The sequence below is a fragment of the Myotis lucifugus genome, unplaced genomic scaffold (assembly GCF_000147115.1).
Source record: "Myotis lucifugus unplaced genomic scaffold, Myoluc2.0 scaffold_67, whole genome shotgun sequence".
In the NCBI taxonomy this organism is placed as follows: domain Eukaryota; kingdom Metazoa; phylum Chordata; class Mammalia; order Chiroptera; family Vespertilionidae; genus Myotis; species Myotis lucifugus.
The window spans coordinates 5,429,193-5,501,281 of NW_005871115.1; the positions used below are offsets into that span (position 1 = coordinate 5,429,193).

The 72,089-nt window shown below is 38.8% G+C and overlaps 1 protein-coding gene across 1 annotated transcript; it reads left to right on the top strand.

The window, feature by feature from the left end:
* Positions 1-4,507: 4,507 nt before the first annotated feature.
* Positions 4,508-32,613, top strand: LOC102441618 (T-cell receptor-associated transmembrane adapter 1). The gene is made up of 6 exons (XM_023754961.1): positions 4,508-4,607; positions 9,916-10,026; positions 22,094-22,130; positions 26,082-26,143; positions 28,212-28,300; positions 32,356-32,613. Exons 1-6 carry the CDS (start codon positions 4,508-4,510, stop codon positions 32,611-32,613), a joined length of 657 nt encoding a protein of 218 aa, XP_023610729.1.
* The last annotated feature ends 39,476 nt before the right edge of the window (positions 32,614-72,089 follow it).

The following is a 72,089-nucleotide window of genomic DNA, read 5'->3' on the forward strand; positions in this document are numbered from 1 at the left end:
AACAAACAACAACAACAAAAACCACACACACACACAACCGGCAGCTTAGCACACCTGGGGGCTTCTCACTGTTTCCTCCTCAGTTTAGTACATTTTATTTTATTTTCATGTAAACTCATTAGTGAAGCGATCCCTGTATTCTTTCTAGAAAGACTGGAGATCCCTCTTAGTCTAATTTAAAACTTGATTTCATTGTTTAGTTTTAAATGAGGTTTCAGTATTGATAAAAATTTAAATACCATAGTACGGAGCATCGTGGGATTTTTCTCACGTTACACAAAAACTTAAGAGCTTACCAGTTTCAGATCAAAAGCCTGAAAGCCTCAGTCACCACATTTCCTGTTTGTAACTGAACAGACTACACACCAAAGATGTTAAGAAACAAGTGAGAGAAAAAACTGAGGTAGAGAAAAAGACAAATTTTATTGCCACACTTCTTTGACATAACAAAGCAACGTTACTTGGAAACAAAAGTTTGTGGGAGCATTTTTAATCCATGCATTTACCTTATGGCTGCATAAGGATTTCTCTGAAAAAAGAAGCATGCCAGGTAAGTGGCATTTTTAATTATTTTGCCTAAAATTTCACTTAATAATTTCTGAGTCTCCAGCAAGTACACTTAGGATTTGGAAAATAAATTAGTTTACACATTCTTTCTTTTCTTTTTTAAAAAAATATATTTTTATTGATTTCAGAGAGTAAGGGAGAGAAAGAGAGAGATAGAAATATCAATGCTGAGAGAGAATCATTGATCAGCTGCCTCCTGCATGCCTTCTAATAGGGATAGAGCTGGCAACTCAGGCATGTGCCCTTGACTGGAATCGAGCCCGGGACCCTTCAGTCCAAAGGCTGATGCTCTATCCACTGAGCCAAACCGGCTAGGGCAAGTTTACACATTATTTCTTAAATGCGAAATAACCTTTAGTATAATTAGAACATATTTTTAAATCTACTAATGAATATAAGTCACTATCACTCTTAAAAAAATTTGGAAGTGTTTTATAATATAAAGCTAGTTGTAGCTGGGTTTTTAAAAATAATTATGACACTTAAAGGACTCATTATTTTAAAAGAAACTTTCATTGACCACTACACTTTCTTCTTCAGTTTAGTTCAGTTATAAAGTAGGTTAGAAGTAACCACATTCTAATTCTTTGTAGCTTAGAAACTATATTAACTCCCCAGAAATCAGTCCAATTGTTAACATTAAGAGAGATGATAATTTTGTAAAGGCCAGTGTAAATTCCATCACTTGTGGAATGAAGTTGAATTCACATTGATTAGCTGTGTCTCTTCCATGTGGATGGTTCATCCCTCTTTTATTATTTTATTTGCTTTCTATTTCTTTAGTAAAAATTCTTCATGATAGGAGAAAATATGCATATTTATTAAGGGTGAGAACTGTGAAATACATATATATATATATGAAGGAAAGAAATTTACATCGTTCCCATTTCCTTAAAAAAGAACCTGAAGATAGTGCATTGTATTTCCTTCCAATTTTTATTTCTTTACATTCTACATGGCTTGCTTTTCATAACTGAAATAATAATGTAGATAAAATCATAATCCAGCTCTTTTCACAAACATTATGACATAATTATTTCCCTTTTTATAATAATTTCTGCTTGATTATTTTACATGGATGCACAAAATAACATCTATTGGGTTAATTATAGTTTACTTAGTTACTTGCTTATTATTGGACATTTATGTTGTATCCATTTTTTATATTTTTTAAATGACAGAAAGATGAGCATCTTTATAGCTTTTTCTATATTTAGGATTATCTTTTTGGGCAACGTTTCTAGAACTGGGATTACTGAGTAAGAGGTTATGAACATTTTATGTCCCATTTTTACCAGATTGCTTTTCCAAGAGCGATGCCAAGTCACTCTCCTCCTAGCAGTGCTTCCCCTTAATAAGCTGATCTAATTAAAAACTCTTTACTAATAAAAAGCACATGTAACCCATTGTTTAATATACATTACTTTGATTATAATGAGGTTGAACATTTTGCATGGGTTTTTAAATTGTTTATAACTCCACCATTTGTAAATTGTCTGATCACATCTTTTGCTTAATTTTTGTGCATATAGTACTTTTAATGTTAATTTGTATGAGCTATTTATAACAATATCATATCTGATAATTTTTGTGAATTTGTTTCCAGTGTTTTGTTTGCTGGATTTTAAAATCAATTGATTGGATTAGGTACACAAGGGTGTGTAAGCTGACATACAGTTTTCATGCCTTTCATCTTTTCCAGGGTTCATAGATGATCAAAGAACAAATACAATTGTCCTGGTTTTGCTAGTGTCCTGCAAGAAATGAATGCAGCAATTCTATAAACAGTTGCCATTAGCTAATGGTGATAGGGATTTGGGGGAGGCCAAAGTCAGTGAATATGACATTCAGCTATTTCCAGTATTAACTAATGGTAATTTTATAAGGGATAGGGCACAATTTCCTCCATAGCACTTTGAAATTTAGATTTTTCTTTTGGTATAAGGCAGGAGCTCCTCCATTAAGACCTACAATTCCACAGAAGAGACAAAAAAAAAATAAACTATTCATCATAAAAGCTCATAGATCTTAAAACAAAAGAAAAAAACCTTAATGTGAAATAAGATGACAATCAGATGATAATATTTTTTACATTGAGATAGGTAAAGTAAAAAAAGAAAATGTTTGAACACAACAAAAAAATGAAATTTCTAGTTAATTAAAACATGTATGAAAATAAAAACCCAAATCTTCCCTTTATCTCCTACCTACATGCCTTGTAGTCACTGCATCAATATATGTGCTGGTATAATAATTTTTACTGTGTTTCTGCATTCACACAAACTCAATATTAGCTGAGTCAACCCCTTTGGGCTATCATTAATATAGTTCAAACAATGATTCACAATGTAGTTACATTGCTGTTTTCTATAAAAGAATTTTCATGGTATTTGTTCAATTTTCTTTTCCCGTGAGCCTCAGTTACCTTTTAGAAACCAATGAAAGCCTTTCTTTTAGAAACTAGGTAGGTAGGAATGACTTATGACTCATCTTTTATATTCAGATCTTCTTTAAAATAAAAGTAAGTTAAACAACATGTTTCATTATTTAATTTAGATAGTTTGGCAATGATGTTAAGGAAAATCAATCCAGGAAAAATTGTCACTTAGAGGTCACAGCTGAGAAATAAAATGTCCACAAATTGCTAGTTAATAATAAATATTATCTATCAGTTTCCAGGCATTTTTAATTTCATTTAATTTTCTCAGCATCCTGAATTAAAAAGAAGAAAGAAAAAAATTAACAAACCTTCTTAAGACAATAAAGAAATATAGTAGTTATAGAATTTTGCTGAATGAAAGTTTCCACACACCCATGCCAACCTCAGGGTCTTACCAAGGTGCTTCTCCAATAGGAAACGATAAGTACATAAGATGGAGAGTTAAATACATGAAGAGAGATTCATCTACAGCAGGGACTTGGGCATTACTGCAGTCCCAATAGGATTTCTAAAGTTTATCAATCCCAATTAAATTTCATTATAAAAGTGACTATTGTCTTAAAATCTGCCCTCCACCTCACTCTCATATGTATGCTTTCCTCGATTCTATTTAGTAAGAATTGCTTAAGAGCACCCAGAAAACCGTGGTACATCTACACGATGGAATACTATGCTGCTGTAAAAAAGAAGGAACTCTTACCATTTGCAACAGCATGGATGGAACTGGAGAGCATTATGCTAAGTGAAATAAGCTAGTCAATGAAGGAGAAATGCCACATGATCTCACTCATTCATGGATAATAGAGACCATTATAAACTCTTGAACAATAATAGATACAGAGGCAGAGTTGCCTCAAACAGACTGTTAAACTACAGCAGGAAGGCCGGGGAGGGTGGGGGGGCTGGAGGGGGGGTAAGAGATCAACCAAAGGACTTGTATGCATGCATATAAGCATAACCAATGGACATAAGACACTGGGGGGTAGGGGAGGCCAGGGGATTGTCAAGAGCGGGGAAAAAAAGGAGACATATGTAATACTCTTTGTAATAATTTAAGCAATAAAAATTATTAAAAAAATAAATAAATAAAATAAATAAATAAATAAAAAAAAGAGCACCCATGATGTACTAAAAGGAGGGAACCTGGATGATACAGAGATGGGGATCTGAACTCCTGTTTTTATCAGTGACTTAGGGAGTGAGGGTCAGTGATTTGCAGAAAGTCACACAACTAGTGATTGCGCTCGTTCACTTTCTCCAGGCTGTTTGAACAGACATTCCAGATGTGCTATATGAATATTGTCCTCTCTTTTGTGGCCTCTCTCAGACATACGCCATTCACTTCTCAAATAGTCCTTTGTTTATAATAGACATTTAAGGTAGACAGCTTTTAAAATTTGCATTGAAGACATTATCTCATTCACTTGAAAGCCTGGGGCTGGATTTGAGAATCCCTCCCATTGCTAGTCTATGGCTCTCATGCCTCTTAGTGACGGGGTAATGGGGATGGACAATGGTGGGGCGCCTCTGTGGAGAGTGACAACGTGCTACATTCAAAGAGTCATGAAGGTGCCTAGTGCAGCACCAAACCATCTGCACAGTAAGAAAAACTCATGGGTAGAATCTATGGGAATTGTTAAATCAGAACTTCTTCTTTGAACTTTCTGGGGTGCTTAAATAAATATAGACATTCATGGAATGCAAGGAAGAGATAGTCACTGCTCTGACAGAGTTTATAAACCAAGGAGAGAAACCATCAAGAGAAGCCATAACCTAAATACTAGAAGCTCATACACTTATCTCAGTTATAGAACCCCTGAAGGCGAAACAATTAAGGCATTATATTTATTGCTTTTCTGTTGGTACTTGTTTAAGTAAAGGCTTCTGTATGAATCAAACCTGCAAAGCAGAAGGCATTACATTTGCTTAGCTGAGCTTCCTTCCAGAGCACATGTAATTGTGAATTTTAAATACAGTGCCTGCCAAGTACTATTGGCTTAAGGGAATCAGAGGTCTTATAATTAAACCTCTCTCTCTTAGCCTCTGGCTGTTGAAAGCTAGATAGAAACTTAAATCATGGTTTTCCTAGTTGTCATTGCCTCTGGCTTTTTAACAGTGTAAATAGCTCAACTCAAATTACGTGGGAGTTCTTTTTAGATTGATAAAAGCTATACAAATGAAAGTAATTATAGTTAATGAATATGATACTAAAGATTGCATTTGTTGGGCAAGAATTTTTGAGCACTTTGTGCATTCAATATTATAAGATGGACTGTCTCTACTGAATAGATACCCACATGTATTGAAAATATTCATACTCTATATGGAAAATAACTGGGTAAGGGAGGGATGAAGTGGTGTGTGTGTGTGTGTGTGTGTGTGTGTGTGTGTGTGTTTGTGTGAACATTTATACAAATCTTTCCATTTAAGTTGAAAATCTTCACCATTTAGCTACTCAAAATCTTCTCATCGGCATGTTTTTGTTTTGTCTTTCAAAATAGGGGTATTTATTGTTGGCAATCAAAGAAATGCAAAGCTTCTAAATGAAAATCTTCCTATGTAAAACTCAAATTACATTACAAAAGGGAAAAAATCTTGGAAAATAAGAGGTCATTAGGAATATAGACTCCTAACATCAAAGGAAAACTGGAGACCACGCTAAACCATATTCTCAATGTATAAGAAACATATTTTTTTCTGTTTTCATAGTTGGAGGGTGTTCATTTAACAAGTCAAAATAAACATAGTATGTCCTTAAGGTAAAAGTTGAAAAGAAGAGAATGAAAGCACACTTCATTTCATGCTTCTTAAAACTATTAGGTAGTCTGTGAGATTATTTCTGCACCCTACCTCTTATGTTATTAACATCCCAATTTTATGCAAGCATATATAGGGTGGGGCAAAAGTAGATTTACAGTTGTTCGTATGGAAAATAATACAGTGATTAGTAAACAATAATGCAAGAATAAACTCTGTGTTTCAGTTACTTACAACTGTAAACCTACTTTTGCCCCATCCTGTATTTCCTAGGGTTGCAGTTAAGCTTATACAATTTACCTCAATTAGTGGTTTTTTCTAAATGTCTTTCCCAGAGATTATACTGACTCTACTGGTAATCAAACTCCCCAATTACTTTTAGAGCAGAAAATAAAATATTTTATTTATAGTGGTGACTGCCCCCATCAATCTAATAGGATAGCTAGCTGTTAGCACCAACTTTCTTGTATCATGCTTCCTGGGAAAAACAAATTATTTCTTTGTAGGTTGTTTTGGTAAATACAAATTCAAGGCAGAGAGAATTAGGATTTGTTGATAACTTTCAGCAAAGCCACAGTGGCTTAATGAGTTACTCTTCTCTCACAAGTTCTATTTCCCAGCTTCTGGAAGGCCGGTCCTTTCTCAATAGCATGGGAGACAAATGTAAAAGAATGTTCAACTTGTTTTTCTTGGGGTGTAGATATTTCTAGACCTTAATACTTGATCAGAACCTTTCTGTTGGTCCTGGTCATTACATTACCCTTCTTTTACTCCACCTTTCATTTATTTGGTCAGTTGACACAGGTTTAGTGAGCACCTACTTTGTGCTGAGTAGGTTGCAGAAATGATTGCAGGAGTCTTGCTAGGCATAAGATAATAATAAAAAGAAGAACAACAGCTAATATTTGTTGAACATTAAATATTAGTGAAACACACTACTCTCCTAATCTCATTATATATCTTAATTCACTTAATCTCCATAATAATAGGTACAAGGGAGAAATGAGGCATGAAAATGAAGATAAATATGATAGTCTTTCTGTCCTTTGGGAAGTTAAGAGACTACTGGGGAGCTTTATTAGCATAATTGACTATGCTAATATGTAGTCAATTGAATTGCAGAGGGATACAATAGGGTGTCATTTGGTGAGGAACAAGAAGCTTCAAAGGAGTGAATGCTGCAAAGGGAAGGTAGTCTTGAGGAATAGGGCTAGGAATTCAGATTGGTAGGGGAAAGGTATTTCAGGCAAAGGGACAAGTAAACAGAGACATAAAGACACAAAATGGTAAGTATGATATCTATTAACAATTGCAAATGCTTTGAAATGATTGGAGCATGGTGTATCATTGGGTGGTATAGAAGATAAGTCCTAAAAGATACAAGAAACCTAAAATAACATTCTGAAGAAATAATTTATGATAAGAAAGAAAAGAGTAATATCCTCTATTTTTAGGGCAGAAATAGGAACAGGCACCTTCTTTTGAAGGATCTATGCCATTGACTCCGGAAAGAAGACAAAGAGCCAACTTTCTTCAGAAATCACAGAGGAGGGGAATATATGAAGACAGTGTGTGGAAGGATAGAGCTAGGTCCTGAGTGGTAGTTGATGTAGTGTGGGTTAACCAAAGAGCCATAAACACAACTTCAGGGCCAACTGAACTAATAGGAAAGAGGGCAGACTGACCTGAGAATGGTCTGTTTAGTATTGTGCTTTAAAACCTTGGATATCAAGATATCAAAATTCTTTAAGCTGTGTACATCCTTTGATCCAGCAATTCATCTTCAAGAATTTTTACCAAAAAACAAACAAACAAAAAAACAAACTAAGGTGAGCCCTAGCCAGTGTTGCTCAGCAGATAGAGTGTCAGCCTGGGGATTTAGGGGTCCCGGGTTCGATTCCAGTCAAGGGCACCACGTACCTCGGTTGCAGGTTCCTCCTCAACCTTAGTCTGGGCCCTGGTCAAGGCTCCTGTGGGAGGCAATCAATCAATGTGTTTCTCTCACATCTACATTTCTCTCTGTCTTCCTTTCTCTTCCACTCTCTCTAAAAAAAAAACCCCCAAACCACAAACAAACAAAAAACAAACAAAAAACAGTTACCTTTTCCTATGAATTAATTAATTCTTTAAAAAAGTTTTATAAATCATATACTGTATGTTTGGCACTGCAGAGTAGAAGGCAGAAATTTTCCTATTCTTTGTGGAACTTGCAGTACTTTGAACATCTAACTAACATGGTGCAAAACTAAAGAGGCGATAAAAACCACCAGGATTTGCTGGTGTTATAAGAGCCACAGACTAGTTCAAACAAAAGCAATGCATATTGTAATAAATGATATGCAAATTATATGCATATATGTATATGTACATCTATATCATAAATTCATATATATTTTATATATTTAATCATCTATATGTTTATGTTCATTTAAAAATAAATGATGCCAATAAATAAAGTCAACTAAAATACACAGGACCACTGAGGGCAGTTTAAGAACCATGGTAATGTCCAAAAGTATTCAAAGAAAACAATCAGCAATTCAAATGTCAAATTTGAGATAATGATAATAGAGCAGCACAAAAAACATTTGGGTTTAGGCATTGTCAGTTGGATGATTTAAAGACAGACTAGGGAAGCAAAATGAATTTCCCTCCTACTGAGGGTTTGCTTGTTCTGTTTATTGTGTCTAACATCAGTGTTTGGATTTCTTTGAAAGGGCCTAAGATGGTTGCTTATTCTGGGTAGTCACAGAGAGTTGGGACTGGAAGGAACATAGTCCCTGTTGTTGCTATTTACACATTGCATTTCCAATTATGTGTTTATACATCCATGCCCTCAGCTCCCTGCCCCCAACTAAATAGAGATTTCCTTGAGGGCAAGATGCTGTTTTCTTTATTTTTTATTCCCTAATATAGGGCATAGTTCCTGGCACAGAAGAGATGTCTCATTAATATTGGATGAATATATAAATATATGATAGTATAGAATCACAAGCTAATATTTTAGGGTCAGCATTCACATGGGTATATCACTACTTAGATAATTAGTATAATTATATATGTATATTATAATATAAAGGCTGATTTATAATAGGCTCATATATATTAGGTTAATATATAATTATATATATGTAGTTAATATATATAATTATACACACATGATATATAATATATCTAACATATATAATATATAAATGTATTTAAATATTATATACAGAAATAAATAATTTTTATATAGGTTGTATAATATATATTTTATGTAAAATCAAACTAATTATCTTAGTAGTCATTCATATATATGTAAAGGTTGCCATAAATAATCAAGGGCAATTGATAGGCAATAATATCCCACAGAATCCCCATTATGGCTCAGGAATGAAAAAAGAAGCCTTGTAGATGAGAAAGGGAAGCATAATCAACTCTCCATTACTCATTCATGAGGATCTAAATAATATGAGAAAAGCTCTTAGGCCAGTCTTGACACTGGGTTACTGTGATTTCAGAATTATTGTTTTATCCCAGTATACAGAATCCTATATTACTGGGAATAATAGAAGGGAATAAGTAGTTTTCAGTAAATAATTAAAGCAATATACTTGCTTTTACAGTCTGGGAAAGAAAGAAAGAAAGAAAGAAAGAAAGAAAGAAAGAAAGAAAGAAAGAAAGAAAGAAAGAAAGAAAGAAAAGAAGGAAAGAAAGAAATGGCAAAAATATAGCAAACTATGATTTTGGGTAATTTGGATATTCTTGATTTTGAACCAAAGTTCTTATAATCAGTCACCAGTTGTTAAATTTTAGTAGCTAGACTAAAAATGTCTTCTATGTCATTAACACTAAGAATGCTCCCTTTTGCCCATGCTGAATTCAGGGACCTTCACCAATACCCATTTTGAAATCTGTAGGAAGCCTTTGGCTTTCAATGTTAATTAATTTCTTGCAGAGGATTTGTACTTCATTGTGAATAAATACAATAGTTTTAATTGTGGAAATACCCAGTTCAAAGAAAAAAATAGGTAAGCAGTTAATCTATATGATACATATGATATATAGATATAGATAGAACAGCATATTTTATTTATTTTTTAATTACAGTTGACATTCAATAATAAGTCCAGTACCTCTATTAAGGGTATGTGTGCTTTGCTTTGCAGGAAACTCTGAATGCCAGTATTATGTCTGGGCAATTATAGCCTCCTTGGTTTTAGCTCTGGTTATATCACTGATCTTCAATGTTTCCCACTATGTGGAAAAGCAGCGACAAGGTAAGACATTTTGAGAAACAGCCATATGGGACCTGCTTGAATCGAAACTGATTCCCTGGAAAACCTACGGAAGAAGACAATTTTATAAAATGTTATGAAATAAGATATTTTTATCTATAGAAAATCTACTTGACACATTTTCACCCTAAGGGTTATCTTAATTTAAGAATTCAATCATAGCCTTTCCTGTTTGGCTCAGTGGTTACAGCGACGGCCCAGATGGCCCAGGAACTGAAGGGCTGCAGGTTCAATTCTGATCAAGGGCACATACCTCCATTGCAGGCTCGATCCCCATCCCCAGTCGGGGTGCGTATGGGAGGCAACCAATTGATGTGTCTCTCTCACATCAATGTTTCTCTCTCTGTTTCTCCCCCTCCCTTCCACCCTAAAAATCAATGGAAAAATATTCTTGGGTGAGGAGTAACAGCAACAACAAAAAAGAACGCAGTCATATTAGAAATATTGAAGACTCCCAATCTTCATTTTGTCTTTGCCTTAAGGTATAGAGTAGGAAGAGATTGTCCTAATAAAACCTGTTTTTCCTTCTCCAATTAAACAACCTATTAAAGTAGTCTATCCTGGAACAGCCATAAAGCTTCTCCCTGACACATGATGAGAAAACTGAAGACTGGCTCTTTCAGGTTCCACTGGAGCCTACTCAAACTTCTCAGCTGGTGTCAGGGCCTCCACAGTGCAGAAGACTCTTTGGGGATCAGAAGGAAACTGAACCATGGGCTTGTGTTTAAACACTCGTAGGGCCTAGGAGGGCAGGTCAAAGGGACCTGCCACTGTCAGCTTTTCTTTTCAACAAGCTGAGCAACAGTTTTAAACATATGAATTTCACTCTAACGTGCATTATTGAAATAGGGTAGTGCCCAACAACTAGCGAAATCTTTGCACAATGTAGGCATTCAACATATGTACAATGAATGCATGAATTGATTGAATGGGTAGATGGATGGATGATGGGTGGATGGATGGATAGAAAAATTCAACTATTTTGGGGTGGGGATCTTAATATTCTAGAACCAACAAACTATTAGGGACAAAACATGTAAATGATAATAAACAAATAGAAAAGACAAACACATCTTCTTTTAACAGATGAAAATAATAAAATGAAATTAACCAAACCAAGTTAGACACATGTGACCAAGAAACACATCATAAAGCTAAATGGGAACGTTGGTCAGATTCTAAGGAGAGTCCTTGTTTGTCTTAGGAGTGTCTTCTCCATTGCTGCTAACAAATGCACAATATGAAGAGGAAGGCATCATTGTCACATGGGTCTGAAAATGAAGTGGTATAGCTGAGGTCACACATCTATTTAATAGGAAAATCAAGGATAAGTGCTCAGTTTTTCTAATTCTCTGTCCAAAATGGCGTCCACCAGCTCGTGCTGACCAAATGTCCTCAGCCAGAAACCCTACACTCTTTTAGGGTCTCTATTACATCCTTTCTATGCTTAAGATGAAATTCCAGACAAGCAACGCTTTTTCATTAGCAGTGATATTAGTAATTACTTTTAAAATCAAATACTTTTCAAAGTTTATATCAGATGCACAAATGACCCATCATCAGACATCTTCTTTAAAAAGTTTCCTTCCTTTATAGAAAGAAAATGAGCTAAGATTAGTACTTTTCTTTATTAGTACAGTAGCTTAAAATGAATATATTTTAAATTTTATTAAAGTGTCTTATGAATGCAGATAATATTTTCACCCGAGTTAGAAAAACTGAATTGAGAACGATAGAAGTGAAATAATTGAAGGGGGAAACCAGGACAGCAATATGCATATGAACTACTGCTCTTCTCTTCCATTGCTTCCAGTGGCAATCATTTGGAGATTTGTGTGGGGCCAGAGAAACATGTGGGTTTTCCAATTCTCATTTTTGATAATTTATACGTTGAAATTTATTTATCCATATCCATACCATTTTGCCACCATACAAACTCCTTTGGGGAATTGTTTGCTTATCATAGTTAATTGATCACTGCTAAAAGAGTAGCAGGTTTTAAGTTTTTTAAGACAGATTTATTTTTATTTCTTTTCAGTACAAATCCTTACTGCCTCTAGCATACTGTTAGAAGCACCTCTCACCAACACCAGAGAGGTGTGACTGGACAGCCCCGAGTTAGTGGAGAGGGCTTTTCCCAACCTCATATAAATGAATTTATACGAGAAACCTTGCCTGCATAGTGAAAAAACCACTTTATTAAAGCATACACCTTTATTGAAAGAGCAAAGCAAGCAAAACCTTTACAGCTGGCTTATGAGCACAGATGGGCTCTAAGCTAATTTGAAGAGCAGGTTGGGTGGGGGTCCGAGGCGTTATATACCTCCTGTCTATAGGTTTCAAAATTCCTCTGCTGAATATTTTGGTACAGATTAATTCTCAAGGTCCCTATTTACTTTGTTGTGGACTTCCCAGAATTCATGAAAAGCACCTGGCAACTTCATCTTTTTTTATATATATATTTTAAATTCTTTATTAGTTAAGGTATTACAAATGTGTCCCCCCCATTAAACCCCTATCCTCCCCCCCCCCACTCATGCTCTCATCCCCCTGTTGTCCATGTCCATTGGTTTGGCTTATATGCATGCATACAAGTCCTTTGGTTGATCTCTTCCCCTTGCCCCCTCCCTCCCCTACTTTCCCTCTGGGGATTAATAGTCTGATCGCTGTTTCTCTGACTTTGGATCTGTCCCTGTTCATCAGTCTATGTTGTTCTCTATATTCCACAAATGAGTGAAATCATGAGGTATTTATCTTTCTCTGACTGGCTTATTTCACTTAGCATAATGCTCTCCAGTTCCAACCATGCTGTGGCAACTTCATCTTGCCAGGTCTTGAAACTGCTGGCTTCTCTGCTTCAGGAGTAAAACTGCCCTTTTTTTCTTTTCCCCTTTCTCCTCTCTTTCTGCATTCTCTCATTAGGGAGGTTTTATTAACCATTTGCTCTCCTGTCCTCGGCTGGGGAAGATAATGGCTTGTTAGTTAAAAGCTGGCTGGAATTGCCCACACTGTCTAGCCTTGTTTTAACTTTCTTCTCAGTTTTCCTATTCCTCCTGCCCTGGAATCCTATAACAATACCATAAGTAAATCTATTGCCCTAAAGCAGTATAGAGGGAAATCACATTTTTTTAAAAAACAGGAAATAATAAATTACATTCATTGATGTATTTTAAAAAGTCAGTTTCAGTCACCTCGCTTTTAAGTCAACCTGATATTAAATTAGAACTCTGTTTTCCTGGGAGATCTTATACAAGTAGTATAAGCTCTCAGAGTTTCAGTTTCCTTATCTACAAAGTGTTGTAAATATCATCTTCTAGACTATAGGGTTCTTGTGAGAATTACACCGATACAGCAGTCCCCCTTATCCAGGCGGGATACGTTCCAGGACCACCAGTGGATACCTGAAACTGTGGATAGTACCAAATCATTCATATATATATATATATATATATATATATATATATATATATATATGTATTATATTTTTTCTCACATGTATGTACCTATGGCAAAGTATAATATTTATATTAAGTATAGTAAGGGATGAATAATAATATAACGATATAGAAAAATTACAATAAAATAAGGGTTATTTGCACACGAACCCTGTGATACCATGGCAATCGAGTTGATAACTAAGAGGGCTGCTAAGTGACTAATGAAATGGGCAGGGAGTGTGTACAGTTTGGATAGGCTGGCCTCAGGGTGATTCACGTTCCAGGTGAGACATAGTGGGACAGCTCAAGATTTAATCATGCTGCTTGGAATAGCATGTAATTTAAAATGCATGTATTGTTTATTTCTATGTAATATTTGTGAACCTCAGTTGACTGTGGGAAACTGAAACCACCAATAAGGGGCGGGGGGCTACTGTACCTCATCACAGGGATAGGGACTTAGTAGGTGGGTCCTGCACACATCACCATTCTTGATGGCCTCCGTGCCTCCTTCCCTCACTCCACAAACATTTGTAAGGAGTTACTATGGGCACATTTTATCCCACTTAATTTTAATGCCTGTTATTTCAGTGAACATGAGTTCTTCTGGCTTCTCTGCTCCCACCATTCCTATACTCTCTAGGCCCCATCCAGCTGCCATCTCACGTCCTGTCCCCACCTCTGGTAATCACAATCACCTGAGTTTTAGCAATAACTGTTGTGTTCATTTAAGTCACAGGTTCATCTTAGCGAATTTTCTGTAGGTTTTCAAAGAATTGGCTCTAAACATTAGCCTATTGCAAATTATTTTATTTGAGATGCGATGTGTCCTCCTGAGGTGGTGCACACAACCCTGGGTACTTTATTAGTGTGCAACCTAAGATTAGCTTTGGAGCAATGTTTATGCTGAAAGAATGCCCTTCATTCTCATCCCCTCTCCTTTTTCTTTTTTTTTTAAAAATATATTTTATTGATTTTTTACAGAGAGGAAGGGAGAGACATAGAGAGTTAGAAACATCGATGAGAGAGAAACATCGATCAGCTGCCTCCTGCACACTCCTTACTGGGGATGTGCCCGCAACCCAGGTACATGCCCTTAACCGGAATCGAACCTGGGACCTTTCAGTCTGCAGGCCGACGCTCTATCCACTGAGCCAAACCGGTTTTGGCCCCTCTCCTTTTTCTGTCTGCTGTCCCTTTCTATCCTCTCCAGCTTCTCCCAAATATTAGTAATATCTGCCTACGTTCTATTACATTTGAACAAATAGCATTAGTTTCTTCCCACCCAGAGATTCCAGGTGGATTTGGGATTAGCTCCTTGCTTTGTTTCTGCCAGACAGACAGACAGACAAACATACAGACAGACTAGAAGAGATTCCATCCCATTAGCCAGCTTTTCTGTCACTTGGTCTGGGAATACAATACCCCTGTATCTGACCTCATGTAACTTTCTTTTTAATTTAATATTTTTATTGTTGACACTATTGCAGATGTCCCCCATTTTCCACCCTTTTCCCACCTCCACCCAGTCCCTGCTACCGCCCTTGGCCCTCCCCACACCATTGTCTGTGTCCATGGGCTATGCATAAGCATTCTCTAGCTAATCCCATCACCTTATTTTTGCATCTTTGTGCTATATTTTTGTGGTTAAGAAACTTGCAAAATATAACCCCACCTTGGCAAACAGTCAGTGAGTAAGTTTTGCTAGTGTATTAAATAGTTTACAAAAGACAATCTCTATCCCAGCAGCAGTATAGTATCTACACATTCGATCAGATAGACACGATAAGCCTCTCCTTGATGTTTTCTGTAGCTGTGCTAGGTAGAAGCTTTGAAATGGAGTTCTTCCTTCCATGCAAAATAAATCTTTCATTTTTATGTAATTCTTTGTCCAAACTTATTCTTAAGATTGAATATGTTGTGTGTTTTTTTCTGATAGAATTGCATTCATTGTTTTCCTCCTTTAAAGCAAAAAAATAATCTTTATCCAGCCTTTCTTCTCTGTCTGAGGGGGATAAACAAGTGTATGGTTTGCTAGTACATCAAAGTCCTATCAGTATATCTCCTGTTCACTAGAAAATTATGTCACATTTTTCACATTAAAATGTATCAAAGATTTTTTTATTATGGAGTTTCAGCCATGTGCGATTGTTTCTGGTTGTTAAGTATTGTGCATGGAAGGGTGAACATTATGCAGGGGAAAACAAAAGCAAATGTTTGCTCACACCCTCTCAGCTCTGAACCCAAAACAACCAAGTGATTGTATCTGAATCACAGGGCAGGATTATGAGAACTCACCCAGCTCTTCTCAAACAGAGTCTTGCCAATGTAACTGCTTTACAGCAAAATAAAAGCTGTTTTTTGTCTTACTGATTATCATTGAGATGACAAGGTAGCTTTTAAATCCTTCCAGTTATTTGTAAAGAAACTTCTAAGCCCTCAGGACAGAGGAAACCCTTTCAGGAGCCGGAGCTTCTTTCTCCTTAGCTGGAACCTCCAGACTTCATTACGACTCCCCTCTTTGAGGAGCTCATATCCTACCCAGTAAAACTGAAAACTCCTTACTGTAAACCTGAATCCACACAAGTCCTGAGTGTCCTGCTCCAGATTACACATTGAAATCCCAAGAGTAGCATGGAATGTGTAGTATCCTTGAACTTTTTATTTTTTATTTTTTGAGTTCTTCCATTCAGAGTGCTTCCTCCATACAGCTGGTCTTGCCACACATTTTTTTATTTTAGCTGTGACTTTTTTTCTTTTTAGAGTAGCATTATACTAGATACTTTCATGTTTTATTTTAGTTCTTTCATGTTTTATTTTAGTTCTCTTTCCTTTTACCTAAGCAACACATTATTATATTGTATCCTTTACATAATTGACTCTACTTCCTTTTTCCCATAAAGCTTTTTGTTCTAAAACTCTTCTTTGCATTTTCTTTCTATAGAGCTGTTCTTTTACACATTATATGAACAGACTTTCCAGGCACCAACATCATACTCCAGCCACCTCCACAAGAAAACCCACATTATCTTTTAGTTTGTTTGGGGAAATATTTGTACTCCATATCTATTTTTCTTATTCTATTTAAGTAATGTCACTCTTTATTTTTGTTTTCACATTACTTTTTATCCTTTCTTTCAATTTAATGCTCAGATGGTGACAGCCCCTCTGCCGAAGGTGAGATTTGGTGATTCTGGATCAAGTTTTACTTATATTTTACTTATTACTTTTACCAGTAAAATGGCATCTTAACTATATCAGTTGTTTTCTGCTAATCCATTTAATGAAGAAACTTCCCAATTCAAATCAGCACAATTAAATTGTGGATTTAGAATGTATAATATTGAAAATTAACTTTGACATTTTATATGATGTTATTACAAAATTTATTTTATTTATCTTCTACATCTGCTTGCCTGGCATAGGCATTATTATCCTTACTTATGGGTAAAATGAGAATCTGTCTTGAAGTGATTTGCATGTGTTACATGGCAAATGCATCAAAGAACTGTTACCTAAATCCAATGTCTTCTGATTTCTCACCTTAAATTTATTCCATGATACATCAGGCTATTCTTGTGTATGTACTTTAACTCCAGACAAATATGAATGGTTACTGATGACCTGAATATAAACATTCTGTCATATAAAAAAAATCAGCACATACTTTATACTTTCCAGTTTATAATTTTCTGACTTATGTTAACTATTTTTTATTCTTATGCTCATTGATACTGTTAGTTTCTCAAGTTTCTGATTTTGTTGGGCTTCCATTAACTGTGGTTTGTGCAACAGCAGGTGCTTCTCCTATAGCTATGTGCTCTCATGTTGAGAAAACTAATCTAAAGGTAGTTGACAACAACACCATTTTTTATATGTAGCTCATGGTGGGGCATTTCTTATGGGCTAGAAGAGTATTTTGGATATATCCTCAATGGATTACCTTCATCATTTTTCTTCCAATAGCTGCTTAGTTTTGCAAAAACTTTCTGCATTTGATCCTTCACAGAATTATTCCAAACACGCTGACATGTGACATGTCCATTTCATCCTCCAATGTAATGATTTTAATATGTTCTTCCAGTAATGTTTCTCTAACAGTTAATGACCTCTCTGGAGAACAACTTAACTTTGCTGCACATAAATCTACCCAAAAAATAATCTTTGTAGTTGTTTGGTGATTCACTCAATTATTTGGAAATGTTTGTACTAGTTCCTTACCAATGCACATATGTTAAAGCTGAAAGATCACTATTTGGTTACTACTGTGTCTGAATCATTGTCAGAGACTTAGATAATACTGCGCTTCATTTTTATAGAGATAACTTCTGCAAGATTTTGGCTTTTATTTAATACCAAGTTAAATAATATATAATAAAAATATAATAAATATCATATTATATACATTCACCCAGCTCAACATCAAAGAAAATTTATTGATGAACAGATAATACAAACTTCATAATATTGATTTTTTAAAAATCCTTACCCAAAGATATGCTTATTGGCTTGAGGAGAGAGAGAGAGAGAGAGAGGTGAGAAAGAACATCAATTGGTTGCCCTCCATATGTGCTGCCAGGCGATCCAAGCTGCAACCTACGTATGTGCCTTGACTGGGAATCGAACCTGTAACCTTTCGGTATACAGGACAACACTCTAACCAACTGAGCCACCTGGCCAGGGCCAAAATACCACTGTATTGTTCTTAATTATTGAAACTGTACTCTGAATTTGCCTTAATGTTCTTCAATAATTAATTCTAAATGCCTTTCACCAAAAAGAGAAATTCTTGAGACTATTTTAAAAGTTTTAAATACATATATTTAATTGTAAATAAAAAACTTCCTTTTATTTATTTGCCTTTGAACCAGTACCTTCAAGGTTCTACAGTGGGTTACTTTCTGAGAATTGACACATCATTTTTTCATGGTTTTACAATCCTACATCAGATCTCTGATCAGTCTTGTTACTGTAGACCAGCGTACTGTTTCTTCTAAAAGCCATTTTACTGCATGTGTTTTTTATTAAATTTAGGGTGACATTGGTTAATGAGATCATATAGGTTTTAAGTGTACATTTCTATGATACATGATTTATATATTGCATTCTGTACCCACCACCCAAAATCAAATAATCTTACATCATCACATATTTGGCACCCTTTACCCTTTATTAACCACCCCCCCAATACTTTCTCATCTTGTAACCACTCATTGTCTATGTTTATGAGTTTTATATTCCACATATGCATGAAATCATATGCTTCTTAGCTTTTTTCTGACTGGCTTATTTCGCTTAGTATAATAGTTTCAAGGGCCATCCATGTTGTTGCAAATAGCAATATGTCATCTTTTCTTATGGCTGAGTAGTATTCCATAGTATATATGTACCACAACTCTTTATTCAGTCCTCTATATAAAGACACTTTGTTTGTCTCCATGTCTTGGCCACCATGAATAATGATGCAATGAATATCGGGGTGCATGTATCTTTTCAAATAAATGTTTTTGAGTTATTTTAGATAGATACCCAGAAGAGGGACTGCTGGGGCACATGGTAACTAAAAATATTCTTAATATTTTTGAGGAACCGCCATACTGTTTTCTATCCTGGCTGTTCCAGTTTACATTCCCACCACCAGTGAAGGAGGGTTCCTTTTTCTCCACAACCTCTCCAACACTTATTTTATCTATCTTGTTGATAGTAACCATTCTAACAGGTGTAAGGTGGTATTTCACTGTAGTTTTGATTTGCATTTCCCTAAATAGTGAAGTTGAACATCTTTTTATATTTCAATCAGCCATTTGTATGTCTTCTTGGGAGAGTGTCTATTCAGGTCCTTTGCCCATTTTTTAATGGATTGTTTGTTTGTTGTTGAGTTGTATGAATTCTTTATATATTTTGGATAATGAACCCTTGTCAGAGCTGTTATTTGCAAATATCATCTCCCATTCGCTTGGCTGCCTCTTTGTTTTGTTGTCAGTTTCTTTGGCTGTACCAAAGCTTTTTAGTTCGATATAGTACCATTAATTTATTTTTGCCTTTACTTCCCTTCCCTTTGGGGTCAAATTCATAAAATATTCTCTACGACCATGGTCCATAAGTTTAGTATGTATATTTTCTTCTATGTAATTTATTGTTTCGGATCTTATATTTAAGTCTTTGATCCATTTTTTTTTAAATATTTTATTGATTTTTCACAGAGAGGAAGGGAGAGGGGTAGAGAGTTAGAAACATCGATGAGAGAGAAACATCGATCAGCTGCCTCCTGCACGCCCCCTACTGGGGATGTGCCCGCAACCAAGGTACATGCCCTTGACTGGAATTGAACCTGGGACCCTTCAGTCCGCAGGCTGATGCTCTATCCACTGAGCCAAACCGGTCAGGGCCTTTGATCCATTTTTGATTAATTTTTGTACATGGGGACAAACTGTAATCTAGTTTCATTCTTTTGCATGTGGCTTTCCAATTTTCTCAGCACCATTTATTGAAGAGGCTTTCTTTTCTTCATTGTGTGTTTTGGGCTTCTTCATAACAAATTATTTTCCCATAAACATGAGGTTTTATTTCTGGGCTCTCAATTCCATTCCATTGGTCTGTGTGCTTGTTTTTCTGCCAATACTATGTTGTTTTCTGTTATCCGATCTCTATGGTATAATTTGAAGTCAGGGAATGTGGTACCTCTGGCTTTGTTCTTTTTTCTCTGGATTGCTTTGGCTTTTTTGGGTCTTTTGTGGTTCCATACAAATATGACAATTTTTTATTCTGTTTTTTTTTATCTTCCCATTTCATTGTGTCTTTTTCAATCTTTTTAAATAATGCTTTAGAGTTTTCAGTATATAGGTTCTTCATATCCTTTGTTAAGTTTATTCTTCTGTATTTTATTTATTTTGTTGCAATGGCAAAAGAATTTTTTTCATTTCTTTTTCTGAAGTTTCATTGTTAGTATATAGGAAAGTAGTGGATTTTTTGTACATTGACTTTGTATCCTGCAACTTTGCTGTATTTGTTTATTGTTTCTAATAATTTTTCTGTTGAGCCTTGAGGATTTTCTATGTATAGAATCATGTCATCTGCAAAAAAGTGACCCTTTTACTTCTTCCTTAACTATTTAAATGCCTTTTATTTCTTCATCATGCCTGATTGCTCTGGCTAGGACTTCCAGAACTATGTTTACTAAGGGTGGTAAGAGTGGGCATACTTGTCTTGTTCTGATTTTAGAGGAAAAGCTTTCACTTTTTTACCATTGAGTATGATTTTATTTTTTCCTTCTTCTTTTAAATTTTTTTATTGATTTCAAAGAGAGGAAGGGAGAGGGAGAGAAAGATAGAAGCATTACTGATAGAAGAGAATCATCAATTGGCTACCTCCTGCATGTCCCCACTGGGGACCCAGCCTGCAACCCAGGTAATATGCTCTGACTGGGAATCAAATGTGACCTCCTGGTTCATGAGACAACACTCAACCACTGAGCAACACTGGCCGGGCACCACTAAGTATGATTTTAGCTGAGTGTTTCTCATAGATGGCCTTAATTACATAATGATACTCTCCTTCTATACCCATTTTATTGAGTGTTTTAATATAAATGGATGCTGTATCTTATCAAATACATTTTCTGCATCTATTGAGAAGATTATATGATTTTAAGTCTTTCCTTTGTTAATGTGGTGGATTACATTGATTGACTTGTGTATGTTGAATTATCCTTGTGCCCCTGGAATGAACCCCACTTAATTGTGATATATTATTTTTTGGATGTACTGTTGTATTCAATTTGCTAGTATTTTGTTTAGGAGTTTTGCATCTGAATTCATCAGAGATATTGCTGGATAGTTTTCTTTTTTAGTATTATCCTTGCGAGGTTTTTGTATCAGGGTTATGTTGGCCTCATAAATGTTTTAGCAATTTTTTTGGAAGAGTTTTAGGAGGATAAGTATCAAATCTTCTTTGAATATTCAGTAGAATTCACTAGTGAAGCCATCTGGTCCTGGATTTTTATTTTTTGGGAGGTTTTTGATGGTTGTTTCAATTTTCACACTGTTGTTCAGTCTACTTAGATTTTCCATTTCTTCATGATTTAGACTAGGAAGGTTATATAATTCTAGGAACTTACTCTTTTTTCTAGGTTGTTGAATTTAGTGCCATATAGTCTTTCATATTATTCTAGTATGACCCTTTGTATATCTGTAATTTCTTTGGTAACTTCTCCTTTTTCACTTCTAATTTTGTTTATGTGAGAATTTTCTCTTTTTTCCTTAGTGAGTCTAGCCAGGGGTTTGTCAATTTTATTAATCTTTCAAAGAACCAACTCTTTTGCCATTATGTAGTCTTTTTGTTCTCTATTTCATTCAATTTTGCTCTAATTTTTATTATTTATTTTTTTCTGCTGCACTCTGTTTCTATTCCAAATTACGAAGAGAGAATATGGACTATGATTTACCCAATTCAGAGACAATCTTTATCTCTATGTCAAACAGTGGTGGCCAAGTGGTTTGAATAAATATATTAATTGACATTGAGGCTAAGTTCCCCTCATAACCCTCTCTAGAAGACTTAACAAATGTATGTCCAAACATTTATTTATTTTGTCTATTTTGAATATCTTTCAGGTAAAATATACAGGCACTCTGATTACTACGTCCCCAGGTATGTAGAAAATGAGTTATACATTGTGATTCCCAATGAATAAGGGAAAGTAACAAATGCAATATTGCTTATAGGTTTGGCTCAGAGAAATTGTATTTGGGCTAAAAATACAATTAAAAGTGAATTTTAATTACTTTTATTCCTATCTGAAAATTAAAAGCTATAGCATTATTATCTGCCCTAATTACTTACACATCCTGAGCTAATGAGAGAGATGGGTGAAGAATGGAGTGGGACTCTAACCTGTTATCTACAGAATGATCATCAATTTCAAGAGGAAATATCCTAGGTTATAATTCAGATCAGATTGTAAGAATGCAGTCTATGTATAAAAACTGTGTGGCCCTTAAGAATTTAGGGTGAAAATAAATCTGGCAATACCTAATAATATTTAAGGTATGCTTACACACAAATATTGACTAGAATGTTTCATGATATGCTGTTTTTAAGGTTAATGTCAATCACTAGAGAAATGTGATCAATCAACTCTAAAATAACATGCAGTTATAACTTACTCTCTTTATTACTTACTGAGCTAGTTGCAGAGAAATTGCATAGTATGGTACTTTTAAAAAAAGGTTTATGGTGTGAGTTATAGTAAATAAGTTTCATTTTCTTAGTATATTCTGACCAAAATGTGTCATTAGATTGGAGATTTCTCTTTTGGAATTAAAAACAAAACAAAACTAAGTATAGAGAATTTCCTTGAGGACTCTTCAAGACCTTTCTGAAATGGTAGACTGAAAGGCTAAAAGGTATTTCAAAAACACAGAGCTTTCTCACTAGATAGGATAAGATTATAAACTTTTTGTTGGCCTCTTTTTCCTTCTCCAGGTGGAAATGTCTATTTTGGAGGCAGGTTTACACACACACACACATTGTTATGAGTACTGTTAGCCTTGGATTCTATAACATGAGATAATTTTCATGTCATTAGCTCAAATAAAGAGTAATTTGCTGACTTGGTTACAACAATGTATCAAAGACAATCCTACATAGCTATGTATAAGTAAATCTGATGATTGATTTGATACTTGTCATTTGAAGAGTAATTAAGATGCAATAGGATAGAAAATCTTGTGATTTGATCATTTTGCTAAAGATTGGATCAGTAGTTTGGGAGAATGATAAGAGTCAGAAGGGAAAATTGGTAAAATACCCATCTCAAAACAAGCAGGCTCTTTGCTGTAGGGCAAATGTAGAAAAGAGGCTCGTGTGCTTATAACATTCATTTATTTAAGAGCATTCATTCAATAAGTAAGAACTTGGCTAGACAATAGACATACAAAGATGAAAAGATGCAGAATCCTTCAAGGATTTAAAAATCTATCTATTATAGTATATCTTCATTTAGGCAAAATTTGATTATACAAGCACATTTTATCTATAAAAAGTGGTTGGCATGTTAATTCACACATTTGTGTATATGCTTCTCAACTTGCCTATTTCTGATTACATACTTTGGAAGCCAAAATTACCCATGACTTTAAACAACATTTATACAGTCATGGAACCCAAACATATATCTGCCTATTCAAAGAAGTATCTATTAAGCAAATCAAAGTAACACTTACACAAATCAACTTCTGATAGACCCCTGAGCTTGCTCTTTCCTCAATCTGACAACTTTCCAGCCCCTCAAAGTGGCTTTATTTAGTTTTGTAGAAATATCTTTCATTTTTACTCGGATATTGGAACCCCATATTTTTATCATAGATTTTGGAACCGAAAAGAACAATAGGGATTAAATAGTTTAATATCCTTGATTTATAAATAAGAAAATTGTAACTCAGAGAATTGATGCCCAAGGCCACCCAGGCATAAGTAATGATATTTTTTAAAATTGAACTTAATTATTTAATTTACTTAGATAATTTAGAAATTTTTCTACAAAGGACTTAACAATGAAATAATAGTAAAATATAAAAAAAACTTTAAAATGTAAACTAGAGAAAATATATGCGAAAATAGAAAATTTGGGCCCTAGTAAAAAACAATACTATTTTAAATTTTGGAGTGTCATTTAATGTGCTTATTTGTTAGAGGACTATTTCAGACATGTTCTGAGCAATTGAGAATCTGATCTGACCCAAAACTCAGAGATGCACTGGCCTCTGGGATATAAGCTTATTAATTTATTTTTAATAGCAATTCATCTTCCACATAAAACACTGCCACACATTTGTGCTTAAAGGTTATTAGATATTTGCAAAAGACTGAAGCTATTTGGAACTGATAAGTAAAATACATATATACAGACACATATATATGAATTTGCTAGGCAACTGCTTCTGAATAATTTTTTATTTGAGATGATTAATCATCTGAGACCTGCCTATAGACTCAGGGCACTGCATTATAAACCACATCTTATTTTCATTCATAATGAATGAAATGATGTTCATTTTTTGGATATGATTTATCATTTGCAGATTGTATCTGCTATTTGTGTGAGCTTTGAAAATAAATGGATTGTCTTATTAAAAATTCTTCACCTTTTGCTATTATATTCTCTGCATAGCCAGAGAAAAACCATGAGCAGTGTCTCCTCCATATCCCAATATTAAGCTGCATTGAATTACTGATGGAAAGAAAGGTTACAAATGAGTTTCTTTTATAAGATAAAAGCCAGCATCTGGACTTTTCAAACCATTTTATCCAGGTATCATTTGATCTGTAATTTTTTAAGGACATCTACTTGCGATTTACATATATTCTGTCTTCTTTCAGAAGCATGATGAGTAATATAGCTGTTAAGCCTTGAGATAAGAGTTCTTTTTTTCTTTCGATGCAATTCCCTCCAGCTCTCCGTGATATGTAATCTCAAAGTTAAAGCAGTTGCTACTATTTTATGAAATGTCACTCTCACTGCCTGGTAGGTCTCTGTTCCCAGACTGCTATTGTGAAAGCTGGTCACCAGGGCCATCTTTACTGTCTGGTGACAATGGTGGATGTCTGCTGTATTCCTAATAGGATTACTCAGATGAGGCTGTAAGGAAACTTAACCAAACATCAAGAGCAAATAGGGCTTTAGGACCAGACTTGCATTACAACGCTAGCACTGCCAGCTACTGTCTGTGTATATTTGGACAATTTACCTCTCTGAGCTACAAATTCCTTATATGCACAGTAGGGATCAAAATAAAATGCATCTGAGGGTTCAGTGAGCACTGGCATAAAGAAAAGCTTTCATAATTGGTAGTTATTGCTGACATTACACATAAAGTTAGGGAAAATACATTAGTATTTCTGAATCTCAGGCTTCTCATCTGTAAAGTGGGGAATGATAAGAGTATTTTGGCAGAATTTCCCTGGGTCTTTGATACAATGTATGTAACACATAGAACAGCATCTGGATGTAATAGGCAATCAATCATTTTATTGCACCTGCAAATATTTCTTTGGCCTTTTATTTTTTACACATCCCTGTCAATGAATATTTACTTAGTAATCATAGTTTTAGAGGATTTTTCAGAGTGAAAGTCTGGGCAAGTAAACAGGTAGTACAATGTATAGTTAAAAACACAGATAAGCTAGGTTCTAATCTCAGCTCTGCCACTTACTCTTCTTATGACCTGCAGCAAACATTTACCTCTCTGTGCCTTAAGCTCTTTACCTTTAATATAGGGATGCTATAATGCCTATTTTGTGTGATTGTATAAGGATTAAATGAATATCTAAAATACACTTCATGTAGCATCTGACAAACAGTAAGTGCTAAATAAATACTTGCTATCATTATTCCCTGAAAGAAGGTCCAAAAATGACTTTTCAAATTCATGCACACATGAAGGCAGGCATGCTTGCACACTTGCATTCACTCACTTGCACATAAATGTATCTACATTGGTTGGCCAAGGCTGAACAAGAACAATAGTTTACCTAATATTGAATTAGTTAAGAACTTTGTGTAAAGTGGATTCTAATAAAATAAATACTTTTTCCTTATAGGGAGGATGATTATTATGTTGAAGACACACCAATTTATGGTAACTTAGATAATGTGGTCTCAGGTAAGTTTTATTTTTCCAGAAATTAATACACCCCCCTCACTTAATTCCACAAATAATTTGAGGTGACTTATTTTTGTCACAGTCACATTTAAATATCCCAATGATAACATAAATTCAAGCATGTTTAGCATGTTATTTAGTATGCCTTTCCAAAGACACACATTAAAATTGCATTGCAGCATTAGGTGTAAATTAGCATCCTGTTTTCTATATTCTCTCCATTTCACTCTAGCAGTAATGAGAATACAGGAAGACTCTATTACCATGAATGTTGACACACATAGAATTCTGTGAAATACTATTTCTAGAACAGAAAGTGGCCCAACCAGGTAAACAGTGTTTTATGCACCATATGCAAAAGCAAATCTACAGTGAAATATCTGGAATAATAAATACGTTTTCTGGTTTCCCTTGTGGAAACTTGTTCTTTGTAAGTAGAGACCCTGGGGCTGTTTTGATGGCAAGTCGGGAAAGAGAAGAGCTAAATCTTCATGGAGTGGGTTATATATTTTTGTTCTGATGCAACAGGTCCTCATCAATTCCCTATACCCCTTATTACTTGAAACATCCCAACCACCCAAAACAAAACACCTCAAATTCCTCAAAACAGACCACTGTGATCTGATTGGAGATCCTGATGGGAGGAGCCAGGAGGGTGATGCTAGCACTTAAGCCCATCCTTGCCCTGCAAGCACTTCACTTAATGCAGGACAGGAGAATTGGGCTTCACTCCTGCAGGTCTCTGAGTCTCAACACAGAGATGTCCAGGAATGGACTAAATGGATCTGGATCTCTGTATATCAAAATAGTGTGGAATTCTAAAGTTCGGAATGTGAGAGTTGTATAGGAGTCCAGCATGTATATCATTGTTGTCTTTCTTCCATAGCAAAGTTCCCTCTAATCTCCTCACTCTGAGGAAGCAGGAACTATTTTTCGGTAATGAACTAGTAAAATGAGTTTTCCCTCCTGTTTCACCTTGTGGAATCGTGGTGCTTCCCTATAAGATTTGAGCACTTCATTGTTTATGTATTCTAGTTGTTTAAAGCCACCACATCTACGATTTCCAAGTCTAAGTGAGCACAGGGGTCACTCACACAGGTTCTGATGTGGGAGGTCCAGGAATCTGCTATTTAACAAACCTCCCAGGTGATCCTAAAGCATGTTTTCCATGAACTATGCTTTGAGAAATATCACTCGATGGACCCTTTCTTTTGTGTTGCTTTCAGAAAGGGGTAAGTAATTGGGAGGTACCTTGTACTATAGTAAATATATCTATTTTTTCTATGGGGTCAAATTGGAGCAGTTCACATTTCTGCCAAGTCACTGGCTATCCTACCTGTCACTAATTCTCTTTCCTGTCCCTTTTAAGTAGGTGTATTTGGGGTAAGAAAGGTATGAATGATTCACTAAGCCTGTCCCCACAGGGTGAAATGAATGCAGGTCTGCTGGCTGGTGGATGCTGCACAAAAACTCCACGTACTTAGAGTCAGCATTAGACAGCCCACCTTCAGAACAGCCTGGCTGAACTGTCCTGTCACTCATTTATGGAATAAAAACCATACTCTAAATCCTTTAAAAAAATAGGACGTGAGGTTCAGAATGCCGCTGAGTAAAACATTTTACTCACAGAAATAATTACCAGATTGAAAACATCAATGTAGGTGCACTGTGCATTATGCCACCATACATCATTTGCAGTTACACTTAAATAGAAGAGAACACGGGGAAAAATTTAACTCATGGGATCTCTACAACATCTAAATGGTAGTTTGAAACTGTCATGGCCTACAGTGGTATTTAAAAAAATGGCTAAATGGCTATGATCTAGTCCTTATCCCAAGTGACTTCCCTTTGTCTTATTGTTAATGCTATGGGGCAAAAGACTTCTTACCTAACCTGCAGAGAGCAGATTGTTCTTGCTTACCTCTGCGTTTTCATGATAAAGACAAATTAAATGATTCTTAGAGGTTTCATATTTACAGCTAAGTGTTGCTTGGGTCATGTCTCTTTACTTGTGCCAACATATTTTGTTTTCCCATTGTCAATCATAATCTTTTCAACTCCCAAGAACAAATGGATGAAAATTGCTATGAACAAATGAAAGCCCGACCAGAGAGATCTGTGAATGAACTGCAAGAAGCCACCCGACCTGCACCGGTGAGTTTTGTTTACTGTATCAAGGGTCAAGTTTAGTGGAGATCACAGCTCAGCTGCAGGTTTCAAGAGCAGAGAAAGAGTGCATTCTGATGCACAGTTAAAGTAGCTGTTAGAACATTTAGAGTAAATGTGTCAAGTTTTGGGACCTAAACTCTAAAGGGAAACTCAAGACAAGTAAATGCTACTCAGACTCAAATTCAAAGAGTCAAAACTGTGTACAATTACAAAGGCAATAGATTTGAATGGAAAAGTGAGTTCTCTTCCTAAATAGTCAATTAAAAGAATTATGTGTGTCACAAAGATAAATATAAAAGTTGACACATGTATAAGGCACATAAGACCTAGATGTTAGAAATTTATGGGAAGAGGAGGGAAGGATGAAGGGAGGGAGGGAGGGAGGGGGAGGGAGGGAGAGGTCTTTAGTTAAAAGGTAAATTTAGCTGGATATAAAAGACCATACTTCTATTTTACAAGGCAAATGAATGTAAATTTTAATACAAGTCCTATGGCTTTGGTCTTACAGCAAGAGATGTATTTACACAGAGCTTAATTAGAAATAGGCAGGGAAATAGCTTAAGCAAAAACCTATAAAAACCTAAGGAGAATTGGAGAGTTTCTCCTTTTCCTACCACAATCATTCAACTTCTTCAGACAGAGCACTGACTTCATCAAAAGCCATTCACAGTTCTTAGCCTATGTGCTGCTGAGGTATAAATTTCACTTAAAATAACTCTTATTCCTTCTCCTCCCAGATTTTGTTTTTTCAATGATGTGCACTCTTGCTACTATCTAAAAACAGCCATAGGACAGTATTCCCTATGCAGTTGTGATGTGTCAGGTCTTGTGTTATGTACTTTATAGGCATTATCCTCTTAGATCAGCGGTTCTCAACCTGTGGGTCGCGACCCCTTTGGGGGTAGAACGACCCTTTCACAGGGGTCGCCTAAGACCATCGGAAAACACATATATAATTACATATTGTTTTTGTGATTAATCACTATGCTTTAATTATGTTCAATTTGTAACAATGAAAATACATCCTGCATATCAGATATTTACATTACGATTCATAACAGTAGCAAAATTACAGTTATGAAGTAGCAACAAAAATAATTTTATGGTTGGGGGTCACCACAACATGAGGAACTGTATTAAAGGGTTGCGGCATTAGGAAGGTTGAGAACCACTGTCTTAGATTCTTTGAGGAAGGCAGTATTATTATTCCAATTTGACAGTCTTAAAAAGGATGAAAGACTTGCCCTAAAGCTGTGGTCAGCAAACCACGGCTCGTGAGCCACATGCGGCTCTATGGCCCCTTGAGTGTGGCTCTTCCACAAAATACCACATGCAGGCACGCACGTACAGTGCGATTGAAACTTCATGGCCCATGCGCAGAAGTCGGTATTTTATGGAAGAGCTGGTATTTTGTGGAAGAGCCACACTCAAGGGGCCAAAGAGCCGCATGTGGCTTGCAAGCCACAGTTTGCCAACCGCTGCCCTAGAGCATTCAGGTACTAGGTGGGAAAACAGAATTCAAATTTAGTCCCATCTAACAGAAAATATTCTCCTCTGTAAGATGGATCACATCTTGGAAACTTCCCAATAAGGCAGAATTTTTCTATTTTTCTTTATATGAATTCCCTCCACAGCCAAAATTCTTGAAATTTTAATAAGAAAGCAAGATGTAGTGAAGTCTAAGGAAAGGTAAAGTCGCCCTCTGATAGGCAAATCTGTCATCAGATGTTCAATTAATTGTAAAATGTATTTTTACATAGAAGGAATGAAAAACTGCATGTAATAATATGACCTGCTAAATCCATGACAACCAAAAGAAAACCTCTAAAAGAAGGTTACCATGTAACCACACCATCTGAAATGTAGAAATTCACAGCACCTTAGCTACTAGTAAAAAATCTGAGCATCTGGAATAGAAGTAGCTATTTAATACATATGACTTGAATAGGCCAGCTTTATTTGAGCTACATCTGCTTTTAACTAAAGTGGAAATTGTGCAAAATCTTAAAATGTCCTTAAAAGTTTGCTGTTTTATAAATTATGCTAGAGGCCTGGTGCACAAATTTGTGCATGGATGGGGTCCAGATTGGCCCTGATCAGGCCTGGCTGGCTAGGGGGAGGGGATGTTGGGGTGGGGCCAGCCAGGGAGGGGCCATGGGCAATTGGGGGACTGGCCCTGCCCCCATTTGGGGTAGGGGGGGCGATCAGGGGTGGGGCCGGTAGGAGAGAAGGGCCACTGGTGGCTGGCCAGCCAGCCTCACCCCTTGATCGAACTCCCTGTCGAACCCCTGGTCAAGGGGACAATTTGCATATTAGCCTTTTATTATATAGGCTAATTAAAGTTACTCTAAGTAGATTTGTCTTTATTACATCCTTCTCACAAATTTAGTTTCACTACCTAGAAGTAATTTCTTTACATTTGCTCAATTCCATTTTATTAGAATGATTATCAACAAACACACTGCCCAGTTTGCTACTATAATATTTATTATATTCAATTAAGAAAGCAGAAGGAATCTATGGAATTACGCATAAAGCTTGATGGATGAAGTATCTGTTGGAAAAATGGAAATGAATTCCTTCCCCTTTGAAAATCATATGTACAGTTCAGAACTTGTAATTTCAGCATCTCAATATTCTATTAGCTATGAAGAGTTTATCAGGAAACCTAATCATATAATGAGTCCACAAGAATTCTCATAGCCTAAAAAGTTTGAGGGACACAGTGTGTGCTTGCTCCTCTCTCTTATCTTCATGTCAAACTCTCACATGAATCTCTCCTTTCCCTCCTATGTCAGAAGCACCCTCTCTCCTTTCCAAAGCCAACACTACTGCTTATGCTCTTGACCATTTCTCCTATTTATTTCCAGATCTTTACCTTAAATCATTTGTCTCCATTCTTCACTTTTAAAAAACTAATTCTTACTATCATTACTATTGACCAATATGCACACATCACCCCAATATTTTAAAACACAACAACAAAACTTGACTTCAGCTTGATTAACTCCTAAACTGATTCTTACTTTCCTCTATTGTTTCCATAGATACACATTCTTTTATTTCTGGCCATATATTTTCTACCCATGCACTCAACTGAAATAACACGCTGGAAGTCACAGTGACTACGCCATGTACAGTTTGTGGTTCTTTCTCAGGATCACGGTTTTTGAACTCTGCAGCACTTGATAAGGTTGACCAATTGTTGACCAGACTTATATTGTTGGGAATGCTGTAAGTTATAAGTGCAGAAACCAATTCAAACCACTTTAGGATAAGAGGAAAATCACTGGCTCACATGGGAGGGAGCTGTAAGGGGGCATTTGTTTTTGAGAGGACTGACTACGAGGGCTCTCTTCGCTTCTCCTCCCTCTGTTTCCCTCTGTTACTGACTTCATGCTCTTCCATTACCACGGACTCTTCCCTTGAGGCTGGACAAGCCTCTGGAAGACCCAGGTTTTCTTCCTCCCAACTCCAGGAAACAGCACGTTTTCTATTCCTGCATCTGTGCATCAATCCCAAACGTGCCACACAATTGGCTCTGCTGAAACCACATGCCTTCTATTCTTGGACCAACTTCTGATGCCAGGGGGATGGATGGTGTGATTGGTTCCAGCCTAGGTCACATGCTTAGTCCTGAGCTGGGCTTGGGGTACAGCGCTGTAATCCAGACCAGGGAAGGGAGAGGAATTCCCCAAAGGAAAATGAAGAATTATCCAGTTTGCCTAAAATAGAGAGTTTATGCAGGGGAGTAGTAGGAATCAATATTTAAAAGGTGGAGTAGTATCAAGCATGGAAAACCTTGAATGTCAGGATATGAAATTCAGACCTTAGTCTATAGGCTAACATTTTGGAGACATGATAGTAAAAATATGCAAGTTGTGCCTTAGGAAGGAATTTTGAATATAGCATATAAGCTAACTGGCAGCTAAAGCCCAGAAAACAAGCTTTTGCTTTTCAGAGAACTTAGAAATTCCCAGAAGTCATCAAAGTGACAGAATGGGCTAACAATGAAAAAATTAACATGCCTCTCTTTTTAGGCAATTCATGAATCACAGATGTTTTACGCCTCACTGAATCACAATTGTGAGGGGAAGCCCAGAAAGCCCAGGAAACAAAATACTTATGTGTCAGACAAGAATGAAGATGAGCTGTTACCTGGAATGAACACCAGCCTTCCTGAGACTACCCTGGTGTACAGTCTCCCACCCGCGAGCCCGGCAATAGAGGAAAACATTCATGATGATCCCGTTAGACTGTTTGGATTGATTCGTGCTAATAAAGAACCTGTGAATTAGCTGGATTATGATTCAGCTCTTATTGAAGAAGACTGGGGGGAAAACCCACAAAAAACCCCACACAAGATCTCTCTATGACACAGCATAATGTGGCAGGGTGACGTATGATCATCTGTTGGTGGGATGGTGGTTTACCTTCTTATCCAGAACTTACGTTCTTGCACACTGAATGGAATGTCATGAAAATTAGTTTTTTGAATTAGTTATTTGAATTCACTTGACAAATGTCTAGTAGTCAAATGTAAAATAAAATCAAGTTTATAAATTGAGCTTGATGGCAATGTCACAACTTCACCAACAATGATTAATACTCAGTGAAATAAAACCAAAACAACTTTTAAGCATTAAGCGTGTTCTGGAACACATTAGAAAAAGAATAAAAGACCATTTTTAAAAACATTTCTCTTTTCTAACCAAGGTGAAATACCCCATAATTGGAAGAAATTTCTTTTTATTTTATTGAAAGTATTGGGGCAACACTGATTAATAAAATTATATAGGTTTCAGGTGTACAATTCTTTACTATATCATCTATATATTGAGTGTGTGTGCAGCACCGCAAGTCAAGTCTCCTTCCATCCTCATTTATCTCCCCATGTGCCCTCTTCTTCTTCTCCCATTTCCTTCTGGTAATCATAATACTATTGTCTGGGTGATGAAGGTTTTTATTTGTTTGTTTGTTTAATCCCTTATCTTTTTCTCCTAGCCCCTTAACTCCCACCCCCTCTGACAGCTGTCAGTCTGTGTTCTGTAACTTTGCGTGTGCTTTTATTTTGTTTGTTCATTTTGTTCATTAAATTCCACATATAAGTGAAATCATATGGTATCTGACTTTCTCTGGCTTATTTCACTTAGCCTAATACTCTCCAGCTTCATACATGCTGTACCAAAAAGTAAAATTTCCTTTTTTTTTTTTCAGCCCAGTTGTATTCCATTGTGTAAATGTACCACAGCTTTTTTATCCACTCGCCTACTGATGGGCACTTGGGCTGCTTCCAAATTATGGCTATTGCAAATACTGCTGCAATTAATATGAGTCCATATAGTCTGTCAAATCAGTGTTTCGGGTTTATTGGGATATATTCCCAGAAGTAAAATTGCTGGGTCATAAGGTGGAAGAAATTTCTGATTGAAAAGCATGGGAGGCATTTAAATACATTCCTAAGAGAGGTGGGGTACTCTTCGTAAATAGTGTTTTTTTTCCAAATAGAAATATATTTGTTAGTTTTAAAAATTATTATAAAATTAATGCATGCTTCTGTAACAATAAACAAGTATCAAAAAGAATTCAGAAATAGCCCTAGCCAGAAATAATCACTATGAGCAACTTCCTAAATATCCTTCTAAATATTTTTCTTGGGCATGCTCACATACATATATCAATTGTGGTGTTTTGTTTTTTTAAATAAAAAAGAGGAGTGATTACTGTATGTAATTTATTTAAACTTTTTTAATCTAACAATACATTCTGGATTTATTTTCACTGTGATTTTTAACTACAGTTTTGAGTATGCAAAGCACAAAATTTATTCTTGTATTATTATACATTATTGTATTTGTATACGAACAACTATAAACCTACTTTTGCCTCACTTGTCTTATAATTTTAATTCTTGTATAGCATCACATTGATGACTACATCAGAATTTATTTAAATAATTCTGAGATACATTTAGCTAATTTCCAACTTCTGTTTTTTGCTTTACAAATAACAATGTGATGAGAATGCATCTCCACATGGGTTTAGGTACTTATCTGACTTCTTGCGTAGTAGGGAAGGGGTTGCTGTTTTAAAAGGTGTGCATATCGTGGGTATCTATAGAATATATTACTGAAAGGTCCATAATTTGGTCAAAGTATGTGTTCAATTTCAATTCTGATAAATGCTTCTAACTATAAAAAATTATTTAAATTTTTTTTCTGTTATCATGTTACTGATCAAGAAGACTCTACAGGCAGCTATCAGTCCTGCCCTCTGGCCAGAGCTTAGTGCATGTTATTCATTCTGTCTTCCATTATTTATTGGGCTCCCACTGTAGGTTAGGAATAAAGGTAGATCCTGGTATATAGTGATGAGGGAACAGGCAGAGACCCTGTTCCCAAGGAACTTACAGGCCAGTAGAAAAGATAATTATCAGGTTAACAACAACAAAAATGTGTAGTTACTAGTACTGAAAAACACTATTAAGAAAACAGAAAAATGAGGAATAATAATGGAAAAATGGCAGCCTTGAAGAAGAAATTTTAATTCAGAGAACTGAGGAAGGAGAAGGAGTCATCCACGTAAAAAGAGAGGACGGACGAGTATGTTGTTGTGTAAGAATTCTGTCCATATTTGGAAGTACCTACTTTTGTCAATAACTATTTTCCATTATGAATCTGTATAAAATTAAATAATTTAAAGTAAAATATTTGAAACTGTCCAAGGTATCATAGGAAATGCAAAACATAGTAATATCTAAGGGAGGAAGAAGATGAATCAGGTTTCTCTTCCAGAGAAGAACCAAAACACCACAAGCAATATCATCATTAATTAACTAGAGGCCTGGTGCATGAAATTTGTGCGGGGAGGGTGGGGTCCCCTCAGCCCAGCCTGCACCCTCTCCATTCCGGGACCCCTGGGGGATGTCCGACTGCCAATCCTGGGGATTGGGCCTAAACCAGCAGTCGGACATCCCTCTCACAATCCGGGACCACTGGCTCCTAACTGCTCACCTGCCTGCCTGCCTGATCACCCCTAACTGACCCCCCTGATGGCCTGGTTGCCCCTCACTGCCCCCACTGCCAGCCTGGTTGCCCCAAGCAGCCAGCTGCTCAGTTGTTTGGTTGTCCCTCACTAACCCTCCTGCTGGCTTGGTCACCCCACTCATCCTGTTTGGTCATCCATTCGGATGTGACGGCTCCTGGCTCTTTATATATATAGATAATCACTTGTTGATTTTAACTTTTACTTTCAAATTAAAATAAAAGCTTTGCTATCATATGTTTATACATATGAATATGATAGCAAAGCTTTTATTTTTCCCAGTTTATCTAGTTTTATTAATTACTAGAGGCCCGGTGCACAAAAATTTGTGCATGCAGGGGGGTCCCTCAGCCCGGCCTATGCTCTCTTGCAATCTGGGACCCCTCGGAGGATGTCCACCTGCTGGCTTAGGCCCGCGCCCTGGGGGATCGGGCCCAAGCTGGCAGTCAGACATCCCTCTGGCAGCCCGGCAGCCCTCAGGGGATGTCCACTTACCAGCAGGGAGCAGACCTAAGCTGCAGTCGGACATCCTTAGTACTGCTGAGGAGGCGGGAGAGGCTCCCGCCACCACCGCTGTGCTGGCAGCCATCAGCCTGGCTTGTGGCTGAGCAGGGCTCCCCCTGTGGGAGCGCACTGACCACCAGGGGACAGCTCCTGCATTGAGAATCTGCCCCCTGGTGGTCAGTGTGTATCATAGTGACCAGTCATTCCCAGTCATTCTGCTGTTAGGGTCAATTTGCATATTACTCTTTTATTATATAGGATAGAGGCCTGGTGCACAGGTGGGGGCCAGCTGGTTTTCCCTGAAGGGTGTCCCGGATCAGGGTGGGGGTCCCGCTGGGGTGCCTGGCCAGCCTGGGTGAGGGTCTAATGGCTGTTTGCAGCTGGTCACACCCCTTTCAGGGTGGAGGTCTGGCCACACCCCCTTTAGGGTGGGGGGTCCCCACTGGGGTGCCTTGCCAGTCTGGGTGAGAGGCTGAGGGCCGTTTTCAGGCTGGCCAAGCCCCCCAGTGATGGAAGCTCCCAGCCTCTCTTTTTTTCTTTTTTTTTTAATTCTGGGATTTATTTACCTTCTATAATTGAAACTTTGTAGCCTTGAGTGGAGCTCAGAGCCAGCCAGGGCGGGGCGGGAAGCTTGGCTTCCTCCATCACCAGGGGCAACCCAAGCCTCTTGCTTGCTCCAGCTCCGTGGCTGCCGGCCGCCATCTTGGTTGGGTTAATTTGCATATAGTCGCTCTGATTGGCTGGTCGGCATGGCTTAAGGCATAGCAAAGGTACGGTCAATTTGCATGTTTGTCTTTTATTAGTGTAGATAGTGATTTCCTCAAAGAACCAGTTATTGATCACATAATTTTTCTATTGTTTCTATATTTTGTTTAATTGATTTGTCCTCTAATCAACACACACACACACACACACACACACACACTATAGTTCCATGAAAATAAAGTTTGGTAGTATTTTTGACAGTTATTTTTTCCGATGACTATTTTACATCATTTGCTTACATTATTTACCTAGCCCCAAAGATATTTCAATTTTTGGTTTTGTTTTTTACCCTTTGAATTCCACTCAATAACATTTTGAAATTTATGCATCATATATATATGAACTGATAATTGCAAAGGCTTTTAACTACAAATGCAAATTCTGTTATTTATATAAGGGTATTCAAGTTATCTATTTCCTCTAGAATGAGCTTTAGTAGTTTATATCTTTCAAAGAATGTGTCCCTCTCATCCATGTTGTAAAATTTATTGGCATAAAGTTGTTTAAAATATTTCCATATTATCCTTTGAAAATATGTAATGATTTCAACTCTCTTTGATACTAACAATTTGCTTTTACTTTTCCTGATTTATCCAGTTTTATCAATTATAGTGATTTCCTCAAAGAACAAGTTATTGTTCACATGATTTTCCTATTGTTTTTATATTTTGTTTCATTAATTTTTCTCTAATCAATGTTATATTTTTTTCTGCTTATTGTGTTTCATTTGTTCTTCATTTTTTAGCTTTAAAAAAAATTTTTTTTACTTCTTAAGGTGGAAGCTGAAGTCATTGGTATGAGACTTTTATTCTTGTCTAAAATAGTCATTTAGTTTCATAAATTTCCCTTTTTACAATAATGTTTTCCTTTAGCTGCATCCCACACCAGGTATATTGTGTTTTCCTTTTTATTCACTTCTATACTTTCAGTTTCCCTTTTGATTACTTCTTTGACCTGTGGGCTATTTAGAAGTGTGCTACTTAGTTCTCAAATATTTGAGGATTCTTTTGGATCTCTTTCTTTATTGATTTCTAATTTAACTCCACTGTGGACAGAAAACACGACTTAAATCCTTTTAAATCTATTGAACATTCCTTTATTGCCCAGAATATAGTTTTTCTAGTTGAGTGATGGTGTGCACTCGAAAAGAATGCATACTTTATTGTTGTTGGGCAGAATATTCTATACATTTCAATTAGGTCAATTTGGTTGATAGAGCTTCTCAAATCTTCTATATTCCCATTGATTTTTGCCTACTTATTCAATTTATTGAGGGAAAATTTTAAGAGAGAAATGTTGAAATACCTGCCTATAATTGTCCAAATAGACATTTATATATTTCTCCATGCCATTTTATCAGTTTTTGTTTCATGTATTTGGAAATCTTATTATTAGCTGCATAAATGTTTAGAAGCATTATGGGTTTTTTTGTTTTGTTTTGTTTTATGAATTAATCCCTCATCATTAGGAAATGACCCTTTATCCTTGCTGATGTTATTTTCTATGAAATCTACTTTGTCTAATATTAATATTGTCATTAATATTGATTAATCTTAGCATGACATATTCTTTTCTATATTTTTAAAACTTCTTTACACCTTTATATTTAAAATGCATTGTTTTGTTGTTGGCAGTATACAGTTGGACACAATTTAATCTGTTAGAGTCCTGCTTTTAAACTTGGTTAGACAAGACCAGAGCAGGGTCTTGCCTCAGCAGTAGGCCAAGTGTAATTAGATTAAAAGCTGTTCTGGCCCTCATGAATTATGAGGTTTTCCACTATGCCTGGGAGCCACAGGCACTATTTTCTGTAATCTTTTCAGCTAGACCTTCTGTAAGCTTTGGTAGTTTTCTCACACACATGCACTGATCAGTGTTCAGCTAAATACTCAAGGGGCACTTGACAGATTCCCAGAGTATATGCAGCTCTCTTCTCTCCAGTACTCTGCCTTCTTGGCTTCTCTTGACCTGCAGCTTGATCTTAGTTCAGGAGATTAGAGGGCAATACCTACACTCCCTTTACCTGCTCTAGAGCCTGGAAACTTTCTCCAGGCAGTAAGATAGGGCAATAGTAGGGTTCATCTAATTTCCCCTTCATCTTTCAAGGAGCATTGTTCTTAATTTCTTGATATTCAATGTCTTGGGTACCATTGTCTTATATATTTTTGTCTGGATTTTAGTTGTTAAAGGAAAATATATATATAATTAGAAGCCCGGTGCACAAAAATTTGTGCACTGGCGGGGGGGGGGGGTCCCTCAGCCCAACCTGTGCCCTCTCACAGTCTGGGACCCCTCGGGAGATAACCACCTGCTGGCTTAGGCCCACTTCCCTGGTGGCAGATGGCACGCCTGATCCCGCGGTGCCTGCCCCTTTTTCCCCAGTCACAGATGGCAGGCCCGGATCCCATGCTAGGTCTGGCGGTGGCTAGGGATTGCACTGCCACCTGCCATGGGCCTCACACAGCAGTCCCTGATCCCGTGCTGTGGTGGGCCTGCAGCTCAGGATCACGCTGCTGCCCGCCCCACCTGCCCCGCCCACCCCTCCTCACACACGGCAGGCCCTGATTCCACACTGGGGTGGGCGGCGGCTGGGGATCTCGCTGCCTCCAGCCCCAGGCGGGGCGGCGCAGTGGGATCTGCCTGCAGTATACAAATTTAAAGGCCATCTTTGTTGGGTTAATTTGAATACTCTTCTGATTGGCTAATAAGCATAGCGAAGGTACGGTCAATTAGCATCTTTGTCTTTTATTAGTGTAGATTATATATATATACCAAAGTGAGAGAGTAAATCCAAGATGTTATTCCATCTTGACCAGAAGCAGAACTCTAAGCCTCTCATTAAACTTAGTATAATTCTACAATATATTTTAGTATACTTTAGTGTAATTCAGTGAGCTAACTAGTACTCTTTGAATTGCAATTAATAAATTAGCTATTAGTTACTGATCATCATGCAATGATTAAGAATATATATATATGCCTTGGCCAGTATGTTCAATGGTTAGAGCATCAGCCTGTGCACCAAAGGGTCACTGGTTCAATTCCCAATCAAGGGCACATATCTGGGTTTCTGGTTCTCATCCTGCCTCTGGTTGGGGCACACATGGAGGCAACTCATCAATGTGTCTCTCTCACATAGATGTTTCTCTCTCTCTTTCTCCCCCTTCCTACCTCCCATCAACTCTCTCTGAAAAACAATGGAAAAATATCTTCAGGTGAGGTTAAAAAAACAAGCACAAGAAAATACATATACTTCACCTGTGGAAATTTTCAGAGCTTATGACCCAAAAGTAGTATTATTATAAACATTTACATTTCAACTGAAAAATAAAGAGGGAAATATAGAGAAATTTTTAACTAGGGAACAAATACATTTCAAGTCTCGAGCTGTTCACTGAGAATATCTTAAGATCCCCCAAGTTTCAACTCAATTCTGAAGAAAAGGAGCAATAGCCCTAACCAGTTTGGCTCAGTGGATAGAGTGTTGGCCTGCAGACTGAAGGGTCCCAGGTTCAATTCCAGTCAAGGGCATGTACCTTGGTTGCAAGCACATCCCCAGTAGGGGGTGTGCAGGAGGCAGCTGATCGATGTTTCTCTCTCATCGATGTTTCTAATTCTCTACCCCTCTCCTTTCCTCTCTATAAAAATTCAATAAAATATATATATTTTAAAAAAATAAAAGGAGTAATAACTCATTTCCATGTGGTATTAAAAACTTTATTTCTGTCACAGTAAAGGCAGGATGATTAGTTTGAAATATACTTTAAATCTCTCTCTGAAATTCTGCCTTTACTTTTTATACAGAATAGACAATTTATATTAAGGCACTAAAAACAGGAAAGAAAAATTTAGAAAAGAGAACAAAAAACCCCACAAAACAAACAGAGGTGCACTCCTAATGCTGCTTGCCACTCTTTTAACCTGTTCCAAGGGAAAACACACTACACACTTGCAGCTCCCACTACCTAAGAAATGACAGCTGGCTGGATCAAAAGTGAATACCTGAATCAAGACAGTCGATTCATCTTCTGAACCAATCTACATACAAGAGATAGAACAGTGACCAATGATGACAGACCCAAAAGGATGCCATAGACAGAATCAAGGTTTTGGGAAGCAAGGCGCAATTACAAGGGGGCAGAAACTGAGAGTAAGCATAGGAAATGGTAGAAAATGGAGTTCAAGACTTCATAACAAATCAGACCAATCCATAACTATCATAACAATGACAAATGGGGGTCAATTAACAAATCTTCTACTTCACAAATCCAAGCCAGCCTTACAGATTGAATCGTTAGAACACTGGAAGTGTCTCCCACACCACAAAATCCTTACTACCCAAGTACTAGTAGACTCTGAGACTACATATAGAAAGAAAGTTTAATTTTTGAATTAAACAATACTGAGTTTCTTTAGTCTTTCTTCAAGAACTGAGAGAGGAAAAAAGTTATTAGCCAATTGGAGCAAATCCTCCAATTTCCATTCTCCCATTCTTCCTTAGTAGAAAATCTTGATTTTTAATGTGTGACCTCTGGGTCTTAATGTTTTCAGCTCGACAAACTTTAGACAAATTTCTTTCTGACTATAGGCCTCTCACCTTCCTTTCCTAGGGTATTTACTTAAAATACATGTAATTGCAAATTATTTCTTTTCCCTCCCCTCCCCTTCTTTTCTCAAGGGCCTGAGAACCATTAAGAAAAAACAAAATAAATTCACAATGAGGTCTCATCACATAGCTATCAGAATGGCTAAAATAAGAATGACAACACCAAATAGATATAAAGATAACATAATATGATAATACCTAATAAAGGACAAATATAATGATAATAAATTAATAAATTACTAGTTCTTTTATAATGGTCTAAACTATAAGTACGGTCCATACCTAATATTCAACATTCAGAAAAATGGCTATTTGCTGCCATTGATGAAGTTATTTCAGGGCCTTGCTGAGCCAGGCTTCTCTCAGTACATGGGCTCAAGGCCCGCCCATCTCATCACTGGCTGTGCTGTGCAGGTGGAAGAGGCAGCCTTCCCTGGAGCAGTGGAAACTGGCGCCTTATGATGAGCACAGCTGCTCCCATAACATTTAAGAAGCTGACAGACACCCTGTTTGGTTATCTTTCTAGGTATAATAAAATCTTTAAGATAAAAAATGAGCCCTAACCGGTTTGGCTCAGCAGATAGAGCGTCGGCCTGCAGACTCAAGGGTCCCAGGTTCGATTCCAGTCAAGAGCATGTACCTTGGTTGTGGGCACATCTCCAGTGGGGAGTGTGCAGGAGGCAGCTGATTGATGTTTCTAACTTGCTATCCCTCTCCCTTCCTCTCTGTAAAAATCAATAAAATATATTTTTTAAAAAATGAAATACCACTGAACACCATGTGGACTGCCAACTACATGGACCAAGCAGGGGAAGCCAACAAAGGTGCCAAGAGGTCTTTTATCTTGGGCTCCTCTACTGAGAAGTTTGTGGCCACATTTAGGTAAGCTTGGTCCTGTATTTACATAGGTTTAAAATGGAAATTATTTTAATCTGATTGTATACTAAGCCATGGCCTGACTTTTTGAGATCCCATAAGGACAGCTGTATACCTTGCACCTTCCACCATAGTTTCTTATGCTGAAGAAAAGAAGTTTGCAGACAGATAAAGAGTGGAAACTATTGGAGTGATGGTCTTCGGTTTGGATCAGTGGTTTTTCAAATGGGCTCTGTGTGCCACTTGGGGAGAGAGGACAAGGGTCCAGAGATCCTCTCCAATACCCTGCTCCTAGTCCGCAGGTAGTGTCTGTGCTTTTATACCACTGGGATATCTTTCTTGATCAAGCACTGGCAAGTAGTCCAAGTGAGTTTGAAACATCACTTCATACTCCCAAATTAATTCCCTTACAATAGGATTGAATATACAAATGAAAGTCATCGTGTCATCAGGACAGGTGGGCATCCCACTGGGGTACCTGAATTGCTGTATACAGATTATCTTATTGTGTCTATAGAGAAAAGACAATATAAAACAGGTATGATTCATGGAGTGCATGGTACTTTTCCAAGACACATTTTTTAGGCTCCATGAGGATTGTGAATATGGCAACAGCCCTGGACTACTGAGTCTCGTTGTTTTATTCCTCTATGTGTTCATAACACTCACTGAAGGCTCTTGTTTCTCTCCTTGCTCCACTCAGGCAAAATCTCACCCATCACTATAACAAGGAAAAGGCTAACATGTTTCTAAGCTGTTAATTTTATAAATTCTATTATGCGACTGTGCATTTAAAGAAATACTAAAAAGCTTATTAAGAAATATGTATTTACATCATTCTGTGCATGTCTTCTTTCCCATGACATATTTTCTAAAGATGATCAGTTCCATTTGCTTGAGGTCTTCTTCATGTTGCAGGTGAAGGAAGACACTCTCAATGAGAAATAGAGAAAGTCTTTGAAAAAAAAGTTTCCCCAAAATGTCTTTTTCTAATGAGGGGGAACTGTGGGGGCCTGGTTCACATATGTTATATTGGTGTAAGCACTGTGTGGAGATGGACAGGATGTGCAACCAGGCCTGCACCTAGTACTTTGCTTCTCGCTGTTGTTACTCTGCTGCTGTGTAGCAGAGGAACCAGAAGCCTGGTCCATGTCCATGTGCAGGGGAGCTAGGTGGGCATCCCATGGTCCTGAAGAAGCGGGTCCTGAAATGGGAATGGAGGCAGCAAGAGCAGTGTTGCTGGTGGAAATATAAAATATGGCAGCCACTGTGGAAAACTTGGATGGTTTCTCCATAAGTTCAAAGTAGAATTAATATATGGCCCAGCAATGCCACCTCCAGGCATATACTCAAGAGAAATGGAACAAACAAAATTTTACCCACAAATGTTCACAGATCATTGTCCATTACAGCCAAAGAAAGTGGAAAGAACCCACATGTTTGTCAACTGATGTCTGGATAAACAAAATGTGGAATAAGATCTGGGCACGAGGGGGGGGGGGATTGGGAGTGAACGCTTAAGGAATACAAGGTTTGCTTTGAGGCAATGAAAATATTCTAGAACTAGCTAGTATAATGGTTGTACAACGTAATGTACTAAAAGTCACTAATGAAACAATTTATGTGATGTGTAATCTACAGCAATGGAAATGTTAGTAAATGTTAAGCCCGTGCTTGTTGAGCTTGAAAATATTTTCCCCTTTGGGTATTAAAATCTGCAGAAACTTTAGCAAATAAAATACTAATCTTTACTGATTTAGCAATAGGGAGATTGATCTTGCTCAGAGGATCATAGTAATGAAGAATAAATTTTCTAGGAAATAATTTAATGCATCACAAGCTGATATATGTATAAAGAAATAAAATATTCTGGGGTTTTTCTTCTAAAACTATATTTTGGTTCCTAGGTAAAGTGGGTTTCATCCAAATGCCAAATTTCTGAAGTATGATTTCATCTGGATAATAATGGTCTTTATGTTTGACTAGCACTTGTAGATGCAGGAGCACTCTGAGATGAAATTGACCCCATTTAAGCTCTAGAAACTGAAGCTCAGAGTGGATAGGTGACTGGCCCAGGACCACCCAGCCTGCATCACCTAATTGAAATGTTTAGATTTCAAATCAACTTCTCTCACTCTCTAACATCCACTCCTATCCCGTGACACTGCCTGAGAAACAGCAGGGTCCATGGAAAGTCCTTATGAGGAGGGGAAACCTTATACCCACATCCACACGGCTATGAACTAGCTGCTGATATCTTTATCTGAAATAAAGGTCTTAATGCTAATTTACATATTTTATGTAGTTTAATTTTTTTCTCCCCTTTTTAAAATTGCAGTTCTTCAGAACTAAAGGAAAAATGGCTCTCACTCTTTCAAAGGTACTTTGTCTGTATACATATTTTAAATCTTTAAGCCCTGATAAAATAATGCACATCTCTGAAGAGCAGTTTCCCCCCCCCGCCCCCCCCACCCCCCCTCCCCGCTGCCATTCTCCCTATTCTCAGTTGAAATCCTTAGACTACCAGTATTCTCACAGCACTGCTTGTTTGGATTGACCCTGCAATAAAGAGCTCTCACTGACATGCCAGTTCCCTTATTTCTGAGGTAATTCTGTTGTTCACGCTTATGTTTCCCTTCTCTTAAACCTAGGCTTAGAGCTGACATTATTCAAAAACCAGACATTAAATTTCCTTAAGGGCCGATCATACTACTGAGTGATTCTCACAGCTACTGCTGCTTTCTGCCCTCGAAACCAAGAAAATGCTGGGCCCTCCAATCTAGGCAGGAAAGCTTTGAGCGCTGGGTTTGCTGCCCAGGTCTCACATGACAAAGGCAACCTTTTAATTTTGGGTCATGTTTTATTTTCCTGAAATAGTTTTGCATACTTTCTTTAAACCCATATTTTTATTGCTGAGTCTATTTATGTGATTTTTAAAATTGACAAGTATATTGAAAATATTAGCCACATAGGTTACTTTGAAATTAAGCTAAGAGCTAATTCATCCTGTGTTTGGGTTGATATTGAATTTGATTAGGTACGTCGATCTAGCCAAAGAGAAGGACCAATTGGAAAGCCTTCCCCTCAACATCATCACTGAGGACATCAAGAACTGTGCACCTGTAAGTGTCATTAAGACTAAAATTCAAATCCAAGTTCCTGATTTAGGTAGAATGAAAGAGAAAGAGAAAGAGAAAGAGAAAGAGAAAGAGAAAGAGAAAGAGAAAGAGAAAGAGAAAGAGAAAGAGAAAGAGGAAGAGGAAGAGGAAGAGGAAGAGGAAGAGGAAGAGAGTGTGGAGGGGAGGGGGGCTTGGGAGGGAAAAAGAAAGAGAGAACATTTAAAATGTACTATGTTGGAAAATGTATTTTCTAAATACATGTCTGTCTTTGTATATATAAAACATAAATCCCTGCCAATGGGCTTAAAAGGAATCCATGATAGCTGCCATTCTTAAGCATGGAAAGAATATTCATCTTAATAGTCTGCACTTTTTCTCTGGATCCTTTGAATAGGAACAATAGTGGTTTGTAATAAAGTGATTTTCACAAGCAGAGACTCCCTACTGGATTTAAACATTTTTTCCAATAAATTAGGCACTGATTATTATTGTCTGAAAAGAAGAATTTTTTACTTTACAAAAGATTTCATGGGAGAGTTTTTAAATTGTATCAAAAAGTTTTTAAAAAATATAACAGAACCATTCATGGCGTCTAAATTAAATCCCAAGCGAAATCCTAGTGTTCAAGTCCTCCTGCACATTAACAAAGGAAGCCCCTCATCCCTGAGGTTGGGTCCTCTGAGCCCCACTCTTGGATTCTGAAAGACTTTTTCATAGTTGGAAAGGACAAGTAGTGAATTATGCAAGGTTTTCCTTTAACTTGTTTTTACTTCCACCTTTAAGGCTGTGAGTAACCACTCTGCTGTCTGTCTTCTGTAAGCCCTGCTTATCAAAGAGCACAGCCTCCCTGCCTGATAATATTAGCACGCCTGTGCACATGGTAAATGTTCTTGGTCCCATATTGTCTTATTTTAAAGTGTCTTTTGGAATTCAGAGCGTTTGGTACCTAGAATTCCATTAATATGTTTTAGGTAATTTTCTATAATTGTCTTCCTTTTTTTATGGAGCAGGTTCTCAAGGTGAGGTGTGGTAGAAAATATTATAAATACCCTACTCAATGGAGGACATGGAAGTGGAACTTGAAATTTCTAACATTTTTAGTCTTGTGGCCTAGTCTCTTTGGCTTTATTGAATTGTCTCCACAGAATTCAATAATGAATCTCTTAGTAACCATACTGCCTGCCACAAAGAAGGCACTCACTAAGCAGGTTGAAAAAGGTCTCTTCTTGCCAGTTCCAATTCTGATTTTACTGAAACTGAGTATATAATTGCTAAGACATGAAGTCTTGCTATAAAAACACAACTCCAGAAGAGAGAGGTGTGAGGGCCAACTCACTTGCCTGTGCTTCAGGCTCAGTTAGCCTGTCTCTTCATAAGCTGTAATATGGTCTGTGTCCCAGAAATCTGTTAAGGAAATCATGTTGTAAGGAATGCTTTCTACCAGCTACATGTTACGGAAAGGTGTGACAATACGTTATGATGATTGGTCATCGCTCCCCGTGTGCTTCATGGTCACCTGAGAGCAAGCTTTGCCTTAGAATAAATATGGTAACAAATGACGATAATGATTTACTTATCTACTTAAAATATTCACTTTATAGCAAATTTTCACATTTCTTCTTTAGTCTCTAACTATTACAGTAACAAATTCAGTCACAGCAAATGACATTATCAACCAGTCACTACCAATGCTAGGAATAAGTGTAAGTCACCTATACACTACTTTTAATTAAAAACAAACTTGGATTCTTGAAATTGTGTGTGTGTGTGTGTGTGTGTGTGTTGATAATACATTTCCTTCTTAAGACTGATTTTTACAGATATCCAGGTCATATCATGTCTCACCAAATTTAAAAATTGATGGCAGCAAATCCGTATTATTAGCCTATAAATAGGTGCTATCCTTATAGTCCCTTTTTAATTGTATATGAATTGAAAGTTATAGCATAAGAAAATTTAGCTATAATTTTAGAATGTTAATAATAATAATAACATGTAATATATATATATATACTGAGTGGCCAGATTATTATGACTGGCCAGATTATTATGACCACCCTATCAGTACAGTGAAGTGAATTAGTTATGCAAATAATAATAATAATAAAACCTTGAGAGTATTTGCTTAGGAAGTTTTCAATATTCAGTATTTTTGGAAGAGTCAATGAAGTACTGATGGGGTGGTCAAAATAATCTGGCCACTCAGTATGTATATATAAATTTTCATATGATTCCAACTCAGAGGTTCTAACCACTTCTATTAGACAGTTCTTTCTGTATTTCCTCTCCCTTGTTATCTCCCCAGGCCTCAATGTCAGTATGATGAATCTTAAATGCAATGTTTTGTTGTAAATTTTGATACAAAGGCCCACTGGCTGCACACTACATCTCCCAGTGCAGATCCTGAGAATTTGATGATTAATGTATCTTATGAATCTTTATAGCAGACAGGTTCTGAATAAGATTGCAGGCCTGGGGACGTTGGTGTCCACATCACTTTTACTTAAAGTGTCTACCCCTTTATGTTTTGGTGGTGCAGCCATGAGTTGTTGAAATTGTTTTGGTGGAAGAGGTGGGTGTAGTTTTGGAGGAGGCTGCATAAGGAAACAGGAGGGGGAGTGACATGCAGATGAATGGACCTGCAGGAATCACTCTCTAGCACTGCTCCTTCTACAGACTCTAACTCAGACAATGCCTTGCTATTGTGACATGGCGTGATTGTAACATTTGTATTTAAGGTGTGTCTCACCAATGGTATATAAAGGCCCTTAAAATGTCCGGGCAGCCAGAATTTGGCAGGAGACCATCATTGATTGACGTGTTAGTGGAATTGAATAATACATCAAAAATGAAATAGAATCCACCTATACTGAGTGGCACACCCCTCTGCATTGATTTCTAACTTGCATGATATGCACATCCTGAGTAAGAACTAAACCTTGGAAGACAGTGACTGCTTTGGGAGAAGAGATAAGGGAGATTGATTCATGATTCAGCTCATTTTATGTCAAATTTGTGACTCTCCTTTGTCTAAAGTGATCAATCTAACCAGACCAGAAAAATGTTGTTTTAATGAAGAAATTGGGTTATTGGATTGTACACATATACCATATAAATGGACACAGCAGTGTTTCCAAACCCTATCTTATGAGCTTCCGCTTCTTTTTTGCAATATGTTTTTGAGCTGAATTTGGTGTGTGTGTGTGTGTGTGTGTGTGTGTGTGTGTGTGTGTGTATGCGTGCATGTGATTACTTCTGGAACCCTCTTTCATACGGACAGAGCCATGATACTTTATCAGGAGTCAAGGCAAGCATAGTACCCATCACTAGCAACTAACTCCATGTCATATTTGCTTTGTCCTTGCTTAGGGAATTCATGAAAATAACTCATCCGTCTTTATAATTCAGACCTGATTATTTCAAGTGGGATTTCCAATGTTACTGAGTGACAATTCTGTCAGGAGTAACTGTTTTCTGTGCTAAGCAGTACACTAGGTTATAGGACTGGTCAGTCCCTTCTCTCCCTGGAATGGGGTCATTTGCACCAAGGCCGTGGGTTGACTACACTTTGCTGTTATCTGAAGGCGTCCTGGGCATCCCTGGACTTTTGCCCACTCTATTGCTGAGCTCATGATGCCTTTCAAGTTTAACTTTGTTCACAAACAAGTCATGGCAGTGTGTGTGACCCTCTGAACAACATGCCTGTCTGGGCAAGCACATCAAAGGCAAAATGCAACCTTCTTCAAGAGGTCTGGAGACAGCAGAAAGTAGAGTTCTTGAGACTGGACTTTGTCTTTTTTCCTTCATGAAGGACCATAACTGTGATTTCTTATGCCATGGGACACCCAGGGATTAAGGGACTGGCTGCATTGTGGTTCAAAGATCCCCATCCGACCAAAAGGGACAAGGCAAGAATCAATCTGGAATGGTATATTGGAGGCTGTGAAGGGACAAGGACTTAGGCAACTCAACTCTGTTAATTCAAATGTGTAGGCAGCCCCATGGACCAAATGGCATTTCCACTGATGCTGTTTCTTTCTCTTTTTGGAAACAGAGGAATGCTAAGAAAGTGTGTTCTTCATGTACCTACTGTGAATGATTTGCTGTGACACATAGTTCTTTTTGTCTCCCAGGGCTCTGAGAGATTACCAGCTGTGGGTCAGCTCTGGAAAGGATGAGGCCCCATACCCACTCATCGCTGAGTGACAGGAAATCTCTAAACTGAGTTGACTGGGTTCAAATTCTAACCCTAAACTTTCAAAATAATAGTTTGGTCCTTAGCTTAAATGCTCTGAAGAGGGGAGATCTCATGCAATTTTTATACATACAGTCTATAAATAATTACAAAATACTTATTTTGTCACAGACACTGATAGCATCTATTCATTCAGCAATTCATAGACTAGTTAGGGAAAGAACTGGGAATTTTTAGTCTCTAATTTTTTACTTGACAAACAGAGCTGTCTTGAAAAGTATCTCTGTCCGTCTGTATATATGAAAGTGACATTGGTTGGATTTTTTCCCCCATACTTTTATTTTTCATAACCCACTTTTGAATTCCTCTGTCCCATTTCCTAACTACTATGTAGCCTGTCTTTGATGAGAATCTTCTAATTCCCATCCTGCTTCTGAATCCAAGTATAAATATTATTTAACAGATGATTTGTGCTCAGAACTGTTCAACATCATAGAGAAAACCAGACCTCAGGTGTTCACTGACTGAAGCACCTGTACTGTGCTATTTCTCAGCTGAGTTTTCCAGCATTGTTCTTGAGGTCACGGATACATTACACCTCTTCTAAAATAGTTGTTGGCACAATTTAGCTAAAAATATAATGAGAAGTCTTGGGCCAACTGTTTTGTGTGGCTAAAGGAAATACAGGGATTAAAAGAAGGTCAAGGCCAGGATCAGTAGCACAATGATGACTTCTGTGAGAAACCTGAGACCATCCCCTCCTACATGCATTCTCCTTTTGAGGTCACCTGGAAATCCTACACAACCAAATGCTTTCTATGAAGTGTATATTCCTAGTGTGGAAACACAGGGAGTCACCAGTTACATAGCTAAGGTCAACCTCCCTGCAGCCACTTCATGGTATTTTGTTTGTTTATTTTTCATCATTGATGAAATCTTTGTAAAAATTGATGGCAATAATGTGGAAAAAATCAAATAAATACAAATATTCATATTAAAAAAATGTGTTAATAGAGACAAAAAAATGTAGAGGACAACTTTTAGGCTCAGGACAGCCTCTTGCCACAAGTCTGGCTCTAAAAAATCCTACCAACCCTTTAAGCACCAATTCTGAGTGTATATTTCAACTGCTCTCAATCCTCAGTTGCACAGTAACTCCTGGCTATCCTGGAGATTTGCTTGCACCTTACTGCTCTCATGAAAACGGCTTTTACCTTAAAAGGTGGAAGTTGCTGTGAATCCTGCTCTGAACAGAATCCTGACATGGCTCCATCTCAGTTGAAAGGGAAACACAGGTGCTCCTGAGTTATACTCACTAGTAAATCAGAAAGTGAAGACATGAAATTCTGTTCTTCAACATGAACTCCATATCATAGTACAAAGTCTTTAGAAATTTCATGAAAAGGAAGAAATTTAAAGCATGAAAATGCCAAACAAACCATGTGTCCAGAACCCCAGTGTCTCTGTGTGGTTTCCACCATATACATACTGTTTTGCACATTATTTCTTGGTTCCTGGGACCAGGCAGCCTCCCCTTTTGATGATTGCCTGGTCGGACCCTTCATGGGATGGAGCACAGTGGGGGTGGATCCCGGTAAACTGACACCTGCTCTGGAGTATGCCTGGCTAGGAAACCCCCAGAGGCAATGAAACATCTTTTAACCTGACTTCAGGTGTGAGAGAAAGCAGTTCTTGACAGAAACAGTCTTATTATTTGAAAAATATTAAACAACGATGTTGATTACTATATATATACATTGATCCTTATCAGTCTTGGTAACAGAGAGGTATTTTAAAAAGGAATGTCTGGCCCAGGGGGGGTCAAGTAATTCACCAAAGATGTACAGTCTAGTTGATGTCATGGGAGAAACTAAAAACCTGAAATAAACTCAGATGGAAAATGCAAAAGCCAACATTGTGAAACATACTTCATGGATCTGTGCCTTCCATGCAAAGCAACATGATTCCATGTTTTTTGTCTTTACTTTTCAAACTTTTCTGCTTGGGCACCTGCCTTATGCAGGGCATCTCTAGTAAGAGTGCCCATGATGCTCACTCAGAGCCATGGCCTTATTTATCCAGAAGCCCCAGGAGAACAGCACACCAGTGTGGTGCCTATGCTCATGTTAAGGTAGGTTTGATTACACCCATCTCCATCAGCTAAATCTACATCTGGATTTTTCTCTGTGTAGGTCATGAATATTCCTATGACCTTGCACAGAACCATCTTCCAGCCTCTGTCCTCCTGCTTAAGGGTCCTGAGGACTCTACCTCTCCTTCCATCCTGGGGTCTCCAAAGACACAAGGCCAGTTCATCCTGAAACCCAGATGCCCAGCAGGGCAAGAGCAGGAGAGAGGTGAGCTCTTTATTTCCTGCAAGTGTCTTCTCTTGGCTCATGACTCCATTCCTTAAATAGACTCATGCCTCAGAACCCCTTCTGCATGTGGAGATGGCTGGGCAACAGTACCAGCAGGGACCAGTATGCTCTCAGAATCAAGCTGAGAGGAACCTCAAAGATCTGAAATCAAGACCCACATCAGTTCTAGGAAGAACTGACCCTCAGCCTGATGAAGTGCCTGGGTTGACTTACTGGTGTGTAGAATGTGGGGAAGAAGAACACTTTAGTGTTACAAGGGGGCAATCAGCCAAATTCAGAATGTGGGAAATTGTACACAAAAATTACTCAGTTTCTTCCTCTTCTAGTCTCACAACAGACAAGCTTAAAATGAAAATGATGGAAGTAAGGTTAAGTGAATTGAACTTGTACTAGTAATGATCTCACTTCTTTGTAGATCCAGGGAAGAAGAGAGGTAACATAAGGTCATCTACAACATCTCCTTTCCTATGGGGCCCTTGCACTAACCAGGACAACGAGGCCCAGACCCCACCACCTGCAAAGCCAAAACAGCTCTTTGGAACGTCTCTCACAGACCTGTGTGAGGATGATACCCTGCCTGGCCCTCTTCTGGTAGGTCTCATTTTGGTCTTCTGTGGCCCTCCTGAAGGGAAAAGGCAGAACCCCCAAAGGTTGTGTTATCACCTAAGTCTATCCCCAAATAGTTGCATTAGATAGCTCCAGGTTTTGACAGAGAAACTCTGTAACATGACTTCAAAAAATAAAATCTGATTCAGGTTTCCCAGAGGCATAAGGCAGGTACAACAGGAAAAGATCCTCTTGTCCATTCTAGGGATTCAGCAAAGACCCAACCACACAGGCTCAACCAGTCAAGATGGATCTGTGTGCAGATATGTGGAGTCTGCCCTAACCTCAAATTCTCCTGATTTCCCCTTCCTTAAAGTCACACTACTCTCATCTCTCTAATTAATTAATTCCACCTTCAGCTGAGTCTATTCAATCTTACCACTCAAATACCTGACATGGATTTGGTTGGTATTTCAAGGGCTTATGCATAAAGTCTCACCATCAGGCAAATGAGATCCATTCAACCTAACAATATGTGTTCAGAAAATGACCCAGAGGTTGGCCTGTGCTATCTCTAAGTGAATTCTCAGTGTTAACATTTATTGAGTGTCCAGGGTCCCTCCAAACATGATACTAGATGGAGGGAATTCTTTCTAGAGATGAAGAAGTTTGTCATGTAGGTCCATGTTGGCTATGGCCACAGGCCTGTATCTTTCTTATCAGCTTTAGGGGAAACTACAATTACCATCACCCACTGCACAAACCCAAAGAAAAGCCCTGGTGAAATAGGTACTGTGCCCAACGCCACACAATACTTGAGTAACATAATAAGTTTCAAATCCATAGACTCCTGACTCTGACTCCCGTGACCCTCTACTGTGAGCAGAGGATAGGAACATGTAACAAAGAAAATGACACTGGTGGGAAGGGAACATAATCAGAGGAGAACGGGGAGTGTGAGCCTGATTTTAAAAGAAAAAGCCAGTCTCCGGTCACTTCATGGGGAATAAAGAAGTGGGAATGAGTGTGTAAAAACGACTTCCTTACCTGTTTCAGTGTATGAATAGAGAAAATACATTAAGAGACATCAAAAGACAAATCCAAATTTAGGCCCTGAACTCCATCATTGTCCCCTACGTGCCCAGGTCTGCCTGTCAAGGGGGAAAGCTTATGCTCTGGGCTAGTGGATACTTAGTGTCACATACTTTTCTTTACTGTAGGACATGCTTGTCTTTATCAATCAAAAAGGGCTGCCCAGGGGAGGGGGGGAAAGGAGATATATGTAATACTCATTGTAATACTTTAAGCAATAAAAAAAAGGGCTGCCCACAGAAGGCATCTTCAGAAAATCAGCTGATCTAGACTCATGCAGAGTCCTAAAGGACAAACTCAATTCTGGGGGTAAAGTGAACCTGGACAGTGAGTCCATGCTTGTGGCAGCATGTGTCCTAAAGGTAGGGAACCTTCTAGAATTATCCATACAGCATAACTCTGACAGTACAAGAATGGTTTCCTTCACCATCATTGCCCAAGATCCAAAGTCATCATAATAGAGTAAGAATCTGAAAAGCTGATAAACACCTCACTGAGTCAAAACTTAAGGACGCCTCTTTGGATATAAAAAGCCCCATTTGTTAGATAAACTTTCCTTTATCACGTAGAGCACACATCCCCTCTTCACTCCTGAACACTCTCTCTGGAAAATAATAATAATAATAACAACAATAATACTAATAATCATAATACTAATAAAAATTTCAAAATACACACACATTCACAATGTTCAACAAAACAAACATCCTGTTTTTGATAAAATCATGTTAACTTCCAAGTGAAGACAAAGTTTCCAAAAGAAAATTCATATTGTTTGAAAATAGTTACAGAAGTTTACCAGAGTTAGCAAGCATGTGCCTTACGACGAATCCAAAATTTCTCGATGAGGCCGTGGGAAGCCCTGGCCACCCTGTCATCGTCAATTCTCATCACTCAGGGCCTTTGGTTGGAGAACCATATAGGGGTGAGTCCACCCCTGGGGTCTTCTTTCACCTTTCCCAAGTGGATCTTTTCTCAGTAGTTCTTATGCTTAACCCGCCACCCCTGATTATGGTTACGTGGTAACGAGCTCCCACCACATACCTCTTCTTATAAATCTGACTTTTAATGTTGGTACAGCACCCCAAAAATTCAATGTATTTATAAAATATCTATATACTAGAGGCCTGATGCATGAAATTTGTGCAAGAGTAGGCCTTCCTTCCCCTGGCTGCTGGCACTGGTTTCCCTCTGGCACCCAGGACCTGGGCTTCCCTCCAGAACCAGACCCAGGCTTCCCTTGCAGCCCCAGCTTTGTCTGGAAGATTGTCCATTCTAATTAGCATATTACACTTTTATTATTATAGACAGTGAAATGATACTGTGAAATCACAAGCCTCCAGTTACGTTCCCATAAGGGGAATAATAGACCAGAGAGAGAATTTAATGAGTCCACGTTGGTGCTTGTGAAAGTGCTGAACAACAAAATGGTAATGTAGAAATGACTACAAACAGGTTATTAAAATTGTCTTAGACACTCGGTTACATGGGTCTTTCCTTGTGCTCCATTACTATTCACCTGTCTGATAAATCATGACAGTTCAGAAATGACGTGGAGTAGACCCCGTACACTGGGACCACAGTGATGCACACCAGGGGTGCAAACAGCTGGCTGGGTGCTGCCCTCTGAAAAGTGAACACATGGGACAGAATATCCAGTGAGCAGCGTGGTCCATCTGCAGACTCTTGCCTATTTCCGTGCTCGTAGCACAGACTAGGAAGAGGAGGGCTCTTGGAGTGTACAGTTCTATACATTCTGAGTTTTCCTACAGTGGACTGATCTTGGTGCGGTCAAACTTTGCATCCTTTTCCTTGATATGCCATGTCAAACTAACTAGGGAGCTGAGCTAATACAGAAAGGACTATTTCTTCGGGAGCACACTGAGTTTGCCACCGAGCAGTCTATAAGCTGAGGTCCACCTTTGGCCTATTCTGCTTGGGTCATGTGCTGGCATCACCTCGCTCAGCCTCACCAGTGGACTCCACAGCACAGGGTCCAGGAAACAGAGAGGAGACATGTCCCCCCAGACAGGCACATTAGTCACCTAATTAGGCACATTAGGCACATTAGGCAAAGGTGCCCCTAAACCCACCCAGACACACAGAGTCAGCCAGAGCTGGATGCTTCGTCCCTGCAGGTACCTTGGGAACACTGGGTAGAAGGCAGGGACACACCCTCAGTACCACAGTGGGTGTGGTACATGTAAATGTAGGAAAGGACTGGAAATTTATCCACTTGCTTCAGTGCTCTATTTCCAGTAATCCAAAGAGTGCCTGCCTCAAACAGCAGCTCAGTAATTACTAGGAGTGACCATCACTCGTTTATGACATGATAGTTGCCTGGGGGATTTCCTGAGCTAGCTAGAAGGAAGAGAAGTCTTGGGCTCTTCAGGGAGACCAGTGGAAGCAAGGTGTGCCTTTGAAGCTGGCAAGACCATGTGACAACCTCCCCTCAGACTTGGACATAAAAATTAACCCCTAGAGTGCTGGGGAGCGCAATCGCGCTCCTCCTGTCTTTCGCCAAAAGTGCTGGGAGCGCTATCAAAGCTTCGAAATGGCGTCCAGTTCTAAGTCTGCTTTTATTAGTGATGATGACATTGCTAAATATATCAATGTAGTAAAGGTTTCCTTAAGTTTTTGAATATGTAACTTCATTTACTTGTGATTTATAATTTTTTTCCTAAACTGCTGTAAAATCAGCAAAAATGCCTTGGCAATTTAGCATAGTTCCTAGGATATTGGTTGGCACTCAAAGGGTTAAAGCTAATAGGCCCAATTCTATGGTTTTAAGACTTGTTATTCAGCTACCCACAGTGACCACACTTTCTGGCTTCCATTTAGGAAGCTTACATTTGTTTATCTCTACCCAGGACAGTCACAGCTATAGTGAGAGTTGGTTTTTTGTTTGTTTGTTTGTTTGTTTGTTTTTTCTCCCAAGAAGCACCTACAGCTCCAGTTAGAAGGCCCAGCTCTCCCTTCCTATGTTGCAGGAGCACGTGGCTGTGTGTGCTGCTTCAGACGTTTTTGCTAGGAGATAAGAGCCAGCACTGTGTCTGACCTGCACTAGCACAGTGGGGCTGTGTATTTCTTTCCAAGAAATGCCTTTGTGGGTCCGTAGCAGCTTGCAAACGTGTACACAGAAAGGAAGAGCCAGACACCAGAAGGGCCTTCATTTTCATCCCACCACATTCCAGACCCTGAATTTGAGTTTCTAAATTTAGCTGGAGAAGTCCCAGCCCTTGTCTCTGGCTGGTGCCTCAGCAGAAAGGCACCCGCAGTCTTCGTGTGGTCACAGTTGGAGGGGCAACGAAGAACTGGAGACTGAAACTGAGTTTTCCGACTGAACATGTTCTATATCATGTCTCCAAATACTCATTTGCCATAACAATACTATTCCTATTTATCTGTGTAAGGATTTCCTTTGCAATATCCCAGGAAGCATATTTTCACCGGGAGTCTATGAGCAACGGCTCAGTGTCATGGACGAAGGAAATGAGGAGGAGAAAATCACTGCTTCCCAGAGGTAAGGAGGAGATACTGATGAGACTGGGCCACACTTCCAAACACAGCCTACATACCCTTAGGAAAGTATTAGCTTAGCAATTACAGCCCTGGTCACTAACATGATGCCCAGTGCCTCCGTGTTCATTGGCTCCCACCCAGGGAGAATAGTTTAATCACAGATGCATATCTACTGCTGAATTCTTGCTTTGCTCCTAATCTTATGAATATGGAATCCCTGATCATAGTATACCTTCTCATACATGAAGCTGACAGGAGATGAAATCCATTGGTCCAAGAGAGATGCTAGAGGGACCACTCTGCCAGTGGAATGTTCTTAGCTCTGTCACTTACTGAACTAGAGAAGTTCTAATCTGGTCCAGGAACCGAATTCAATGAAACACCTTTGTATGCATTCATGCCTGCAGCTCTGCTGGTCTCCTGCATCAAAGCCAGTGCTGTGGCTCTTACCCTGAAATAGCCTGCGCTGACTGCTACCTTAAAAATAACGGAGCCTCTACCATTTAACTGCGGTTTAATTTCATCAAAAAGCTCTTATCTGCTGTAGTTGAGCACATTCTAAAGTGTTTAAAAATTTTTAAGTATTCTCATATTACAAGAGATAATAATTTGGTGTTCCCCCTCCACCCCCCCAAAAAAAACACACAAAACAACACATTACAGGAGTCTTAGGGAACTATTTCAGGCAGTACTTTTATGAAATATATTTCTACATTATTTTGCCTTTTCACTGGGCTTTGGATTTGGTTCCCATCTCTTTGTTTCCAACTTCCTAAGAGAAATGACTGGACTTTGAAAAGTGTGTGCTTCTGTCTTTAGGCTCCTGGAGCTGCTGCCCAGAGCCAATGTTGTGCTCCTGCGACACCTATCTGGGCTGCTGCACAGCATCCAGCAGCACTCCTTCACCAACCAGATGACAGCTGGCAACCTGGGTGTGTGTCTCACCCCCAGCATCTTCTGCCTGCCCATTCCCTGCACCTCAGACTTAAGAAAGGACTTGAGGAAAAAGGTAATGAGATCTCTCACCAGAGTCCCCATTTAGAAACCTAAATTTGTGGTACTAACTCTGAAGGACCAGTGTTGTGAGGTGACACTTCAACCACAGGCCTCTGGGGTGTCAGGGTCAGTTAGCCAACCCCCGAGGGGTATGAGAAGGTGGGTAGTTTATAGACAAATTTAAAGCCCTTGAGTCCCTTCCCTGTTCTGACCCAGAAGGTTGAGCTCTCGATGTTTAAATGATGGAGAGATAAGATAGGCTGGCATCACAGAAAGAACCTGTGCTTATGAGGTTGACAAGCCGGATTGAGCTCTTGGCCCGATCACTGAGGGATGTGGAACCTTGGACACAGTTTCCAAGTGCTGGTTTCATCACGACACAGTTGTGGCAACACCAGCTCCTCTGGTTCTTTCCTGACACGTCCTCAGTGGCCTGTGAGATGTGAGCACCCATGGCTACACTCACATGGGCCTTCCATACAGTGTGGCCCATTGAGAAAAGTATTTGACTACCAATGGGCATCTGCTATGAATGAGAAAAGTAGTATAAGAATCCAGAGAACCTTATGGAGCTACATCCAGCCTGAAAGATACAGCTTTTCCCAATCTCACCATCAGGCAAGCACGAGGCAGGCAGTGCACAAGGACCCACTGCAGTGAGACAGATGGGCATGCTTCTCCCAGCTGCCTGCTTCCTTCACCAAAAACCCCACAGAACTCTCTGCTTCCAAGGTTCAGCTACTTCTTCACTGAAGAAGGGAATTTCTCTAGTTTTATCTATTGGGTGCTTTACAAATTTTAATAGGAGGTTATGTGTTATTTATACCTCAATAAAACTGGAAAATTTTTTAAATTAGAAATATAAAAATAAATAAATACAACTTAATGAGAGAGTATATATTTTCACCCCAAATATTTTATGTGGGTTATTTGAAGTTTATCTTAGTTTTAAAGATATAACCATTATTATAAAATGTTAGCTATAGAACTGGGCCACAAAATGTAACTTTAGACTTGTGATTACAACTATTTCTAAATATGTTCCCAAAGTACTCTTGAACGTTATTTCTTTGAGAAAACTGCTTTAAATATTTTTTATCCGACTCTGAATTTCTCTCAGAATTCTTTTCCATTTTGTGAGAGCCAGGATTCATGAATGATATGTCAATTATACGTGATTAATGTGATACCTGTTTTGCCCTTGGTTTTACAGTTTGATCTTGCACAATTTTGGGTCCAAAATGGCCTCAAGATCTTCTGCGAGGACATCACCTCCCTCTCCAGTGAGAGTCCCATGAGTTGTGACAACAGCAAAAAGTCTGCCTTTACCTCGAAGGGTGGAATTGGTATTGCAGGGAAACAGTCCCCCAGTCTGCCTGGGGGTGGGGAGATGCTCAGATGGTGCAGCGGAGCACATGCCAAGGTCGGTGACTTCACGTGCTCCTTCTACAGAAGGCTGGCCCACAGGTCAGGGAGGGTTCGCAATGTCCTGAGATCCAAAGTAAAATGGCATTAGAGAACTCATGGTGAGGGAGGACAGGCAGCATAGGGAACAGAGGCCCAGGGCTCTGCCCTCACCTCCCTTTCTAGGTTAGGCCACTGGGGATGTGACGTGTGGCTGGACACCTGTCCCCTCTCTACCACTCTTTCAATTTCCTGACATAAGAAATAGTTGAGAAAAATGAAAACTAAGCTTAGCCAGATTTGGTGGGCCATGCTGACCTACATCACAATTTTGAAACCCCTCTGCTCTCCAGACAGCCACCATCTGAAGGAAAGAGACTGAGATGAGCCACACTGAAGACCATACCCCAGCATCAAAGACAACCACCCCTTTCACACCCCTTGCCCATAGCTGATAAAAACCTCCACCCACTTCCCTCAGTGCAACTCACACCCTGAGTTTGACCCCACTCCTCTCCATCTGCTGTGCTTTGCTGAATACCTCTGTCTTGCACCCGAATTCTTACTTATGCGGTGATATGAACCTGGACAGGGCACAGCCATTGGGTTGACGCTGCCCTTGGCCTCAGCTGGCTGCTCAACTGGAGCTCCCTTTTGTGTGTGTCCGCTGGTGCTGGCTCTCCTTCAGTGCCTGTGTCTTCTACAAGCTGGCCCGGCCTTCTGTGTATGGTGGAGGAAGTGATCCACCAGCAAGAGAGCCTTTTTAAGTCAGTGTGGAAGGGACTACTCGCATATGAGGGAAGGCTGGGACACAGGTCATTGCCCATTGTTTCTGAGCCAGTCAAGTGTAACCCAAGGTGAGCTGTCCCTCCAGGTGGGCAGTCTGCATGCTCACAGGCTACTGTGCTCTCACCATCCTGACCCTGCTTCCTTCCACACAAAGTTCCACTGAAGTTGCTGGTGGGTATTTGGCCATGTATGTGCCCAAAGACTCCAGCAAATGTAGTCATACAGGATTCTGGGTACTAAAAATGGGTCACATACTAAACCTGACAAGCTCAGAAGAGGCTTACATGGCAGTCTTAAAAACTCCAAAATTGGCTGAAACCGGTTTGGCTCAGTGGATAGAGCGTCGGCCTGCGGACTGAAAGGTCCCAGGTTCGATTCCGGTCAGGGGCATGTGCCTGGGTTGCGGGCACTTCCCCAGTGGGGGATGTGCAGGAGGCGGCTGATCGATGTTTCTCTCTCATCGATGTTTCTAGCTCTCTGTCTCTCTCTCCCTTCCTCTCTGTAAAAAATCAATAAAATATAAAAAAAAAAACAAAAAAACAAACAAACAAAAAAAAAAAACTCCAAAATTGAAAGTAACCACACAGGATAGTCTGAAATTAAAACTTCCTAACTAAAAGCAAATCTTGGTGAATAGTCATGTCCTAGGCAGGTCAATCTTTACCTTAACTGAGCCTGTCTATTGTCCTTTTGCACCTATGATAACATATCTTTGGAATGTCAACAGTAATCCTTTTTTTTAAATGTATCTTTATTGTTGAAAGTATTACAGATGTCCCCTTTGGTTTTTTGTTTTGTTTATTCCTATTGACCCTCTCCTCCCCACACCTTCCCCTCCCAAGCCTTTGTCAAACTATTATCTATGTCCATGGGCTATGCATATGTACATACAAGTTCCCCAGATAATCTCCCCTCTTCCTCGACTCCTGCCTTTCCTCTGAAATTCATCAGTCTCTTCATGGTTCTATGTCTCTGGATCTATTTTATTCATTAGACTAGAGGCCCAGTGTACAAAATTCGTGCACACGAGGGGGGGTCCCTCAGCCTCGCCTGCACGCTCTCCAATCTGGAATACGTCTCATAATCCAGAACCACTGGCTCCTAAGCACTCACCTGCCTGCCTGCCTTGATGGCCCTAACTGCTCTCCTGCCTGCCTGATGCCCCTAACTGCTCCCCTGCTGGCCTGATGGCCCTAACTGCTCTCCCCTCCTGGCCTGATTCCCTTAACTGCCTATCTGCTCTCCTCTCCTGACATAAACCCCTTAACTGCCCATCTGCTCTCCGTTCTTCTCTGCACCTTTAGACCCCGGCACAGGAGTGCTGAGAGCTCTCCACCAAGGCCCCGCCCCCTTTCTGACATCCACCTCCGGGCCAGGCAGTGCAGCGGGCCTGCGCATGCTTCCACCAGGGGGGCCATCCCCGGCAGCAGCCTCATGTCCTGGCGGTGCAAGTCCCCATCCCCATCCCTGCCCACCAGCTCCTGTGCACGTGCAGCCTGTTGAACGGTCATGCCTGGGACACCGTTAGGACCAATTAGCATATTACCTTTTTATATATATAGACTACAGGCCCGGTGCACAAAAATTTGTGCACTCGGGGGGGGGGGGGCGGGGAGGGAGAGGGAGTCCCCCAGCCCGGCCTGTGCCCTCTCGCAGTCTGGGACCCCTCGGGAGATAATGACCTGCTGGCTTAAGCCTGCTCCTGGGTGGCAGAGGGCACGCCCAATCCCTAGGTGCAGCCCCTGGTCAGGCTCAGAGCAGGGCTGATTGGGGAGTTGGGGCGCCGCCCCCTGTCATGCACAGAGCAGGGCGGATCGGGAGGTTGCGATGCCACCCTCAGTCATGCTCAGGGTAGGGCCGATTGGGGGGTTGGGGCACCGCCCCCTGTCACACTCAAGGCAGGGTCGATGGGGAGGTTGCGGCGCCACCCCCTGTCACGCACAGAGCAGGGCCAATCAGGAGGTTGGGGTGCTGCCCCCTGTCACTCACAGAGCAGGGCCGATCAGGGGGTTGGGGCGCTGCTCCCTGTCACTCACAAAGCAGGGCCGATCAGGGGGGTTGGGGCTCCGTACCCTGTCACACACAGAGCAGGTCGATCAGGGGCCTGGGGAGCTCCCCCTGTCACGCACAGAGCAGGGCCCATCAGGGGGTTGAGGAGCTCCCCCCTGTCACTCACAGAGTGGGGCCAATAGGGGAGTTGGGGCACCGCCCCCTGTCACACACAGAGCAGGGCCGATCCGGGGGTTGGGGCGCCGCCACTGTCACACTCAGGGCAGGGCCGATGGAGAGGTTATGACTCTACCCTGTCACACACAGAGCATGGCCTGTTGGGGGTGGCTTGGGGCGCCACACCCTGTCACCCACAGAGCAGGGCCGATCAGGGGGTTGGGATGCCACACGCTGTCACACACAGAGCCGCAGGGCGATCAGGGGGTTTGGGCGCTGCCCCCTGTCACGCTGATCCGGTGCCAAGAGGCTTCGAGGCTCCGCTGATCCCGGTACTGGGAGGTATATTACCCTTTTACTATATAGGATAGAGGCCTGGGGGCCGACTGGTTTGCCCTGAAGGGTGTCCTGGATCAGGGTGGGGGTCCCCACTGGGGAGCCTGGCCAGCCTGGATGAGGAGATGATGGCTGTTTGCAGCTGGTCACACACCCTTCAGGGTGGGGGGTCCCCACTGGGGGTGCCTGGGCCAGTCTGGGTGAGGGGCTGAGGGCTGCTTTCAGGCTGGGCGGTTGTTGATTGAAAGCTCCCAAACCTCTCCTTTTTTTTATTTTATTCTGGGGCCAGCTTTAGCTCTGGCTCTAGCTCTGAGAGCAGGTATCTGGTTTGTTTCGGTTCTATAATCGAAACAATGTATAACTTCAGCTCTGAGATCCCAGCCGGCTATATTTGTTTAGAATGTTTCAAACTGCCAGCTCAGAGGGCCGGCAAAGTCAGGGCGGGGAACTTTGGAGTTCTCCTTCACTGGAGCAAGCAAGCCTCACGTTCGCTTCCAGCTGCCTGGCTGCCGGGCCGCCATCTTGGCTGACAGTTAATTTGCATAAGGATATGCTGATTAGCCAATGGGAAGGGTAGCGGTCGTATGTTAATTACCATGTTTCTCTTTTATTAGTGTATATTCCACCTATGAGTGAGATCATGTGATACTTATCTTTCTCTGACTTGGCATGTCCTCCATGCTGTTGCAAATGGTAAGAGTCCCTTCTTTTTTACAGCCACATAATATTCCATTTTGTAAATGTACCACAGATTTTTATCCACTTGTCTACTGATGGACACTTGGGCTGTTTCCAAATATTAGCTATTGAAAATTGTGCTGCTATGAGCATGGGTGCATATATCCTTTCTGATTGGTGTTTCTGATTTCTTAGGATATATTCTTAGAAGTGGGATCACTAGGTCAAATGGGAGTTCCATTTTTAATTTTTTGAAGAAACTCCATACTGTTTTCCATAAGGGCTGCACCAGTCTGCATTTCCACCAGCAATGGACTGGGGTTCCCTTTCCTCCATATCCTTGCCAACACTTGTCGTCTGATGATTTGTTGTTGATGATAGCTTTTCTGACAGATGTGAGGGTGATAGCTCATTGTCATTTTAATTTGCATCTCTAGCATGATTAGTGACTTTAAGCATTTTTTCATATATATCTTGGCTTTCTGTATGTCCACTATGGAGAAATGTCTATTTAGGTCCTTTGTGCATTTTTTAAATTGGATTGTTTGTCTTCCTTTTGAGAAGTTGTATGAGTTCCTGTTATATTTTGGAACTTAACCCTTTATTGGATGTATCATTGGCAAATATGTTCTCCCATGCAGTGGGCTCTCTTGTCATTTTGCTGATGTTTTTTTCTCATTTGCAAAATCAGAATGTGGAAGATTAATGCTACCAGCACCTTCTTTTACTGTTAATAAGTAAACCCCTTTCTTATTTCATTTCTGCAAATAAAAAACAAGGTCTTTGGCCTGCTTTATTTTTTTCTTTATTACTATGGTAAGTAATAAAGTTAACAGAGTCTTCCCTTAAAAAAGTGCAAGTCCCCACAATTAACAAAAGCAGTCTAAAAGAGATAGCCTCTCTCTCCTGGTTACAGAGATAGAGAGTTCTGCATTATAAAACACACTCAAACAGCCTGATTTGATAAGTTATTAAATTGAGAACATTCTCAAGGATATCAATCTTGTTACCTCTGCAACAAGGGACGTGTGTGAATATTCATAACTATTACCAAATTGTACTGTTCTATTAATAGAAATTTGTCCTTGAAAGTATCATTTGAAGAAAAGATCTTGTAAGACTTTAAAGACTTTAGAAATTATTGCCAGGCCCTCTAACAATAACCAAAAGAAACTTGCAATTCTGACTGGTTATCTTATTTTGCCTGGTAATAGTCCGCTATAGCTCAGTGTTTTTAAACAATATGAATACTTGTAAGATTTGTAAGTCATATCAGAAAAGAAGCACTGGCATTTTCCTCTTCTCTGATAGGCATGATGGGAAAAATTAAACCCATGACTGCAACTTTTCTTGTTTTAAAAAGGGAGATTGAATCTACCAACTTATTAGGAATAATATTTCACAGATATTATGAAAATGGAAGTGTAATTCGCCTATATGCTGCCTAAAAGTAATATATATATTACTTTTTTACTGTTAATAAGTAAACCCCTTTCTTAAGCATAAGGATACAAAAGTTGAAAATAAAGATAAAAAATATAATCAACATAAATTAAAGCTGACATAGCTCTATTCATTTTAAGCAAAATAAACATAAAAACAGAAGCAACAAAATTGAAGTGTATTAACTGTTATAAACATTTACTAGGCATATGTAACAATTCTAATTTGTATGTATCTAATACCATATATAAAGACAAAATTTGCTGAATTACAGAGAGAAAGTATAAAATTAAAAAACTTAAAACACAACTTTTCTGCAATGAATAGATTAATCATTTAAGGAGGATTTGGAAGATTTGGTGAAACGGTTTCAAGTTGCCCCAGATCCTAATTCCTTCTCTTCTAGAGACAGCTGACAGTGGGCTTGGGGTCTTGAGCTTACAGATCTGTCTAAGCTGACCTCAAGCAGCCTCATTTATTTACTGCAGTAAAACATAAAATGAAAATGTTTGAGAATTGGGATAATGAACTTGTATTGAACAATGGAATGTTATTTTTAAGAATACATGGATGCAGACAACAGTATGGATATTTCCAGAGGGAAGGGGTTCAGGGAGAGGTAGAAGAGGGTAAAGGGGATAAATGGTAGTGGAAGGAATTGGGGTAGTAAATTCACAATACAATATACAGATAATGTGTTGTAGAATTATATACCTGCAGCTTAAATAATTTTATTAACCAGTTACCCCAACAAATTCAATTCACAAAGAATACATATAATATTTATAAAAAATTATTAACCATTTTCTAAACCATAATTCCCAACATATGTCAAAGGATCACAATTACACAGATATATTCCTTGACAATTAAAGAAAGTTAGAAATCATTAAAAAAATAAGTTAAAAATACATAAATTTTAAAATTATAAGAATATTTTAAAATTCTAACTCATGAATAAAGAAGAAATAAAGTTAAAACTGAAAGTTAAAAGCAAACTATAATTCCACCAACTTGTGATTGCAGTTAAGTGATACTTAGAAGGAAACCTATAGCCTTAAACTCTTGTGTCAGAAAAAAATAAGGTGAAAACTAAAGTGTTAAATAGCCAGTGAGCAGGCGGAGGCAGGTGGAAGAGGATCCCAGGATGCCTTGGGGCCTTTGCTGACACATCCCTGGGCCCTGTGCTGGTGAATGCCTGCCTTGAAGTGAAGCTTGGGCCTTCCCATGTGCAGCCACATCCCAGTGGAGGCAGCCATAAACCGTAGGTCATCTGTAGCTTCAGACAGGTAGGAGGGCCGGTGTGGACAGCATCTGACATTGATTTGCACCAGAGGCCTTCCCGGAAGACCTGAAACCAGCACACCAAGTGGCCGATTTCAGACTTCATCAGAGAAGGATATAAATTTCACTTTTTTCTTTTTTCCTTATTTTTTATTTTCTATTTTTTGCTGTTGTTTTCTTTCTTGTTGTTTTCTCATCATATTTTATATTTCTTTCCTTTTTTACCTCTATTTTCTTTCTTTTTTTCTTTTCTTATTTTTTTTCTGTTTTTCTTTTCATAACCTTTATTTTCTTCCCTTCTTTCATATTTTTCTCCATTCTTTTTTCTTTTCATATTCTTTTCTTTACTGTCTTTTATTATTCTTTCTTTTATTTTTTTATCCTATTTGTTGTTATTAATGGTGGGGTTTTTTTTTCATTTTGTTTTATTTTGTCTTGTTTTGTCAGAATTTAATTGCCTAAAAGTTGGCAGGCACAGAAGTTATGAGGAGGGACAAATCACACATTCTGTATCTTCAAGAAGCTTCTGATTCAGTGCAACACCATCAGGCTGCATCACTGAATTATGTCTAAGAAGCCTAAAGTCCTTCATTAGCAGAACTTGGGAGAATTGTCATCTTCTCTTATTCTGTCTGCTGGGCAACTTGGTGCTTCAGTTCTCAGGAATTTATAGCCTTGCAGTGTTAGAGCAAGAGGGAAGGAGGAAAGGCAAGAATGTGGAGCATGATCTCTTTCAAAGCATTTGTTTAATGCTTGCCCCAGACTGCCCTTGCCTCAGCAGATGCCTCTGTCAGTAAGTGTCCATAACATTGACAAAGCAATATAATAAAAGTGACTTTTTCAATCTTGACATTATTGTGTTGAAGTGGGATTTTTGGACTGGAACATGTAGTGTTCCCCTAGGCAGACTGGTTCCCTCTTTGTCTGATGGAGTAAAAAAATGAATCCATAGACAGAAGGTGGTATAGCAAAGGTGGAAATTTATTGAAGAACAAATACAGACTCCCACGTGGGGAGGGGGACAGAGTCCCACTGAGTTCCTTTTCCCTACAGCTTATAAAGGCTGCAGATCTTTGTGCCTTGATATCCCTTCTGATTGGTCACTATTCCCTTAGACTGGTTACTATAGTAACTCCTGGGCTCAAAGGTCAACCTCACATGGAACTTGTGAGGATTTCCTCCCCTCCTTCCTTTTATTTTGTAAATATAGACCTTTTGCTGTTTTCAATTCCCCTATTCTATGGAAATATACCTTCCGCTGCTCTGCAGCCCTGTGTTTCTTCCATGGTCCCCATAACTTCTAAAATTTTTTAAACCTATCTCTTTCGCCCCAAAAAATTCCTGTTTCAGTGTCCTGATTATTCTATTTAGGTGCTGTTTATCATTATAAGCTGTACTAAAATGATACAGCTTTCTGTCTTGAAAGCTGGCCTCATGTTCTATGGAGGAGACTTAAACAAGTAAGGATAATGGGGAAAATTACAGTTGAAAAAAGCATGGCAATCACTTGTCATTCTATGTCCATCAGCAGATGATTCATCTCACTCAGACAGGCTACTACTTAACACTCCAGTGTGGGGTGAATTTCCCGCCAAAATATAAGACCAGCTGAGTTGGACAAAACAACCCAGAACTGCCGAGCCACATCCTGCTGGACAATAGCTGCCATCCTGGGACCCACCAGAGCATCCTGTTGTGCTGATGGCCAATAAATAACCACCGGAGACTTCTCAAGATGGCCAGGGTGCAGCTGCACCAACTTCCCACTCATCAATCACCCGCCACAAGCTACCTCAGATAAGCCTGATTGGTCCAACAGCAGCATAAAAAATCTCTGCCAGGCATAGGCGGGTGTGACTCCCCTGGCCTGCACCCCCAGACCGAGAGCTTCCAATAAACGCGATATTTCGCTCTTACCCTGCTTGTCTTGGTCAATTTATTGGCTTTGGTCAGATTAAATCTTACATCTCAGATTAAACCTTACATTAAACCTAACACTTAACCTACCTCCTTTCTATTTGGGGAGTGTCACACTCTAATCAGGGGAATTAAAAGCTTAGTCAGTTATAAAGGAACATTTCATAAGGTGGGAGAACAGGAAAACAAATTTGAGCTATCTGTGTGTGCATTTTGCCTAATAATACCTGCTTCCGTGTCACCAACAAATGGCAAACTGTGACTCTAGTTTTGGAGGTATTCAATGAAAAGTAAATAAATACTTGCTTAATAATCTATGCCTTGTATTCAATAAGGAAAAGGAAAGGATTCTGAAGAAAAGGGAGAACAAAAGGCTCTGTTGAAATTTAAAATTGGTCCCATGTCTCCAAAATTAAATGTACTCATATTAAATCATTCCACTGTTTTTTTTTTTAGCTTTGATAATTCAATCATGATTTGTTCACAATAGCTTCATCCTTTCCTCTCTAGCTATAGGGGTGAGGGGCAGCTCACCAAACAGCATAATAACGAAGAGCTGTTGGGTGTGAAAGACATTTTGTAGGGAAGAAAATCTGCTTAATATTATTTCTCTCACTTTTTGCTATTTTGAAAGCTGCTTGTCACAGAACAGTTTGTTTATAATGCATTTATCATGTTGCATAAAAAGTGAGAGATTATGCCCTATGTGTTGGAGACAGTTTCCTTGAGTAAGACAAAAAAAAAATAAAAAAATACTACTAAAAACCCCAAAGCCAAAATCTACACTGATTCCAAACTGCCATCTCCACCTGTTGTGCTGGAAAGCAGCTGGTCCTTAGGTTCCTCCTTTGTTTTGTACACTTCTGAGAGAGCTCAGAAAAGCACTGTAGTGGAGCCATAAGGTCTGAGACACAGGACGGATCCCTCCACCCTCAAGAACTCAAAGGTTTTGTGAGGCCCTTCCAGGATGTGCTACAAAACAAAATATGTTGTCACTTTTCTGACAATGCATAAACCCATTGGGAAAGTCTTTCTGCTTATTCTATATTGAAATTCAATTTCATTTCAAAAACAAAAGTTGAGCTAAATCAAACTTTTTTGAATTTATTGTATTGATTTTTAACTTCTTCAAAAAGCTAAGTCCTCTACGGGACAAAATGTCCAGAAGGTCAGGGATCCCTTGGATAAATACTGAGCTGTGATTTTGTTTCCATTTTTCTGAAATGTGTGCAGAGTGTCTTGTTTACAGATGTAACAGTCAAAAGCAGGATTTGAGGGGGTGGAGGCAGGTGGGAAGTGGGTGGGGCTGACAAAGTGCAACATGAGGAATCCTGTTTTGGTGCAAATATTGTGTAGCTTGACTGTATCAAAGGCAGTGTCTGGCTGTGACATTGCACTATGGCTTTGAAATATGTCACCATTGAGGAAACTGGGTAAAGGGTGCACAGAACCACTCTGCATTTTTCTTACAACTACGTGTATGTTTACAATGATATCAACATAAAAAGTTTAACAAAAAACAAGTGAAAATCGATATGGAAAATAAAGAAACTAAGGGGTGGTATCTAATCTGATTCCAAGGTTTGAGAGTTGTGCTGTGCCCAACATTAGTAACTGTAATAATTAAATATAAAATTAAAATATTTCCCCAAATTCTTTTTTTCTCTGATAATAGCAAATCTACATAATTTCACCTCCTTTTGCTTTTGCAGCAATTCAACCACCTGCCTTCACAGAAATAAGTAAAGGCGATGCATATGTCCTCTCCAAGATCTCTAAATGTGTTCTGAAAGTTACCAATGTTCTTCACGGCCACTGAACTAGTAATTGAATCACCACTGTTTATAAAATTCTGAAGTGGATTGGTCTTGCTCTCTTTCATAGCACATGTCTAGATTTGCAATTTTATACTCATAATGTGATTTATTTAGCCTGTAAACTCCAAGAGGGCATGGTCCTTGCCTGGTTTTACTAACTGTGTCTCTTAGAGTCTGGCAGATAATAGGTTCACAATAGATATTTTATAAATTAAAAAATAAATTAATGAATGACTCTTTCTCTCTCTGCCCACTTCATCAATTCCACTGTCCTAACAGCATAGAGCCTACAACACTTATCTTTTTGCCCAGATATTTCACAGGGCAGTAGGCCCAAGGGAGATATGGTTACATAGATATAGATATAGATTTTCCACTTCATTTCAGTTCAGAAGAGGCTCATCAAGCTTTTCTTGCCCATTAAATGAAAATAAAATATCATATTTATGAAGTTCTCTGAAGGAAACATTGAAAAGATAGCTCAAGTTGCTTAGTGAAGAGAATTTTGCTTGAATTTAACCACCATATAAGTTACAGTTAAAACAAAAATGCAATTAGGAAAATTACTTGAAATTTTTATGTTTATTTCCAGTTTTCAAATTATAGTAGAGCATCATGTTCCTTTGGGTTGTCATTCAAATACTCTCTTCCTCTCCTGATTCCTATAAATGTAGTAGCCAATAAACTCCTTCCTGACTTTTTTTTCTTTCCTGGGAGCTTCATTGCTTGTTTGATCTCCAGAAATCACAAGCACATCTAGTTCAAGTTCTTTGTTCAGTAGTCACTCAGTTCTGACTTTAAAGCTGTCATGTAAAATCTCTGCTGAGTACTATTGAACTACTTTAGTTTATAAGTCATTTAACCCTAAAGTGAATGAGTTCAAACACTTTTTAGAGATCATCCAGGTGAATGAATTTCTCGTCTCAATCAGAACCTTTCCATACAGCATCTTTGACAAATCCTGTTTCAGCTGGGTTTTGGTTGGTAACCAGTGCTTTGTGAAGAGCACCATTTGGAAAGCTGGTGTATGAAGCCCTTCCTTATATTTAATCCCATACCAAAATATTTATTTATCTAAAGTTGTTTATGTTTGCCCTAGCCAGTTTGGCTCAGTGGATAGAGCATTGATCTTTGGACTGGAGGGTCCTGGGTTCGATTCTGGTCAAGGGTACATACCTTGGTTGCAGGCTTAATCCCTGGCCCTGGTCGGGGCTTGTGTGGGAGGCAAGCAATCAATGTGTCTCTCTCACATTGATGTTTCTCTCTGTGTCTCTCTCTCTTTCTCTCTCTCTCTCTCTCTCTCTCTCTCTCTCTTCCACTCTCTCTAAAAATCAATGGAAAAATATCCTCGGGTGAGGATTAACAAAACAAAACAAAACAAAACAAAAGATATTAAATAAATAAATAAATAAATAAATAAATAAATAAAGTTGTTCATGCCTTAAAAACAAACAACAATAAAAGTGATAAAGATATATATTCTAAGTCAGACTAAATCCTTTTTTCCCCTCCCATTAACACCAAGTGGTAGGAAAGCCTTACATTTATCATTTAACAAAACTGTGGAATTGTAGGCCAGCAGAATCCTCATTCCACCAAGGTTGCCCATCTCTATTTCTCTGCCCAATATCCTGACATTTTAAAGATTAAAGTTGCCCCCAGAGAGTAATTTGTATTTATTGATTCCAGCGTCTGTGGCCTCCAGAATCTTTTCAAAAATGTGACCTCTGTGAGGTTAGAATCCTCACTTTTTAGTTATTTCAAGGGCCCTCTTGCTTCTCTGTCAGATGTTCTGATTGCAGATGAAGATGACAGGTGTTCCTACTCATCTGTCATTTTCAACACAGCAAACATAGCAGGGATATTTTAGTAATTTGGATTTACTAAATATACTGATGGATAGAAGGCACAAGATAATCCTTCTAATAGTCAAAATAAAAAATAGTTCAAAAATACTTCATTCAATGTTTACCTGAGACACAAAAAATGCTGAAGAAATGGCAGCGGTAACACCAGAATTTCTACATAGGAGGAGCTTAGAAGAAGCAATTGGTTAGAGCAGTGTTCTCAACCTTCTGGCCCTTTAAATACAGTTCCTCATGTTGTGACCCAACCATAAAATTATATTCGTTGCTCCTTCATAACTGTAATGTTGCTACTGTTATGAATCGTAATGTAAATATCTGATATGCAGGATGGTCTTAGGCAACCCCTGTGAAAGGGTCGTTCAACTGCCAAAGGGGTTGCGACCCACAGGTTGAGAACCGCTGGGTTAGAGGAAGGAGCTAAGGGGCTAA

Coding starts and splice junctions, on each gene's coding strand:
- LOC102441618 (XM_023754961.1), top strand. CDS start 4,508: ATGGGGATGGACAATGGTGGGGCGCCTCTGTGGAGAGTGACAACGTGC. Junction 10,027..22,093: donor TGTGGAAAAGCAGCGACAAG/GTAAGACATTTT, acceptor AATATCTTTCAG/GTAAAATATACAGGCACTCT. Junction 28,301..32,355: donor AAGCCACCCGACCTGCACCG/GTGAGTTTTGTT, acceptor CTCTCTTTTTAG/GCAATTCATGAATCACAGAT.